We start from the raw sequence: 72,089 nt of genomic DNA on the forward strand, positions 1-72,089 counted from the left end.
TGGTAAGAATAGTACTTAGAGCATATGGCAGTTTTGAGAACTAAAGTATTGAATGTATATAGTGTACCTACAACAGTGTTCTGTAGTGAGCCCTGTTACTACTCATGAACTCTATGAACTGACCAGCATTTAGTAGAAGTACCTGGTACATATAAACCTGAGGTCTGCTGGATGAATTAAACAAGCCCTATCCTATTTTCAAAGCACTATTTTAGGAGAAAAATGTGTCTAAGGAAACCAAATACGAGACTGGACAAGGACTAAAACTCACCACAGTCCAATATCGGCTCAAAGAGCTGTGAATCCTCACGTCTACTTAACATGTTCCAGCTTCTATACCTCGTGGCCCTAAATCTCTGTGATTTGGAATTATATCCCACAAGGTGATCCAAATTCAATCTCCCTCGTACTTTGAATGTTGAAGGGAAGTGACCTAGGAGGTATATTTTGGTGCCTTTAAGATATCCTCCATTGTAAACAAACAGGCAGACATTCCAGTTTTCAGAATCAACCTTGTGAGTCTGAGTGAATCACCGCACTAGGTTCCTAAAACTGCAAAGCCAGAAAATGACCTCAAAATGTACAAGGATACTTGCAGAGATTCCTATGTTAAATATCAGGGTTAATATAGTCTCATAAAAGGAGGATTTTTCTGCTCTAAAAAAACTATAAGGGATTTATTATCCAAAGCAATAATGTAAAACGAAACAAGTGATGTAATGATGACTTTTAAAACTGAGTACTGCTTCTTTCTGAAGCAATATATACTTGCTTTGTAAAAGGCAGGGTGGGGGGGAACTTAAGAAAAAAAGGGGGAATGAGGAGGAAATTACATATAATCACATTAATTTGGTGGAGATCCAACTGCAGAATTAAGGTAATATCATCTCCTCAGCTGGGTAAGAAAAGCTAAATTTCACTTGTTTAAAATTGTATTTAATTATCATTCCCACTTATCTGATGGGCCGAAATCCTGAAGTCTGTCAGCACACTCTGCTAAGACATGGGAGACAGGAACTAGTAGAAACAAAAACTGGCATATCGTCTGTGAAGGGCAGTTTGGCAACTCCTAGCCAAAGTACAAACCCATTTACCCTTTGACACAGATATGCTTCTGTGAATTGCTGCACACATACGTACTTCACTGCAGTAATGGTTACAAAAGCAAAGGGTTATAAACAACCCAAATGTCTACCAACAGGGGACCAGTTAGGTGAACTACGGAATCTGGAAGTGAAAAACACATACACAATGAAATGAGAACTATGCTGCTATGAAGGAGAATGAGAAACTCTCTATACTTTGATATGGAAAGATCACTAGGACAGAGTAATTGGATAAAGTCATGTTCAAATCAGTATGCTACTTTCTATGTAAGAAAGTGATTAAAAAATATATATGTATTTCTATTTGCTTTTTGTATTTTGTATAAAGAAAGCACTAGAAAAATAAATAAGAAAGTGATATAAGGATTACCTGTAAGGCCAGAGTGGTGGTGGGAAGGGTGGTTACTCAGTCATGGATCAAACCGACTGTTCATGTTTCTTTGGATATTTTCAATTTTTGAATCATGTGACTTACCTATTAAAAACCATTCAAAAAATAAGTGGAACCTAGAAAAAAAAAGTGGTAAGCTTCCTTTCCTCAGCTGTTCTAACTACTAAACCACTAAATCAAATGCAGTGATTATCCATCAAGAATTTATATTCACCACTCATATGCCATGCCCCACCCTTTAGGTTATTGATGTTTCCAGAGAAAGTAGATAACAATTGTTAACCTTCTTTGAAGGATGAGAGCTTGTGCTTTCATAAATCAGTTAGTGGTATGATAAATATTAATTTTTTTCCTTAGAAAATGATACAAATAGAAAAAGGAGTTATTTAATTCAAATATTGGGTAACTGGTAGACAGAAATGGTGGACTTTTAATATGTAGAAACAAGAGAGCACATTGTGTGATAGACTGTACAAAACTGAGGTTAGGCCAAAGCTGTATATAAAAGCTGGTTGGAGGAGATGCCATAATTGGCAATCTATTTATGTTCTATTTCCCATGTTCAAAAGGGATTACATTGACTTTGTTGGGGTATTCTCCCTCCTCTCATTACTTTGAAAAGAAGTATTTTCTAACTGTTCCAGTATTCTCTAAGCTCCAAATAAATTCTAGCTGAACCCAGTAACAGGGCAGTTATAAAGCGTTAAACATTGGCTCTAAAATAGTTTGCCCCCAAATTGGTAGTAGGTATGTATTTTTCCACATTGTATAGCAGAATAAACATATTTCTCTAGTCTGGGAGAAATACTTTAAATTTTTTAAATGATTTCAAATTATAAGCCTGTATATTTTATAGCATTTCCAAGTTATTGTATCATTCTGTAAAATGTGACCTCCAGCTCTTGTGTTAAAGTGATAAAATGTAAATATTTGTGCTTTTGGATTATTTCCAAGATGAAAAACATGCAAAGTTAACATATTCACTAGGCTGAGTGGGCCTTTTCATCTATCTTCTCTGCTGTTTTAGCATCATCCACATCTCTTGGCTGCTAGAACGGTAGTCTGTCAGGAGAAATAGTATTAGAGATCCTCTACTCTTCAGTTTACAGATAGAAAACTACAGGGCCAGAGGGAATTCAGCAACTCACCACACAATCAGTTAATAGCAAAGAAAGGAACCTATTTTCTCCAAATGTCAATCCAGCACTCTTGACAGAGCCAAACTACATTAGCATTTTAAACTGACAAATTATTTTCCTACCACATCCTTTCCTTTTATAAATTCAAGACCTGCAAGCCCCAGTAAAATGAAGTATCTTTCCCCCTCTGATTCCTGTTAGGAAATCTGCATTACCTAAGTTACCAGCTGCCTTGCAGTTTTAAAATAGAAATTACCTTACTGAAGAGAGGGCTTGTTAATGAAATGGAATAATGAATGACAACTGCTATTGCTTAGATTAAGAAACTTCCCATTGCAATCTATCTAGCATGTCAATGACTTGCTTCTGTTTCCTAAAAACAGCAAGAAGCAACAATTACAAAAGCACCCACTTTTATTAATAGCTGAGTTTTAAACAGAAATTATGTGGAGGCTATTTACTAATCAACAGGAAACACCTGCAGTGAGCCACACATTGTAGAACTGCAAGCTTAAGGGAAGTTGGCAAGGCTAGTGTTTGCTTTACTGTTTTCCTTTTCAAGCACCTTCACAGGCATATATGTTCTTGAGGGCTCAACAGTTCAAGTTTTTAATAAAGAATTTCAAACACAACATGGTGGTTTCCCCACGATGGCATTTTTAAAGTATTTGGCCAAGTGGATGTTACATTGTAATGCTGGCTACAGTAAATTCAGACTTCCACTCCAGTTCTCAATCTACCAGACCATGAGGCTGGAATTACCAAATCAACAGGATTTCAGTGTAACTGGATCCTGTACGGATAGAATTACACAAGGCAATTAGTTCCTCAGTCAAAACAATGAATACTGAAGGAGCCACAGTTCCAACACATCCAATTTACTTGACAGAATCAAAGGAAACAATTTTAGAAGTCTCAATTTTTGAAAGCAGTTATAAACTTAAAATCAAGGATTCAGTAAGCTAACCTTATATCCTCCCCACCCCTTTCCCAAATATCACATTCCTCCTTCAAAAATCGCTTTGGTAGAAGGGTGACAAGAAGAGGATCAAGTTAACTCCTTGACTAAATATCTCCACCAACCCCATACAAGAAATGAAACTGGGTATCCTAGGGACTTCTGTCCTAGAAATGCTAAATCACACATCCAATTGGCCAACAAGGTTTGGCTGTACAGAATAACAGTACGGATATAGAGAAAAAGCCAAGTTGAACTTTTCTTCAGTAAAACTACATAAAATCATTTCTGCAATAGCTTTGATGAGATAAATGTTCACTTTTATAATGCAAAAGATAACTCACTAGCAAAGCAGGCCAAATGGCTTTATTTTAAAAATGTGCTTCTGTGGGAAAACCACGTTTGATATTTAAAATCTTTTCATTCTGGAACTGAATTAAGTAGACCGGCCCTGCAATTTCAGCTTATTAGACGACTTTTGTTAAAATTTTTAAAACGAATAGATTATAAAGTGCCTAACCAACTAGCTCCTGCCACTTCTAAAAGTCCTAAATTTGATATATCAGGACAGTTTACAAGTAATAGCATTTCCTCCATCGTCCCCCCCCCCAAAAAAATCACAATATCAATCCTGTGGATATTTTAAAAGTTTATTTCTATTTTAACTAGCCCACAGACCCAATTCTTTGAGAAATGAGCTGATTTCTTTCTAACACATTGTCTGTGGACCTTGCTCGTGGTAACTTTCCTCCCATCCCCTTCCCAAAAAGTCAGCACCTTCCATCATGATGCACATTTTAAGTTAAAATTGTCAATACAACCCTCAAAATGCAAGTTTATTGAATAAAGCTGAGAAGAGCAGTAAACAGACAACAAATGCATCACCTAAATAAAAAAATTCACGTATTTACAAAGTTCAGTAACTGTTAAGTTTTCACATGCAGAAGTTAATGCACAAGAAAATGTTGGTAGTAGAGTTTGGATGTCTTGAAATGCTGAAAGCAATGAACAGACACACAAACACATTAAGTTTTAGCTATAGGTCAATTAACGAACCTATGCAGTCCCCACACAGTCACACACTTTAGTTCCAATTCCTCCTCTTAGGCACAAGCAAATTGCCACATTCTTTGTAATGGTTCAGAGTAACCATTAATGGTGTTGAGCTACTGTAGCAAGTTTAAATATCCCTTCATTTACAGAACCATCCATCCCATCAGGGAAGTATGCAACATGCTTCAAAGAGTAAGAACAGAATTTTAAAAGCTGAGATTCTACTCACAAAAACGTGAATGGAGGAAAACAAGTAGTATCTGTGCAACACAGTGCAGTATTTTGTACAGAATATTGTTAAGGCCATGGCAGTCTATAAATTAAAACTGGTATTCATTAAAACAACTGTTGACTGCACTCTGAGTGCTCAACATGTATGGAAATGCACTGTCTACATGAGTGCTGCTTAACAAAAGAAACACAATCACACACAGTGTGAGGCAACACAGAAGCGGGTGTAGCATAAAGTTTTATCTACTACAGTGGTTTTATGTGAGTAACAATTTACAAGTGAACCAGTATTAATGTGTCCCTTTATGTATATGGACGTCACTAAACTACAAACATGTTCGTTTTAAGTTTCTATACATCTCCGTGTTGTAGAAGCAAACAATACACAGCATCAGCTCCTCAGTTCTCTGTGTGATGGATCATGAAACCTGTAGACGCTGCGCATGATTACCTTAGATAGAGCAGGCAGGTCTAGAGTTGTCACAATAATCGAGATGTCTAATGGCACCAGACAAAAGAGTGCCGAACCTTACATCAATAAGAGAGAAAAATAAGAATTTTTATTTGTTTCTAAGTATCTATTGTGCTGAAAGTCTATGACTGGATATAAAAAGTCGAGAGTTAGAGTGTCATGCAGCAGCACTGATTTAATGACTAGAGATAGAAAGAACAAACAGGTGTTTGAACAAAGTCTGACATTCTTAACACATTTTATTATATTGGCTGGAATGCTCTAAATTCATGAAAGCCTTTGAGAAAATCTTCAATTCCCAACCCTTTAAAAAATTGTGTTGAACCACTCCCCCCCCCCCAAAAAAAAAGAGAAAAAGAAAAAGAAGAAAAAATAGAGAAGTAATGATCTGGACAGATACACAACAGCATGCCTTAGTCCCTCCCATATCCCCAACTGCTATCTGGTGATGAAGAATTCTCAGAAAGCAGATGTTTTTAAAATTCATGTACGATCTCACCAGTGTAAAGAACCAATAACAACACTGATCTGGTGCCTCTGCTCACTCTTTGCAGACCATTTTTTAAATTCCTAAGGTGTAATTATACATTTCACATGCATTTGTGAGATATGTAAACATTATGTTTATATCCCACATGAGTCAGACTAAAGGTTTTCTAAATACTGTATGTGGCACTAGAAACTTCATGCTGTACCAAGTCAGTATCAGTATTAAGCTAATGGACTCTATAATGAAATATCATAAACATTTACTGAAAACCAATATAAAAATCTGGCCCAGAAAGACCAGAACAGAAATACGCAATTTTCTTGATTTAAGATGGTCAAGTGTGTGTTTAAAAAAAAAAAAAAAAAGCTCTATACACTGTTTAAGACAAGTATGTATAAGAAGCTTTTTTTGTGTGTGCTGACTTTATCATGACAACTCTAGCTGATTCTTTATGAAGAAGTAGGGATACACATCTTCAGCAGTGCACAAGAGAAATAAACTCTGAAAAAGGCAATTTCTTGGGTTTAGGAAGGACCGTATTCTGGGAAGTACTTCAGAGGAACGGACAATAATTCTAGGATTATAGCCAGGAAGGACTGGAAGACTTCAGGAGATGCTTCAGCTTCTTCTAGATTTTGAATGTTGAATAAGCCACTGAAGTGTGATATCTAAAGATGGAGGGAAAAAAATTGAAGGCATTAAGATATCAAAGTTAAGACACTAAACATGAGAGACAGTATTTAAAATGCAGCTAATTCAAAGTACATGCTGGGCCTGCCTGCTTCTGCTTTTTGCATCTGTACTATTCTCCATTACCTAAACTTCACGAGGACATTCTAAGGAATTAATTCAAGACTCAGCAGTCTCTGATTTAAAAGTTAAATGATCCTCAGGACAGCCTGTGCCATCTTTTATTCATTCAAAAATTTACTGACTGCCTGTTAAGATAAGTACTGTATGTGAAGTGCCAGGAATGCAAAGATATGGGAGAACCCCACTATCCCCTGAAGGAGCTTTTAGTATCAAGTCAGAAAACATAGAAGAACTCATGTGGGACTGGGAGAAGGGCTGCCCCACAGAATTCCAGGCAAAGGAAACAACAAAAGCAAAAGAATAAACAAAGGTATGCACAGTGTGGAGATATGGATGGATTGTATGTGATAAGATGTGGATGAAGCACAGGATTAGGGGAAGGGGCCACCACTCATCGCTAAGGCTACAGCAGGGGTTCTCAACTTCACCGTTTTGAGCTTTGGGACTGGATAATTCTTTGCTGGGACAGGACAAAGGCCTTTCCTGTGCATGGCAGACTATTTTGTGGCATCCATGACCTCTACGCCTAGATGCCATTATCACTCCCCCTACACACCCACAACTATGACAACCAATAACGTCTTCAGGGATTGCCAAATGTCTCCTGAGGAGCAAAAGTGTCCTCAACTGAGAACCACGGGCTAGAGGGAGCCAGATAACCTTGTATACCACTCGAACATGCTACTAAGTTTGGGTTTTAGTCTCAAGTCAACTGGAAGTTACTGGAGAATTTTAAGCAAGAAAATTATATTAGTTTATTTTAGGATGATCAACAATGGCAACAGAGGAGGACAATTTGGAGTTGTCGGTATAGACGCTATCACAGCAAGAATAGGAAATGCGAAGGCCTGTAGCAAACAAATGTTGTAGGGATGGAAGAAGGAAAATGTGGAGTTGACCAAGATACGAACAGAGAATCTTCTGGCCTCAGTGAGTTGTGTTTGTCATGGAGCTGTTGACAAACACGGTGGTTAAGAAAGAACAGACTTGAGAAAAAAAAGATAAAGAATTTAGCTACAGAGCATATCAGATTTGAGGTGCAGAAGGTAACAAGCACGGAGATGTCCAGCAGATAGTTTTAGCTATATCGATATCGATCTCAGAGAGGGATGGGAACTGGTAAGATGTCACCACAGAGGTGGCAGCTGAAGCTATCATAGCTGAGATTAGCCAAAAAAAGCACTTGATTGACAAGAGAAGGCAGCTAAGTTGAAACAGTGAATTACTGTCCTTGAGTTCTTTAAAAATGTGTCATCCATATAAAGAGTATGTGAGCATCTATCAGAAGCAGCACTCAGGGGCGCCTGGGTGGCACGGCGGTTAAGCGTCTGCCTTTGGCTCAGGGCGTGATCCCGGCGTTATGGGATCGAGCCCCACGTCAGGCTCGTCCGCTGTGAGCCTGCTTCTTCCTCTCCCACTCCCCCTGCTTGTGTTCCCTCTCTCGCTGGCTGTCTCTATCTCTTTCAAATAAATAAATAAAATCTTAAAAAAAAAAAAAAAAGAAGCAGCACTCAATTCTCCAAACCTGAAGGATGAGTGCAAATTCAGTTTACAAGCTAATATGTGTTATGGAAACTGTAAGCCACATACATGTAAAGAATAGCCTAGAGCTGAGATCTGAATAAATGCAACCTGTTCAGAGTTGTGGAAACAATGATTTAACCTGACTGTTGAACCAGATCATGTGCACTTTAAGAGGAAGACAGCAGTGTGTAGTAAGAGCAAAGCCACATTCATTAGGATTGAATGGGGAGAAAGGTAAATCTGAGAGTGAAATGCCCAGGTTTAAATATTTAAGAAATCCACTTAAAAAAAAAAAATAAACAAAGCTTATGGACACTGGACAGAAGTTATATCCTAAGACAAATGGATCCTTAAGACTAGATAAAAAAGCAGAAAAGAAATAAGATACTCAAATGAAGGAGTCATCTTCCATGACAAAAAGGGCCACAAGTATGAGTCATCTTTGCAAAGATCATGTTCACAGAAGTAATCTGTTCTATGTGTGGTCTGAGGACACATTACTGAAGTATTTCATATTCCACACTGGGAAGCTGGAAGGAGAATATACAACCGATGTGCACTGAGATACTTCTGGAATAACTGAGTAAATTCATAAATTTGGTTCTAAAATATGTTGTAAAAGGTGAAATTAAAGAGGATGTTCTGATTAGACTACCCAAGAAGTCTAATCTACTTGGCCGTTAGTTGTATTTCTTGCTCCATTCAAATAAACAGGCATTCTGATTTACAAACCACTTGTTTTGAATCTAGTTAGAGTGGATCCATTTCCTTGGGCTTGCTAGTAAGTGAAGCGGCAGTTCTACAATCACAAACTGCTGACTATGGAGCTCTATGACAGACTATGAGGTCAGCCTCAAATAACAAAAGAAGTTCTCACCAACTCTCGGGCATTTACTTCTTCTTTTTTTTTTTTTTTTTGGAAGATTTTATTTATTTGATAGAACAGGAAAGCACAAGCAGAGGGAGTAGCAAAGGGAGAAGGAGAAGCAGGTTCCTCACTGAGCAGGGAGCCTGATGCGGGGCTTGATCCCAGGACCCTGGGATCATGACCTGAGCCGGATCATGACCTGAGCCGAAGGCAGCCACTTAACCAACTGAGCCACCCAGGTGCCCCTCGGGCATTTACTTCTGAATGAGCTTACAAGATTTTTTCGGGAAAAGTATTCGGCTAGTTTCTCAAGGAAGTAAAACAAAGGATTTTTTTTTTCTCATTTCAATAACTTTTCCCCCCTATTTTATGAAATACCAGAGAAAATATAAGGGAGTGAAATGGATTTACAGAATAGCACAATGTCCTAAAATTATGGTTAGTGTATGCAGAACACAGTTTTTCAACCTCACCACTACTAACATTTTAGGCTGGACAATTCTCAGCTGTGGGGGATGGTAGCATGTTTAGAATATCCCTGGTCTCTACCCACTAAGTGCCAGCATCACACTCTTCATTATGACAACCAAGTGTCTCCAAACATTGCCAAATGTATCCTGGGGGCAAATCCTTCAATGAGAACCAGTGGTGTGTAAGTAAATGCTCTCTTGGGGACACAACTTAAAACTTAACATGAATTCCTCCTAACATGGGGGTGGAGGGTTTAATAAACTCTAAGTAACCCTAAGTGCTTGAAGAATCTGTCCTCAAATTAACTAAATGCTCACAATATAGCATATCACTTATTCTACCCATTTAACAGAGGACAGTTTGTGTCCGTCAGCAAAGTATTAGGCTCAGATTGCTTTTGGGTGCTCTTTAAAGGAAGCCCAGGGGCGCAAGGCTGGTTCAGTGGGCAGAGCACATGACTCCTGACCTCAGGGTTGTTAAGTTCAAGCCCCATGTTGGGTGTAGAGTTACTTAAAAATAAAATCTTAAAAAAATAATAAAAATAAGAAATAAATAAAGGAAGCCCAGAATTAGCAAGAAAACTATCAACACTTTGAGCTCATCAGAGCATGTTTGAGGAGGGGTGAGGAATGAGCTGATGCACTAGAACTGACTTGGGAAAAAAGTTAACTGTGATGAGAACCAATACATACTGAATGAAGGCTAAAGGGAAAAAAATAGAATACCTTCTAAACACACTGTGTTGGCACTATGTGTTACACTCTACTCCAATACAAGGTTTGTTTGTTTGTTTTTAATTGGAGGTGTGACTATGGTAGAATGGTCAGAGATACAATGTTTTTGGCTTTGAAGATGGAGGAAAGAGCCATGAGCCAAGAATGCAGGCAATTACCTAAAAGCTGAAAAACAGAAGGAAATGGGAGTCTCTCCTAGAGTCTCCAAAAAGAGCACAACCTGTCATTTTAGTCCTTGATTTCTAGCTCAGTGAGAACTATGACAGGCTTCTAACTGACAGCAGCAACAGAAAACTAACACACCCACGTGACATCCACCATATGTCAAATGCTGAAATGCATTTTCACATTCCCTCTCACCCACCATTATCACCATTTTATAGATGAGTAAAATTGGAGATCAGGGAGGTTAAGTGCTTTGTCCAAGGCCAGTCAGAGAGTAACTTAGGACCAAGTGTTCTGGCCTGAGGCTGCCTAACTCCAAAGCCCATGCTGTTTGCAGCCCATTAAAAGGCAATGATGGACAGCTTCATTTTTCTGTAGTAGCCCACAGAGTGATTTTTTTCACCAGTGACCACATACCCAGCTGCTTCAAGGTACATGAATTAAACTCTTCTCTCGCATTTTGTTTGGTTGAACCTGTCACGTCAGACAATAACCATGTGACTTAGTCTGAGTAGCTTTTCGTCATGAAGGTACACTTTACCAGTGAGTATATTGTATTGCACTGTCATAGGTCTTTTCACTCATATAGCTAACAGGTTGACTAGCCTTTTCATTTTGTCAAACGTTTCTATTCATCTTTCCTTTTGACCTTGTGATCCTTCTCAGACATTCCAATCCACTTTTATTAAATAACCTCTCACAAATTAGTTAAGAAACTAAAGTTCAGCCAGATATATTTAAATTCTTTAAGGACACTGTATTGGATTGAATAGTGTCCCCTAAAAATCCACACCTACCTAGAAACTCAGAATTTATTAAAAAATCGTGTTTACAGATATGAGGTCATACTGAATGAAGGTAGGCCCTAATCCAATGATATGTATCTTTATAAAAAGAGAAAATAATACACACAGAGAGACAAACAGAGGAGAAGGCTATGTGAAACCAGAGGCAGAAACTGGAGTGAAGCCTTGATACGTCAAAGAATGCCAAAGGGGGCCTACAACCACAAGCTAAGAAAAGGAAAGGAAGGATATTCCCCAACAGCCTTCATGGCCCTGCTTAACACCTTGATTTTGGACGCCTAGCCTCCTGAACTTGAGAAAATAAATTTCTGCTATTTTAAACCACCCAGTTTGTGGTACTTTGCTATGGCAGTTCTAGGAAATTAATACAGACATTAAATAGATGAAGGGTACTTTTGGGTAATACTTCCAATAGAGTACTAACATTACGGTAATATACTGGTTCAAAAAATGAACAATTGTTTAAGTGCTTATAGAACAATTTTTGTGAAGTCTTATTTCAAAAACATTTTGTTATAAAGCACAGCTGGATACTAGCTCTGCCAAAATTAATACAATAAATTGATATCACATAATGTTTAACTTCATGTCTATTTCATTTACTTCTTTAAATAGCATAGAGCACATTCAGGATGTTGTATTTGCTGTCAAAAGATACAATGTCTATTATTTTTCCTAAGGCAAAAACAACAGTCCTCTTATAAAGGAAGTCACTTAAACAGAAATGGGGATAATAAAGAATAAGAAGCTCTAAGACAGCCCTTCCAGTGACACCCATTTCTTCCACAGTTATTTCTTACCTATATTATCCTTTTCTTTGCAAGAAATTGAATAGCAGCAAATTTCTCTATCCTGAATAGCAGACAGGTTCCTGTAAGAAGCAGAATTAAGAGAATAAGTCTGTGCTTAAAATAACTATCAGACCTATCACTCTTTGTTCAATTTTCTTATCTTTTTATACTGAAGAAATTATTTTACTACTACTAAAATTTTTAGGAATTCACCTCTCTGGTAGGCCAAATTTACCATGTTTACCTAAAAACATGGCTATAATCATTACTAAATAATGGGAGGGCCTGGCTGGCTCAACTGGAAAAGCGTATGACTCTTGATCTCGGGGTTATAAATTCAAGCCCCATGTTGGGTGTAGAGATTACTTAAAAATAAAATCTTTAAATAATAATAATAATAATGATGATAATATAATGATGCTAAACAAAGTAGTGGGCAAAATAGTATAATTTAGAACCAATTTTTTTTGTATGACTTGAGAACTTATTTCCCCCCAATTTTTTTTTTTTTTTTTAAGATTTTATTCATTTATTCGACAGAGATAGAGACAGCCAGCGAGAGAGGGAACACAAGCAGGGGGAGTGGGAGAGGAAGGAGCAGGCTCATAGCGGAAGAGCCTGATGTGGGGCTCGATCCCACAACGCCGGGATCACGCCCTGAGCCGAAGGCAGACGCTCAACCGCTGTGCCACCCAGGCGCCCCTCCCCAAAATTTTTTTTAAAATTATTAACATATAATATATTATTTGTTTCAGGGGTACGGGTCTGTAATTCATCAGTCTTACACAATACACAGTGCTCACCACAACACATACCCTCCCCAATATCCACCACCCAGCCACCCCATCCCTCCCACCCTCCTCCACTCCAGCAACCCTCAGTTTATTTCTTGAGATTAAGAGTCTCTTAGGCAGAACAATTTTTTTTTTAAAAAAAACACCATCACTCATTCTTAAGACATACATTTTTTCAATTAGCTGTTTCTCATCCAAGGCATTAGGAAGATCTCTCTTGTTTCCAAGTACTAGCACCTTTAAAAAGAAAAGATATTAACAATAAACTTTTATGTAAGAAAAGGTCACAGAAGCATGAGATAGTCATATTTGTAGACATTAAAATTAGAATGCTACCACATGCCATAATATTGAGGTATATTTGTATAACTGGTGGCCTATCTCATTTATTTAATCTTTCAAATTAGCATTCATTTCAACTTCTACCACATGGATGCCCCTAATTCAGTATGTGGCTGCTAACTTCTACTTAAAATATTCTTAAATTCTTACCATATTCTTAAATATGGTATGTATTCTGCAATTTCTAAATAAATCTCTACCAAAATGTGAATATGATCTTAACACAACCAAGAGTGGGGGAACAATTTTTAACCACTTTTATGTTAGCCATTAATCATACAAACATATAAATATGCTTTTAAAATTCCTGATCCATCCTATAGAATATCATGTAGAAATATTCTAAGACAATGGTTAAGTCTGGAAATCAGGATAAATATAGCAGTCCTAAGCTCTAGGAATAAATGGTATTATCTGGTTGCTAGATGTGCTTTGAAAAGGAAAGGAGAGACAGGCTTCCCAATCACCACTCTATCTTCTCAGATAAGTCCTTTCTGCCTCAGAGAAGGAAAGAATAGGAGTAGATATGACATATTTGAGAATATCCATACTCTGAATCAGTGTTCTCTAAGAACATGTGATCTCTGACCCATCTGAACGAAGTACATGCCATGTCTACCTTGCCATACCTATTTCTTTCACTTAAAACACCCCCACCCTACTCCACACATTCTGACCATTTCTACTCATTGGACCTAGACTCTTACTTTGCACAAAGGACAAAGAGACAAGGACAGAGGCACAGAGAGTCAGGGACACTGGGAGCTCACAGGACAATGTTAAACCACAGCCTGTCTCCCCTTCCCCAACTTTCACCCCTCTCCATACTCTCATTTAAGTCACACTAAGTTCTCAAGCTGGACCTGCCTGAATTTCTAAAAATAATATCATGGCCATTTGTGACCAGCAGTCAGTTTGAGGGTTACCTGGCATTTTAGTCCTCTTACTACATTTAAGAACTCTCCTCCTACCTTATGAACCTGCCTCCCAATAAAGCTACTTGCTTCTATGGATAATTTTTGCCCCAGCTTTCCTTTCTGCTAGAGCGTGGACACATAATCTAGGATGAACCAAACCTTTCAATGCAGAGGCCGTGATGCAAGAAAGCAGGATAGAGAACCCATTCTGATAGGGAAAGGGAATCAGCTAGACGACCTTCCAATCAGAACAATTTTGTCTAGTGTTCAGAAACTGCATGTGGTCACCAGACTTACTCCGTGGTGAGTTTGGATATGATCCTGGCAGCTGCTCAGCTTCCTCGTTCCAGCCTATTTCCTGAGCCTGCTTATGCGCAGCCTTCTGAGAGACACTGTGAGCTACCCAATATACTTTCAATGAATTCCTTTCTACTTAAGTGCTTTCTATTGCTTGCAGCTAAGAAGACTTTTGGTGACCTTAAGGTAAGACTGACTTTTACTTACAGTAGGTACACAGAACCAGGTTTTAACACAGCAGAAAAAGAACAGGCTTTGAAGTCAGATAGACATGAATTCAAAACCTGGCTGCACAACATACTAACGCTGCCATGTAACCCTGAAGAACAATGGTTATAAAGGAGGGATAACCATGACCCTAATTATGTTTTAAGGATTACCTGAGAAAATATACCTCAAGTATTTAATATTCATGAATTTGTCATGAGGCTAAAGCGTGGTCCTTTTGCAACATTCTTCAGCTAAACAAATGGCACCCCCTTCCATCTAACTTCATGAACCAGAAACTAGGAATTATTTTTTATATCTCCTTTTCCAATCCATTACCAAGTCTGGTGGACAGCATTCCTAAATATCCCTAAGATCAGTTTCCTTCTCACCAACTTGTCTACTACCACCCTAACCCATGGTACTGTAATTTGCCAAGACAACTTAAACAGCTTCCTCAAACTGCCCTCCTTAGAGTCCCCCTTGCCACTTTAATCCATTCTTAAATTGAAATCAGAATGACTTAAATAACATTCTGACATTTAAAACAGTCCAACAGTGAGTGCTTGGGTGGCTCAGTCGGTGGAGCAGCTGAACGTCCGATTCTTGATTTTCGGCTCAGGTCATCGTTTCAGGGTCATGGGGTTGATTACCACCACCCCACCCCCCACCCCCGCGTGGATCTCTGCACTCAGGGCAGAGTCTGCTTCTCCTCCTCCCTCTCCCTCTGCTCCTCCCCCTCCCCCCACCCCTACCTGCTCTAATAAATAAAATCTTGAAAAAAAAGAAAAAGAAACACTTCAGGAAAAAAGTTTTAAAACACTAGCAACAGCTTCACACACAGTCCAGTCCAGCCTCCTCTAGTATCCTAGCTCCCACATGGCTCACCACACTCTCCCCACCCTCTCACTTTGCTTTTGCTCTAGGGAGACTGGGCTCCTCTCAGTGTCTTGCTTCCTCCTACCAAAAGGCCTTTTGTCTACAGTTCTCTTTTCTTCCAATCGCCCCATTCCTCACATGTCTACATATCCCTCACAATTCAGCTCAAGCAACACTTCCGCAGGGAATCCTTTCTTCCCTCAAACTAGATCAAATCTCCCCTCTAATTTTAACTCATGGCTCCTGGTACCTCTCCTTCATAGCACTTATCAGAGCTGTATTATTCAAGTGATTTCATGGCATCTACCTTTCCTACTAAACCACAAACTCCATGATGGCAGGGAGCATGCTTCTATTCACTTCTGTTCATCACTGTCTTCCCCAGGACTGAGCACTGCTCCTATTATATATAGTTTAATAAATAGCTGGTTAAGAAATGAATAAATAGCACAGAGCCCGGTATATGGCTAGTATTCAGTAGAGATAAGCCTTTTAAGACTTTAAGACATTTAACTGATTTCAAAAACAATAAATCATGCATTTATAATTTTAATAATTATATTATCATCATATAACATAAAATAACAAGAACTCCATACTTACTGGAATTCCTTGTAACTGTGGTTTATCTAGAAGATTATGTAGTTCATTTCGAGAGGCTTCTATCTTTTCACGATCAGCAGCATCTATCATGTAACTTAAGGAAAAAAAAAAAGCGATTTCAAAATCTCATCTCCAAATTCTCTGATGGTCAAAATTAGGGATAAAGATTTTTAATTTTCATATTTATACTACCAAGGGACTCCTGGCTGGCTCAGTCAGAAGAGCATGTAACTCTTGATCTTGGGGTCCTGAGTTTGGGCCCCACACTGAGTGCAGAGATTACTTAAATAAACAAACTTTTAAAAAAGAGTTACATTACTGAAATTGTTAATCAAAATAAAGACCTAGATAAAGAAAATCTCAGTACCCAAAAATACTTTTAAGAAGACTATACTTAGATGCTAATACATGATAGTAAAACATTTATATCTCTTAGTTCTTAGATGCATGAACAAAAAAAAATAACTAAAATTCTCATTTATGATTAAATTTGTTAAAGTTTCATTATTAATGGGATTACACTAAGAAAGACTGTTATGGTATGAAATAAAAATTGAGCCTTCGGAAGTATTAAAAATAACCTTTTTTCCTGGAAACCTAAACTGACTTTTTAAAAAAGTGCTTACACAATGGCATTGACTCCTCTGCAGTACCGTTCCCACATGCTCCGGAATCGGGGTTGTCCTCCTATGTCCCAAATCTTTAAATCAAGACAGACAATTCTTAATTAAGATATATTTTTTTAAGATTTTATTTATTTACTTGACAGAGATAGAGACAGCCAGTGAGAGAGGGAAGACAAGCAGGGCGAGTGAGAGAGGAAGAAGCAGGCTCATAGCGGAGGAGCCTGACGTGGGGCTCGATCCCATAACGCTGGGATCACACCCTGAGCCGAAGGCAGACGCTTAACCGCTGTGCCACCCAGGTGCCCCTTAATTAAGATATTTTAAGTAATACAATGAAAGAAAAAGTAGCAGAAGAAGGAAAGAAAGATCAGGCAGATATGCCCATTTCCACAATGCTAGAGCCAAATTACTCCTGAAAAACCTGAGCTGAAACAAGTTCTTAATCTAGAAGCTCTTGGGTCCGCTTCTAAACTTGAAGCTCATATTTAATATGTTTACACTGGATCTAGTAAGTTCTACTAAAGAAGATTTTGTGCAATACTTTCTTTGCTTGTTAACCAATACATTTCCGTATTGAAAATGTATCTTTAAGAGAACATTTTCAGCAAGTACCAAATCACGCATCATCCAGATTTGAATGCCAAAAGAGAAAATAACAGTTCATTCAGAATCTATTAAGATTTAATTGTCTGATTGGGTATGCATTAATGCCTAATCATTTACAAAATTATTGTATCCACACAAAAGCTACTACCCACAATAATTTCATAATTATGCCTACTCAGTAGGTACTATTCTGGACACTGGCCTACATAAACATCTTAAGTCATGGTATGTATCTTCAAGAGGCTTCCAGTTTAACTATAGAACCTACAATATGCATAAAGAGACCCATACATGAAAAATGAGAAACTTCATTAGATTAGCTCCAGAAGAATTTAGTAAGCAGCTTCTGTGAGCCACAGGAATTGGGTGAAATGGCTGTAAGGGCTCAGACAATTAGACAATTGTTTAATTAGACAATTAAACGGCCATGAACTACAGAACACACACAAAAAAACTAAAATATGGCCCCTGATAAAGAGTCCAACAGTCCACGATTTAAACCTGTCAAATTAATTCTAAAAACAAAATTATGTTCAACTAGTTAGCTTTCTTATTATATAGTTTTAATTTTAGGGCTTAGTAGCAAAGAAAGAGAAAACTGGGTTACCATATATGTACCACAAATATAATACTAAATTACCAGTATTATAAATAATAAATTATCTTTCAATATAAAATACTGTCCATGAAATAATGTAATTCCACTCTCCAAATACAGAATCTCAAACATGGGATTTTTATTTCCTAGGAACATCTACATCGCAATTATTATTCTGCCAAGCCATATGTTAAGTTTTTTATGACACTTAATAACATTTCAACTTACACATTTTAATTTATGAGAGAAGAAAAAAACAACTGATTTACATTCTTTTGGAATATACCCATTCATGAGTTAAGAAGTACAAATAAGCATGCAAAAAACAAAGAAAAAGAAAACTTTGTAGCTGTATATGCTGACAATTTAAATCAAGTATGGCAAGAAGATCACGTACCTTTATTGTGACGTTACCTTTAGTTACTTTCCTCATGTTGAAGCCCACTGTGGGTATCATATCTTCACTGAATTGACCTGACTGAACAAAAGAAAACATCTGAAGTTAAGATTAATCAGTATTTATTGAGACATAACACGGCATAAGCTTTAAACATCAACAATGCTTCTATAACCATTTTAGTATATAACTAATTTTTTAGTGGTGGTAACAATATGTCTTAAGAAAACATTCTTTATAGGTGCACCTGGGTGGCTCAGTCTGTTAAGCGTCCAATTCTTGGTTTCATTTCAGGTCAGGATCTCAGGGTTGTGAGATCAAGCCCCTCTGCGGTGGGTGTGGAGCCTGCTAAGATTCTCTCTTTCCCTCCCCTTGCTCCTACCCACCCTCCTTAAAAAAGAAAAGAAAAGAAAAGAAAAGAAAAGAAAAGAAAAGAAAAGAAAAGAAAAGAAAAAAAGAGAAGAGAAGAGAAGAGTTCCTTTTACCTGCAATTCTTGAAGAGATACATTATTTTATTCATAAAACACATATTCCATTTAAAAAAAGATACTTTTAGTAAGATAAGAACTTTTTACAAATTTCCTTAAGTTTAAAAAAGAAATATTATGTATCACAACTACAAATGAAAATTTATTAATTCCCCACCTACACATAAATGTTAACACACAAAGTAGGAAATCAGAAATAAAACTTCAAAGTTCTCCATTTTTAGCATTTAAATTATTTTGACAATTTACAACTCACTGCTAAATAGCTTTCCCAAGTTTGTCTTTTAACGAGGCTTATAAAATATTTTGTCATTGTATAGGTTTTCCTTTTATGTAATCAATTCTGTTCTCTTTTTGGCTTCTGACCTTCTTCTCATAAGACTAAAATATTTTCTAATAGTATTTGAATATGTGGTCCATATATACAATGGAATATTACTCAGCCATCAAAAGAACGATTTCTCAACATTTGCTGCAACATGGACGGGATTGGAGGAGATAATGCTAAGTGAAATAAGTCAAGTAGAAAAAGACAATTATCATATGGTTTCACTCATTTACGGAACATAAGAAGTAGGAAGATCGGTAGAAGAAGAAAGGGAAGAAGAAAGGGGGGTAAATAGAAGGAGGAATGAACCATGACAGACTATGGACTCTGGGAAACAAACTGAGGGCTTCAGAGGGGAGGGGGATGGGGGAATGGGATAGGCTGGTGATGGGTATTAAGGAGGGCACGTATTGCATGGTGCACTGGGTGTTATACACAAATAATGAATCATGGAACTTTACATCAAAAACTAGGGATGTACTGTATGGTGACTAACACAATATAATAAATTGTTATAAAAAATTTTTAAAAATAAAATTTAAAATGTTCATCCATCTGGAATTTGATTTTACGGGGCAAGAAAGTTCCTTTTTCAATCACCTCACTCCTCATTTAAAAATCCACACATTCCTAACTAATTTGAAGTGATATGCCAAATGCCATACAGAGACACTTCTACATCTGAGTCAGTACTTTTCCATTAGTCTGTTTATTCCTAAATTAGGATTAAATGAGTTACTGCAGCTTGTATAATTTCATATTCTATACAGAAGATCAAGAATTTGGAATGTTTTCAAAATTGTCTTGGTTCATCACTCACATTCCAAATAAACTTTAGAAACTCATATTTCAGTTAAAATATTGACTGGAATTATATTAACTATATTAATTTGAGAAGGATTGCCCTGTATCAATTCTTGATATTTAACCGTGATCAAGTTTCTCCATCCAGGCACATGGTTTGTTCATTTAAACGTTCAAATCTTTTATATCTTTCACTAAAGTATAATTCTCATAACAGCCTTCACATTTCTAATATTCCTTATTTTTTTAAAGATTTACTTGAGAGAGAGAAAGACAGTGCAATCGGGGGGCATGGGAGAGGGGCATAGGGAGGAGGGACAGAATCTCAAGCAGACTCCTTGCTAAGCACAGAATCCAATGCAGGGCTCAACCCCATGACCCTGAGATCATGACGTGAGCAGAAACCAAGAGTCGGATGTCCAACCGACTCAGTCACCCAGGTGCCCCTCATAGACTCTACTTTGACTACAATTACGAAGTACATCTAATGAGTCACAGCTAATACTGACTTTATACATTTACATATTTATAAATTTTATTTACCAAATATTAATTTCTCAATTGACCTGACTCACTTTTTAGGTAAACAGCCCACGATTATGAAATCTCTCTCAACAAAGGAATGGTTAAACAAATACGACTATTTTCAACGCCCTAACACTGGTTGATTGTTTGCTGTGACCTTATGCTAGCCACACATGATTCTAAAACTGTCTACAAGTCCTGAGCACAATGAATTCCAATTTTACAAATTAATTTCCTCTACATAACTCCAAAGTTCTATGTTCCCCCCACCCCCCCATTCAGTGGAGTTCAGGCTGATTTCAGAAAAACGATGTTAACCACAATCACTACTTTCATTTATATTAAACATTATAATTCTCAGAACTTTCACATATGATTTATATGTGAAAATCTAGTCATGACATCAAAACTACATATATCAAAACTAGTAATAATACAACAACAAAAATAGAACCTGATTAAAAGGGGAGCAAAGGCAACACCAAAGGCACTATCCATGAAAGCAACCATAAGGTGGACTTCATTAAAATTAAAAACTGCTATGTGAACAAGGTTTCTAAGAGTTACAATGTTAAGAAAAGACGCACAGAGTAGGAGAAACTATTTGTAAAAAAAGATACATCCAATAAAGGACTATTATCCAAAATATACAAAGAACTCTTTAAACCTCAACAATATGAAAAAAAAAAAACAACAACCCGATTAAAAAATGAGCCAAAGACCTCAACCAATACTTTACCAAAGAAGGCAAATAAGCATACCGCACATCATATGTCATCAGGAAAATACAAATTAAAATCAGATACCACTGGTACACTTATCAGAGTGGCCAAAATCTGGTGCACCAATAATACCAAGGACGTGGAACAACAGCAACTCTCACTCATTACTGGTGGTAATGCAAATGGTACAGCCACTATTGAAGACAGTTTGGTGGTTTCTTACAAAACTAAATATACTCTTACCATTCAATCAAGCAATCATGCTCCTTCATTTTTATCCAAAGATGCTGAAAACTTAAGACTGCACAAAAACCTACACATTAATGTTTACAGCATCTTTATGCATAACTGCTAAAACTTGGAAGTAACCAAAGTGTCCTTCAGTAAGTTAATGCATAAATAAACTGTGTCATATCCAGGAAATGGAATATTATTCAATACTAAAAAGAAATGAGCTACCAAGCCACAAAAAGACATGAAGGAATCCTAAAAACATATCTAAATGAAGGACTCAATTTGGAAGGACTACATACCATTCCAACAAAATGACTGAAAACATGACTCCAGCAATATTCTGAAAAAGGCAAAACTATGGAAACAGTAAGAAGATTAGTGGTTGATAGGTGGTGAAGGGGTGGGGAGGAAATGAATAGGCAGAGCACAGAGGATTTTTAGACAATAAAAAGAAAAACTCTGCATGATACCATAATGATGGACACATGTCATTATACTTTTGTCCAAACCTATACAATGTACAACAAAGAGTGAAAAATAATGTAAACTATGGACTTTGGGTGATTGTGATGTGTCAACGTAAGTGCATCAATTGTAACAAATGTACCACTCTGGTGTGGGATGCTGATAATGGGGGAAGCTGTGAGTGTAGGGGCAGGAGCTACATGGAAACTCTGTACCTTCCCCTCCTCGATTACGTTGTGAACCTAAAACTGCTCTAAAAAAAATCCTTTTTTTCTTTTTTCCTAAGAGAGAGAAGCAGGCTCCCCAATTAGCAGGGAGCCCAGTGTGGGGCTTGATCCCAAGACCCTGGGTTTCTGACCTGAGTCGAAGGCAGACGCTTAACCGACTGAGCCACCCAGGTGCCCCGCTCTAAAAAAACCTTAACAATAACTGTTTTTTAAATGGGCAAAGGACTTGAAGAGACATTTCTCCAAAGGAAATATACAAATAGCTAATAAGAACATGAAAAGATGCTCACCATCACTAATCAAATGATGGAAATGCAAATCAAAACCACAAAAGATACCACCCTCATGCCCATTAAGATGGCTATGATCAAAAACAAAAACAACAAAATACAAATTAACAAGTTATAGTGAGGATATGGAAAAATTGCAACCCTGGTGCATGGTTGCAGGAATGTAAAATGGTGCAGCTGCTAAGAAAAACAGTATAGAAGTTCCTGAAAAGGTTAAAAATAGAATTACCACATGATCCAGCAATTCTACTTCCAATATGTACCCAAATGCACTGAAAGCAGGGACTCAAAAAGATATCTGTATACCCATGTTCACAGCAGCATTATCCAAAACAGCCAAAAGGTGGAAGAAACCCAAAGGCCACTCGCAGATGAATGTGGTTTATTCCTACAATGTAATACTATTCAGCCTTAAAAAAAAGTTTATTCATGCTAAAACACAGATGAGCATTTTGAAGACAGTATAATAATATAAATAAGCCAGATACAAAAAGACAAATACTATATAGTTCTATTCACATGAGAAACCTAAAATAGTTAAATTCATAAAGACAGAAAGTAGAATGGTATTTGCCAAAGGCTAGGGAGAAGGGGGAAATAGAGAGTAACTGCTTAGTGGGTATGGAATTTGTTTGAAGCAATTAAAAAGTTCCAGGGGCCCCTGGGTGGCTGTCAGTTAGCCTTCAACTTTGTTCCAGCTCAGGTCGTGATCTCTGAGTCGTGGGATGGAGCACTGTGTCAGGCTCAGCACTCTGCTTGGCATGGAGTCAGCTTGAGATTCTCTCCCTCTCCCTCTACCCATCCTCCTGCTCGCTCTCTCTCTAAATGAATGAATAAAATCTTTAATAAAAAAAAGTTGTATAGATGTATGGTGATATACTTAATACTACTGAACTAACTGTATACTTAAGAATAGTTAATATGTGGAATACTCCTCAGCCATCAAAAAAACCAAAATCTTGCCATCTGCAACAAACTACAAGGTAGAACTATAGGGTGTTATGCTAAGCGAAGTTAAGTCAATCAGAGAAAGACAATTGTCCTATGATCTCACTGATACGTGGAATTTAAGAAACAAAACAGAGGATCATAGGGAAAGAGAGGAAAAAAACAAAACAAGACCAAATCAGAGAGGAAGACAAACCATCAGAGACTCTTAAGCATAGTAAACAAACTGATGGTTGCTGAAGGGGAGACGTGTGGGGGGATGGGGTAACTGGGTGATGGACATTAAGGAGGGCACCTGATGTACTGAGCACTGGGTATTAGACTGATGAATCACTGACCACTACCTCTGAAACCAATATTACGTTATATGTTAACTGAATTTAAATAAAAATAAATAAACGTAAAAAAAAAAAACAATAGTTAAGAGGGTGGGGTACGTGGGTGCTGCAGTCAACTCAGTGAATGACTCTTGGTTTGGGCTGGGGTCATGATCTCAGGATTGTGAGACGAGCTCTGCATTGGGCTCCACACTCAGCACAGAGTCTGCTTAAGACCCCCTCTCCCCCCTGCACGTGCTCTCTCTCTCGAATAAATAAATAAATCTTTTTTAAAAAGTCAAGGGACGCCTGGGTGGCTCAGTCATTAAGCATCTGCCTTTGGCTGGGGTCATGGTCCCAGGGTTCTGGGATCGAGCCCCGCATCAGGCTCCCTGCTCAGGGGAAGCCTGCTTCTCCCTTTCCCACTCCCCCTGCTTGTGTTCCCTCTCTCTCTGTCAAATAAATAAATAAAATATTTTTTATAAATAAATAAAGTCGAGATGTTAAATTTTGTTTTGTGTACTTTAGCACAATTTAAAAACTAATATGCTGTAAGAAGAGGTGATTATTATTTTATAGAACAGGAAATAAATTCCCAAGGTCACATAGCTCAATAGTGGTTGATTCTGTTTTTCTTAAAGATTTCCACTGTAATTATATGTATTGTAGTAAGTTTTAATTGATGTCTGAAGTGAGGTCCATGTGAGATAATGCCTCATTTGTTTGGTATCATTAGGAAGTAGGTGTTTTACACAATGAAGCAGCCAGAAATGCTAAACTTTTTAAATGCCAAAACTTTTAAACTAGCTTACACAGGAAGCTTTCTGAAATGCATTACATACTTAAGGTGCCAGGGTGGCTCACTCTCTCTCAAATAAATAAAATCATTAAAAAAAAAACTAAAAAATAATAAATGCAATACATACTTAGCTAACTTCTCACACATAATTTATGGAACATGATTTAATGTGCTCTTGGTATTTCAAAGTTACTTAATCAATTGTAAAACAAGAAAACAAAGATAACCCTTACAGGCCCTTCTGGCAAAAAATTTAATGATTGTCAACATCTAGTATAGTACCATCCCATGATAAAATGATGTAGGGGTCTGCAGTATAGTGGGGTGTTGACCCTAAAATTTCTTTGATGTTCCTTCATCTCCTTTGTCCATACTTCGTACTGGTGGCAGAAGCTAACTATAACTTTCTTTAATTCAGTTGCTAGTGCTAATCTGCAATGGCTGAAAATTAGGTAATCAAGTTCTTGGGTTTTTAATCCAAAAACATCTTGAGCACAGAAATATGTTTAATAAATACTTAACTGTGATGCATGGATTTTGTGCTATAACTACTTTATAAACTTGGAAGCATTTCTACTGCTTTCCTAGTATCAAATCTTAATCCTCACTTTTCAAAGCTTGTGCTGAATGACTAAACCACTGAGTTGGCAGTTGTTCTCTAGGTAACAGAGAATTTATTTCTGTGCTGTCAAAATGCCACTAAACTGAGACAAGCAATTTGGGAAGCAAATAGGGGCTTGAAAAAAAATACTACTTAATTGTGTATCATCCTATTTACTTAAACAAATTTAACACTTAAATAATACCAGACACTGTTCTTAGCACTTAATAAATATTGATACAAGTAGCACTCACTGATTTTGTGATGATGGATAGAACTGTAGTCATCTACACACACCCTATAAGCCAAAGTCTCAAGGCAATATTTCCAGAGTTTGTTAATTTAGGCAAAATAAATCTGAAGCAAAATAGGTGGTAAAAAGAAGACTATCCTCTAAGCCTGGGAATCTTATTACCAATTTTTGCTACTTACTAACCACACGCAAATGATTTTACCTTTTTTTTTTTTTAAGATTATTTATTTATTTATTCATTTGTCAGAGAGAGCGTGCACAAGCAGGGGGAGGGCAGGCAGAGAGAGAAGCAGGTTCCCTGCTGAGCAAGGAGCCTGATGCCTGGACTCGATCCTAGGATCCTAGGATCATGACCTGGGCCAAAGGCAGACGCTTAACCAGCTGAGCCACTCAGGCATCCCTGATTTCACCTTTAAAAGGAAGCTACCTTATATAGAAGAAGAGGGAATTGGAAGAGTATGTCCAAAGCCACTTCCAGCTCTAACATTTACGGTTTTGTATTTTATTTACTGGCCTCTCATTTAAAATATAGTTAAGCAAGAGATAAATGCCTACAACAGTACAAAAATGTGGCTCTCTCTTTCCAAAATTCTTTGGTATATGAAAGGCTAAAAGCAAACCTTGTCCCAGAAAGGTTTCCTTTACTGCTAACTCACATGTAGATCTGGGGAGAACACAGTGAAATACTCACACATTTCAGTGCTTTAAAGGAGGGATTCTAAATTAATTAGGTTAGATTTTACAGTTGCTCATTACTGGTGGTAATGCAAAATGGTACAGCCACTATTGAAGACAGTTTGGTGGTTTCTTACAAAACCAAATATACTCTTACCATTCAATCAAGCAATCATGCTCCTTCATATTTATCCAAAGATGCTGGAAACTTAAGACCGCACAAAAACCTACACGTTAATGTTTACAGCATCTTTATGCATAACTGCTAAAATGTTAATAGTCTGATCTTGGTAAAGGGTATATGGATGTTCTTTGCAATGCTTTTATTCCTACAACTTTTCTGTAAATTTGAAATTATTTGCAAACAATACATTTTTTAAATGACAATTTTTAAATGGGGATCATCAAATACCACCTTCTCCTATATTCCACCAATGACAACTGGAATTAGAAGATATATCAGCCATGCCACTACTACCTATTCCCTACTACAATAGTAAAACTCATGAATACACCCAATCATAAGGAATTCCAACAAGTTCAGGAACAAGTCATTGCTAACCTTGTTCTATCTATCCTTTAATATTCTAAAAGGACACTCATTTATAGATATCTTCTAATAGAAAAATCCATGTTTTGTATTTCATAGTTTTGGTATAAAGTTGAACCTTCTGGGCTTTAAAACTGGCATTTTAAAATCTACTCCAGTGTTTCAATATTTATTTACAACCTGGGAAATGCATTAAGATAGTGTGTTCTACACCTAGGCTTCTCTTGGTTTTTGGAACTAAACATATTTTCCTTTTCTTTCAAACCACTTAATTGTTACCACTGTGAACACAATCATCATGTCTGAGGCAATCTCCCTTACAACACTCTTTTTAAGGGGCTAGAAAAGATAATCATTCACTATAGTAGCACTTCAAGAATCATTAATATAATGTTCAATTTTCTCCCAATTTTAGAACACTATGGACAATCTCTTCTTTAATAATTTCCCAAAAGACAACAATTTGTTCTCAGTTTTATGTGCAAATCTGGACTTAACTTCCAACTACAGACATAACTCATTCCCAACGAACATCAGTTTGAAAGCACACATTAAAAAATCTGTTTGGCTAACTGAATCTTAATAACCAAAGAATAACTTCTCTCAAAATTCCAGTGCATTTGTTTGTGGTTTGTTTGTGGGTTTTGCTTGTTTGGGGGTTCTCTGTAGTACTTATTACAGAGAATTAAGAACCACATCAAAATTTTAAATTTCAGTTTCCTCAGGGACATAATCAAGTAAGGCCTCTTTTCTTCAAATGGCCCAAATTCTCAAAATGGGCCACTGTTCTAAATAAACTAAGCTTAGAAATTATTTCTCTGAAGCAAATCAAATAATAGAAACTTTCTACAAAGTCATAAAATTCCAAGATTATCCTTCAAAAAAATGATGCAACTTGCAACACCGACTCAAAAAAACTTTTAACTCTTCAAGAAATACTAGCTAAAGGAGTAACAGCATCCTTAGGTTCTTGCAAAGACAGGCCCCCTATGTAGACTGTGGTCTGGATGCCAATGTTTTTCATCTGGTCTCGAAATTCAAATCCACCTGGGCTCAGTGAGGATGTGCTCTTCCATCTGTGCTGTCTACACAGATGAGGAAAAAGTGGTTACAGCTTTCAGGCTTGGCATTCGTGAACTCTGGCTTAGGGGTGCTGCCGTAGGCAAGCCAATTACAAAAGCCTGTTTCACACATGACCCAATCATTGGCAGCACACGGAGACAATGAATGTGTGTTGTACTGATTCATGAACACCATTTCCTCTATGGTCATAAACCCACAAAGTACTTTGCCTCCACTTTTACTCATTCATTTATTCACTCACTTATTCAAACAACAGAAGGAAAGAAAAGAAACTAGGAAACAAATATAAAATATCACACTAATATACACCATTTAAAACAAAGGAGGTAACATGGGATGACTGGGTATCCAGAAGCCCTCTCTGAAGTAGTGACATTTAAGCATCTAAAGATAATTTAAAATCTACAAAGGATAATAGGCCAGCTTCTGCACATAACCTACCTGTTGTGCTACTTGAATACTGGTAAGGAAATCTAAATTTCAGTTCCAGCTATGCCACTTTCGACTGCATATAAACACAACTTTGAACACTCTTGCTCAGAATGCAAAGGTTCTACGTCCTCTGTCCTTATAGCTGCTTCTCTGTCTATAGCTACTTCACTTCCTCCATTTCCTCAAGTGCTTCTACTCCCTTCCCTTTGCTTTTCTTCTTTCCTGAGTCTCAAAAGCTACTGTAGATAGGAGTTTCTGCTGCCAAACAGGCCTTTAATAAGAAGGGCATTCCTTTCATCTCTGAGGCAAACAGACCCACTCCAACCCACAAGTTGTAATATTTAACTCCTAACTGCTGTCCTGGTCCTCACAAACCACTCAAGCATCGCCTCTCTGCCCACAAAGGCATTCTTGATTGGTAAGACTTTTCTTCCTAGGACCATACCTGAATCTAAGGGTCCAGAAAGCCAAGTCTCCAGGTTTTAGTGTTAAAGTTGCCAGTATCTGGTTTGTTTTGTTTTGTCCTTTATTAATGTTTTTAAATTTATGGTAATTTGGCAAGCAATCAAGTTTGCCCTGGAAGGACTGGAGGTGAATAGCTTATTTTTCAAGTGAACTATTAGTAGGTTTTTTACATTGTTAGGATATATATAACACCCCAAACAGTAGCAACATGGATTTTAAAATAGCTCTTTTTGGGTGGCACCATTAAAACTGAGTGAAAGACATTATGTTTTCTTTGACACTAGGGTATGAAAACTAAATATAACAGACAAAAATTCTCCAAATAAGAACTTTTTTAAAGCATAATGGCAAAGGGAATGCTCTAACTACTAATTAAATGCCTGTCATTCCAATTCAACTCATTTTAAACAACTAATTAATCCTTACTTCTTGCTAATACCAACAGGGCTACTTTGAGGCAATCTCCTTTACAAAGATAACTCTTGAGGATTAAAATGTTCTCAAAACCACAGTTTCAATTAGGAGCCTGAAAATTCTCATCTCTGCTAACCTCTATTCCTGAAGAAAATTCATTTCAAAAGGTCTCTAATGACTATTTCCTATGTTCACTATACCTTTCATTAATGGCATTTTAATAATGGTTTTACTAAATCTATATCCAAAGAACTGCTTAAGGAAAACTCAACTTGCTTGTCTGTAAAATAATTTGCTGGTGAGCATCCCTAGTCAAACACTCAGAGACCACATCACAATGCATTTTCACGAAGATACACAGAAATTATCACAATGCAGTAATAATGTGAAGATGGATCCCAAAAGAAATCAGTGCTACAGACCTTTAGCAAATATAGTTTTGTTAACCTGTCAAGTCACTAATATGTCTGGATGTATTTCCCATAAGCATCAAGGCTCCACCATAAATCTTTAATAAACACCTGTGTCTTTACATAAAAAGACTACTACTTATCTTCACATGTGAGCTAAAGAAGGTTCTAAAGTCAGAAGCATGAGACTGGGAAAAATTAGCATACAGTCACATCTTCAGGCCTTGATACTATTCTACTGGTTGGTCTCTACTTTTTTTTTCTTCTTTTCTTTCTAACTTAAACACTGTTTCATAAAGAAAGTGATTTTCTATATTTAAAACTTTCTTTCCTTTTTTCTGGGAAAACGGGGTACTTAAGAACTAGAATGAGAAGGAGACCTCTTTTCTTGCTGCATGTCCCCTGCCTGTGTGCGTGTTTAGCTTGTTCAAAAAGATATTACAAAACATGTCCGTCAAATCCCAAAATAGGGTTCTACTACTAAATTAAAAGGGGGATTCCTAGAACCACCCAATGCTCAAAGTCAGTAAATTATATATGTAACAAAAGTCCTTTAGTCATAAGGAAAACTGCTTTATGGCAAGGCTTCATCATATATAACAAATATTTAACCTGCAAACAGTACACTGAATTTCACTCTTCAAAACAAAGTAACAGGTCTATCAAACTCTATTAAAGCCAGAATCAGAAGAAAAATAATAATTTTAATGTAATTAATAAAGCCCATCCTACAAAAGTAAAATGGATGATAGTCATTTCAGGACAGTTTAGTAACTGTGGAGTTACTGTAAGAGTCTGTGGAGTTATTATAAGAGGTGCTGTTCATTTTCTCACATAATAGATGTTAAAACACAAGGAAATAGAAATAGTGTTAGTTTGGTGGTTATGACTGAGACTCTGGAGACGGGTTATACTAGGTTGTAACTCTGGTCTTACCACTTGCCTAGCTTTGTGTCCCCCTTGCATGCTCCTTAATTTTGCAATGCCTCACTTTTCCCAAATATAAAATGGAGATAACAGTCACTATCTCACAGAGTTGTTTAAAAATTAAATCAATTTTAAAAATTAAATCAAGTAAAACACATACAGCATTTATAACAATGCCTCTTCAGAAACAGGTACAGAGAAAGCATTTAATATTTGCTATCATCATCATTACAGTCCATTAAATGTGATGTAATGTTAAAAAGCAATGCACAGGGTTCTGGTTAAGATTAGTTAAGCACACTCTACCCTATCCACTGAGTGTAACTAAAAACCCTGGACAGAATGCATGCAGCACCTGAGGGCTCTGAAAAGTATGTGGAAACAGGTAGAATAGAAAAGGAAGTCAGAACTCAAAGCACAAGCAATCTGGTGCTATTTCCTAGTTGTTTTCTTTCCTCCCAACCTCCCAGCCTGGATCAAAGGCAGCCCAAATGCCAGAAATGTATACCAGGCATGAAAAGAAAAGGCTCCAAGAAAAGCACCTTCTCTTTTGAGTCTGAGGACTGTGCGTGTGTGTTGGGGGTGAGGGGAAGGGGATGATGGCAGGACAGGACAGAGAGTGGGAAAAGTCCCCTGCATTTTTTCCTCTCTCCCCTGCCATGGCCTCCAGACAAAACCAAGCCTGAAAGCTATGAGCATCTATGGCAGCGATGGTCAGGCAGGCATTCCTTAGAAAAGGATCCTCTCTAACCATAGGAACCCTGGTCCAAAAAGTGCTTGTAGTGGGGGCAGGATGGGGCGTGGATACAGAGAGGACTCCCTGTTGATTATTTTCTGTCTATTCTCTTGGCCCGTGAGATAGATTCAGTTGAGGGAAGGACACAGCAAAGGAGGGATAACAAAGCCCCAAGTTTGTAGACAGAGGATCAGGAAAGTGGGGAAAGGGCTGTGAGCAACAGTAGGGGGAAATATGCAAAGGGAAGATCTAGAGAAATAGGCCCCACAGAGTTGTACATGAACTCCTGGGCTCATCTCTAAACTGGTATATGGATCTGACCCTAAAAAATACATCAAAGGCCTTGAGAACTAAACTACTAAGTAGACTACTTGCCAGGTTTCTGGTTAATGCCCTACACAGTATATAGCCAGGAATAATCCAAATGTTACTACCGAGGTTTTGAAAACCGGACATTAGAAACAAAGCCTACAGAAGAAGGCAGGTTGGATCTTTCGGCCTGAACTGAACTGGGTCAAATGCATACTAAAACAAAACAAGTCATTCTCCATAGGATGTAAACAAAACCCAGACTTGCAATATTCAAAGTGTCCACAATAACTGAAAATATGAAGAATCAAGAAAATTCAACAACTACCAAAGGAAAAAATCACAGACTAGAAGCCAACATCAAGATGACCCCAATGTTGGAAATATGAGACAAAGACTATCATAACCACGCTCCAAGGATGAAATGAATGTAACAGGGAGTTTCAGCAGGTAAATAAAAGTTATAAAATAGAACCAAATGAAAAATCTTAGAACTAAAAAATACAGTAAGAAAACAAAACCAGGGGCGCCTGGGTAGCGCAGTCGTTAGGCGGCTGCCTTCGGCTCAGGGCGTGATCCCGGCGTTCCGGGATCGAGTCCCACATCAGGCTCCTCCGCTGGGAGCCTGCTTCTTCCTCTCCCACTCCCCCTGCCTGTGTTCCCTCTCTCGCTGGCTGTCTATCTCTGTCAAATAAATAAATAAAAAATTAAAAAAAAAAAAATAGGGAAACCTAGAACTTCAGGAATTAAGGGAAAGCAATAGAAATGGTAACATCTGGGTAAATGTAAAGTAACTATTGTCTTCCTTTCGAATACTTAAAATGTTTGATGGTTACAAGCAAAAATTATAACATTATCTGGTGCTGTTTTCAATGTATGTAGATATAATATGACAATAGCACCATATAGACAAGAAGGGAAAAGGACCTATATGGTGGTAAGGTTTCTACATTCCACATGAAGTGATAACATATTAATTCTAAGTAAACTAGGTAAAGTATGTATACTGTAATAGCTAGGACAATCACTAAAGAAGCCATACAAAGAGAATAGTCAAAACTGCAATAAATTAGTGAAAAATAATCCAACTGAAAAGAAAGCAAGAAAGAAGAAACAAAGGAATAAAAAACAAAGGAGACAAACAGAAAACAAATCATAGAACTAAATCCGAACATGTCAATAATTACGATTATATACAAAAGTAAATGCTTATCTAAACACACCAATTAAAAGACAGAGATTGTCAGAATATTTTTTTAATAAAAAGACCCAACTATACACTGTCTACAAGAAACCTACTCTAAGTATAATGATAGAGGAAGGTTAAAAGTAAAAGGATAGAAAGAGTAATACCATACTGGCACTAACCAAAAGAAAGCTGGAGTAGCTATACTAATATCAAACAAACTAGACTTGAGAAAATGATAAAAGAACCAATTCACCAAGAGCATATAACATCCTAAATGTGTATGCACCTAACAACAAAGCTTCAAAATACATAAAATTAAAACTGATGAAATTGAAAGGAGAAATAAATCCACAATTACAGACTCAGAATTCCTCTCATGTTGACAGAATGAACAGCAAGAAAGCCAGCAAAGATAGAGAATATAACATCACTAACAATCAAGTGGATCTGACATTTATAGAAGTTTAAAGAATGCTCCATTCAAAAAGAGAATACACATTTTCTTCAAGTGAACATGGAACATTCATTCAAGATAAACCATATCCTGACCATAAAATGAAGCTTAAGAAATTTAAAAAGATTTGAGTCATACAAACATGTTTTCTGACTATAATAGAATTAAGCTAGAAATAACTAATACAATAGTATCTGGAAATAACCAAATATTTGGTTATATATAATCTATGGGTCAAAAAGGAAGTCTTAAAGAAAATTAGAAAATATTTTAAACTAAGTGAAAAACACATTAAATTTGTGAGATGTAGCTAAAGTAGTGTTTAGAAGGAAACTAAGACACTCAAATGTTTATATTAGAAAATTCTCAAATTAAAACTTAAAGAATTAAAAAGCAAATATGTACAACATTATTACTATAATTAACACTGCTGTATGCTATTTTGAAAGTTGTTAAAAAAATAAATCTTAAGAGTTCCATCACAAAAAAGTTTTTCTTTTTTGGTACCTGTAGATGATAGGCACTAACTATTGTTATAGTTATTAACTTGTGATAATCATTTCACAATATATGAAAGTCATTATGTCATATACCTTAAACCACACAGTGCCATATTTCAATTTTATATCAATAAAATGGGGGGGGCAAAATAAATCCAAAACAAACAGAAAACACTAAGAGTAGTAATCAATAATACTAAACAGAAAATCCACAGAAGTCAATGAAACCAATAGCTAATTCTCTAAAAAGACAAAACTGATAAACTGACAGAAGAAAACAGGGGAAACAAAAATTACCAATATCAATAATGAAGGAAGGGATATCCCTAAATTCTACAGATATTAAATGTATTATAAGAAATACTATAAACTCTATGCACATAAATTCAACACCACCACTGAAATGGACAAATTCTTAAAAGTCAATCTATCAAAACTAAGCAGGAAGGAAAAAACTGAGTAGTCCTCTGTCAATTAAAGAAATGTAATTAATGATTTTTCAATCCCTTTTGGGGGGGGAATTTTTTAATGTTTTGTATAATCTCTACCATCAATGTGGGGCTCAGACTCACAACCCCGAGATCAAGAGTCACACGCTCCACCAACTGGGCCAGTCAGGCACCCCATTTTAAATCTCTAAATAATATCCAGACCCAAATGGTTTCATGGGTGAATTCTACCGAACTTTTTTTTTTTTTAAAGATTTTATTTATTTATTTGTCAGAGAGAGTGTAAGCAGGGAGAAGCAGGCTCCCTGCTGAGGAGGAGTCTGATGTGGGACTTTATCCCAGGACCCTGGGATCATGACCTGAGCCGAAGGCAGATGACTGACTGACTGGGCCACCCAGGTGTTCCTTACCAAACATTTAAATAAAAAATAACACCAATTCTACAAAATCTCTTCCCCAAAAATACAAGAGGCAGGAATATTTTCCAACTCATTTTATGAGTCAAGCATTACCCTGATACCAAAAAGTAGTTTACAATATTCAAAAAAAAGTGGATACACTGTCCTAAAACAAGTATACTGACATAGGACAATAAGAGATAGCAAGAGGGATAGCTAGAAAATTCACACCCATCTACAGCAAAGTTCTATAAACTAATGGATTTGTTTGTGATTTGGGGACAACAACCCTTAACTAAGGGAGATATCATTTGCTGAATGATTTAGATCAATTTTGTTCAACCAAATGCTGGTGTGTGGAAGTAGGGGAGTGGGGGCATACGAACCCCCACCCCCATCAGGATGTTACTGGTGGTAACCAATGTTCTCCCGTAACCCTGGAATCATTTATTCTAACCTAAAATTTTCAGAATACAACAAACCATTGTTCCACACATACAGCTGCATCCCTCAGGCTGTCTTTTCTTACTGTACCCTTGGATTAGTTTTAAGCAGTCTGGAAACCTGTTCCAATACTCACTAAATAGAGAATTAAGGACAAGATTAGAAGATTAGTCTGTGTTGGAATTTAGCCATGAGGCTTAGTTCCTTCCTGACGAACCAACCAGAGAACATTATTTTTAAAACAGCTTGCGCATAGTCCCCAAAGTGAAGAAGACAAGCTAATCACATCTTATATGGGAAGATGCCATGACCACTGCTACCTCTGAAAGAATACAACTGGGAAGGCCACTGGGAACCCTGCAAGCTTTACATCACATATTGCCCTATTTTTTTTAAGACAGGACACCCTGTAGGAATTGAATTGACTCATTCAGAATTCCCAGGTCCAACATCATCCATTAACTATTTTTGCTTCCCGTTCAGCTCCATTTCTTTAATTTTACAGAGGTTTTTCTGGGCTATTAAGAAATCTAACTGGTGATGAACATTTTATATAATTTTCTGAGTCTACTTCATTCTACTTCCGAGACAATAAACTTCAATGCTCACTGAAACTGTAACATCCATTAGTGGCTATTTAGATCTGCAATTAAACAAATGTCAGAGACATCACTGAGAAGTCACCCAGGAAGTGTCTCCTAGTTTAGAATTTAACCCATAACTTCTACTGCTACTCAGCTACTCAGAACCTTTAAATATGAGAAAGAAAAAGCCTCTAAATGTAACCAAAGATTACAGCATATCATGCCAGATGACAGCATATGAATGACCTCTTATCAGATCTCTTTTCTAACTAGAAGATAAACGAAGCTGTTGAAACCCTGCTCCACAGGTATATGATAAAAGAGAGGCAGTAGTCCCTTCCTTATCTTTTAAAGACTAGCCCAGGCATCCTTGACAGCAGTAGTGGAAGCAAGAAAATGTTTATAAATACAACTCTAATGTCAGACTCTGGACAAAATTAACTTTGGCACCTATTATTAGGATACATTAAAATCTGGATTTTAATTTTTTAGTCCTTTATCTCCAACTTGTAACCTTTTCCTGCCTTGTAGATTCGCAACCTTATCTCCTCCACTAATAACATCAAGTGGACTACTTTGCGCTTTTCCCCACTGTAAAACCTTTAGTAACACTGCTTAGATTTCAAAATATTTAAGTTACTAATTCCCTAAAAACATTTTAAACCAGATAACACGTCGAGTCTTTTAGCTATCTGTTTACTTATGTATCAATAGAGACATCTCTGTTTCTACATTTATCAGTTTGGCAGTACAGTGTGTGGCTGCAGAAGGTGCCATAGTCTGAATACATTTCTCTTTCAGTAGCTGTTTTTCAGCCTCTGGCTCTCTCTGGGTGTCCCTGAAAAAACACTAAACATTGTAAAGCTACTCCATTAGCTCAGTCAGTGTTATCAGCATTGCTTCATACTGAAACGCAGCTCTTAAATGATGGGCAGTCATGAAATACTGAGTCATTGTACAGTGCTCAGGTTCCAAACTGCTGCGTCTTCTAAATGCTAAAATCATTATTTATTCAGTAGCTGTCTACAAACCCACTTACTACCGTCCAGGTGGGGAGCTTAGCAGGGAATTAGAAGTGCAGGAAGAGGCTGGAGTGACAAGAATGTTTTCCACTTATATGTGGTTCCTGCATCAAGAATACATCATTGGGGGTGCCTGGGTGGCTCAGTCGTTAAGCGTCTGCCTTCGGCTCAGGGCGTGATCCTGGCGTTCTGGGATTGAGCCCCACATCAGGCTCCTCCGCTGGGAGCCTGCTTCCTCCTCTCCCACTCCCCCTGCTTGTGTTACCTCTCTCACTACCCGTCTCTCTCTCTCTCTCTGTCATATAAATAAATAAAATCTTAAAAAAAAAAAAAAAAGAATACATCATTGTTTTTAGTTAGGTCACATGTCGCTGACTTACACTATTAATAACAATAGTAATAATGATAATAGCAACATGATACCATTCACCTTACCTGTACTTATTTGAGGGGTAGGAGGAGATCCATTTCATCTGTCATCTAACTGGAACATATACTCCTGCCCTAATCCCCAAATATTATATCAACCACACTGGTAATTATCAACTATGGAGCATTTATGCCAGGCACTATGCTGATTTATCTTACCTCATACCATGAGACCATGGGACAACTATTCTCATTCCCAAATCATCCATGAAGAAACTGAAACTTTCAGGGGGTCTCAGAGCTCTGACAAATCTAGAATTCAAATTTAGGCATGTCTGACCCAATATACTTAAACGATACCCTACACTGCTTCAATAAGTCAATAATTATGAGCACCTCCTGAGTCAGGCACAGAGTTATGTTTACGGGATACAAATAAGAAAGTTTGCAGTCTGGAAGTGAAGACAGATAAATAGATGATAATAGACCCAAATAAATACAATTTTGATCCAAGTGCTATGAAAAGAGAGCAGAGGGCAATTAACTTCACCTTAGAGAAGAGTTAAGGCAAGGCTCCACAATCCAGGATCTAAACAATATGTAAGACAGTGCCATCTAAGAGAAAAGGAGTACCAGGAGGTAATGTATTACAGACAAAGGAAAATGGCTTGGTTATCTGGGGTGTCTCATTTTCTATCATAACACAGTCTAACATGTATTTCACGGCCTGCTTCCTCCTTCTCCCCAAAACCATCTTGCTAATTTTCACTGGCAAATTTAAGCCCAACTCCAAAGTCTGCCAAAAAACAACAACAACAACAACAACAACAACACAAAAACCACACATACTCTAAAATTTACAAATATTCCTAGGAAGGATAATATAGACAAATATTAAAACAACCAGTAAAGTAGACTTAAAGTATCTGGCAACAAATTGCTAAAGAAAGCTAAAAACGGCTAAGGAACACCACAAGAGGTGATGTCCAATTTCCAAACTAGTCTCAGTCACAGGACTTGGAAGAGCTGTACTATATCAAGTGGCAAAACAAGGTCCTAAAGGATTTGTCTGTAAACAAGGATTCATCATAGCTCACCTTTTTAATGCAACAGAACATCCAGGCTGAGTTACAGCTGCATTCCAGACCTATCCCAAAACTGTGTCACTTAACCTCTTTTTTCCTTTTGTAAGCCAGTATCTACTTAACAAGGGGGCTAGAAGAATCATATAATGCTTTGTATGTGAATGCACTTCATAAAACAGTCAACCGTTTCATTAAAAAAAAATAAAAAGATTTTCATTGAATACTCCCTGTGTGTTGGAGAGAGTAGAAAAGGATGATTAAGAAATAGCAGGATATCTAGGAATATTCTTTGTGTTAACTATCCTTAAAAACGACAGTATAGGAGCGCCTGGGTGGCTCAGTTGGTTAAGCATCCAACTCCTGATTTCAGCTTGGGTTATGATCTCAGGGTTGTGAGATCCAGCCCCGTGTCAGGCTCCGTACTTGGCATGGAGTCTGCTTGTCCTTCTCCCTCTGCTCCAAAATGAATCTCTTAGCAAATATCAAACAGCCTAACTGGGATAAGGGGATTGAGGATCACACTTTCTTTTCAATCACACAGTAAAATAATCAGTAATGTAACCCAGTAAGAGAGGAAAATGATATTCTGAGTCTAGTACTATCCACGTGTTTGCCCAGCACCTAAGAAAAATCACAACTTAAATCCCAAGAGATCAAATATTCTTTATGTTTAAAGCACAACAAATTACACACACCAACTATTCTCTTCAGTAGAAAGACAGTATACAAAACTAAACCAGATGCTTTCCAGGGACAGAAACATTCCTCTCCAAATTAAATAGTGAAGGCTTCCAAGCCTACAAGAGTCTGAACCACTTTGAATATACAGCCTTCATTCAGCTGCTTGAAGGGCCTGTGGATTAAGACCTCTTCTGGGCAGCCTGCAATCTGGGCACAGACTCATGTACACAGGCACCAAAAACAAATCAAGATAGCCCAATTGCAATTCTGGAAGAGTGGAGAACATTCTGTTTATTCCTTGCTTATAAAATGTTTGCAAAGTAAGTAATCGGCAGGGTAGGATAACTGACACAAATCACAAGAAAAAGTATTCTACAACATTCTTTTGAAGAGAAACCAGAACTGGATTCTCAACTACTTCCTAAGTTTCTTACTACTAAGATATGAATTGATGAAATTTTAATTCTCAGTTTTAGTCCCACCATATCTAAAAATAGCATGAATGCCCTTCCCAAATATAAATTCCCTTTATATCATTAATCATATAATACATTTTATATTCAATCCATACCTATCTCTTCTAAACGCATTCCCCCTTCTCCACCCCATATCCACTACTTGATCACACAATCATATTCCCCAACATTCACTCAACTCCTTAAAAAAGTCTTTGACAACGGGGCGACTGGGTAGCACAGTCGTTAGGCGTCTGCCTTCAGCTCAGGGCATGATCCCGGCGTTCCGGGATCGAGTCCTGCATCGGGCTCCTCTGCTGGGAGCCTGCTTCTTCCTCTCCCACTCCCCCTGCTTGTGTTCCCTCTCGCTGGCTATCTCTGTCAAAAACAAAAAACAAAACAAAACTTAAAAAAAAAAAAAAAAAGCCTTTGACAACAAATTCCCCTTTGCCCTACACATCTGATTCTACCACTAAATTGCACCCATTCTACTTCCAAAATAAAGTTATCTTTTCCTTACTCCTTAACTCTCCCCCTCAGTATCTCTCAATCAGATCTTCGTAATAACCCTGTGACCAAGCTCCTTTTCACTGGTCTCTGTATTGCTACTAAATTCATCCTTTGGAAAACAGGTCTTACTTCATTCCCCCCAAAAAAATCTTCAATGGTTCCCCATGCACACTGATCTATGTTTCCAGTCTTTTATTTTCTCCCTCATCCAAGTTAAACTTAATGCAACAAAATTTCTTCCCCTCAGTTGTGTCCTTGCTACTCCCACTGTTCCTTCTTGAACATCTTTTCTTCCCTCCGTAATAGTGGAGTTGCACAAGGAACCATGTCTGTTTTGTTCCTCATTGTATCTACACCACCTAGAACACTGTTTGAAATACTCGCTGAATAAATGAAAACCACTCAACTCTCAAAGTTCATGGCGCCTGGGTGGCTCAGTCGGTTAAGCATCTGCCTTGGCTCAGGTCATGATCTCGGGGTCCTAGGATCAATCCCATGTTAGGCTCTCTGCTCAGGAGGGAGTCTGCTTCACCCTCTCACTCTCCCTTCGTGCTCTCCCTCTCTCTCTCTCTCAAATAAATAAAATCTTTTAAAAAAAAGTTCACTTCAGTGGCCATTCCCAAGGTCCCACTAAACCACCTTTCTAAAATACTCCCAATGTCTTAGTGAAGTGAGGGGTAGCATTTTGTGCCAATCTTAAGGCACTTAGTATTTCTATCCTATACATACATGACTAGTATGAGGCACATAATCTACCACAAATAACCTTGTCTGGTACATTTATGAATCATCTATCACAATAGCTTGTACACAGTTTAAGTATACATAAAATAGATACACTCTGTGGTTATATTCATTCATTCACTCAGTATGTACAGAGCTTATTTATTATAAGCGGGGCATAGTGCTTTGCACTGGGATACAGTACTGAAAAAAGGACAAAGCTCTGCCCTTATGGAACTTACATTCATTAAAAAAAAAGACAAAGATAATAAACAAGCTAATTTCTTAAGGTAGCAAGTGTGATGAAAATTACAATGGAGGTGATACTATCAATCCTAATTTGGGAAGATACATGCAATAGGATGAAAGGAGTATGTGAAGGTTAAAACGGGTCAAACTGTCTGGCCCACCTTCACGCACCCTGAAGAAAATCACAAAAACAAAGTTTTAGGCACAAACATTTCAATCACTCAATAATGGAAAATAATGCCTGCAACGAAAAGATACATATGCAGATTATAGACTATTAACATCCGTTTCATTTAACATTTTTTAGAAAAGGATAGACATTGGTTCCCTGGATTGAGGCAGAAGGGGATCAAAAGTTCCACCTTGGGGCACCCAGATGGCTCAGTCGATTCAATGTCTGCCTTCAGCTTGGATCATGATCCCAGGGTCCTGGAATCAAGCCCCGCATCTCCCTGCTCAGTCTGCTTCTCCCTCTGCTCCTCCCCTGCTCCCTGCTCATGTACTCTCTCAAATGAATAAAATCTAAATAAATAAATAAAATTAAAAAAAATAAAAGTTCTATCTTGAACTGACTGAACTTGGATTGCCTTTTAGCCATCAAAAGGTATGTCATACAGATTACATGAAATCACTTAGAATGTACAACATAATCCCGCCGTGGTTATCAAGAAAGCATATACTGGGGCGCCTGGGTGGCGCAGTGGTTAAGGCGTCTGCCTTCGGCTCAGGGCGTAATCCCAGTGTTCTGGGTTCAAGCCCCACATCAGGCTCCTCCACTATGGGCCTGCTTCTTCCTCTCCCGCTCCCCCTGCTTGTGTTCCCTCTCTCACTGGCTGTCTCTCTCTGTCAAGTAAATAAATAAAATCTTAAAAAAAAAAAAAAAAGAAAAAAAGAAAACTTTCTAAAAAAAAAAAAAAGCATATACTGGACATTATGCTAAGTGAAATAAGTCAAAGAAAAACACTTATATGTGGAATCTTAAGAAAAACAGTACTCACAGAGAAGAGATTGGTGGCTGCCAGAGGCAGGAGGTACAGGATGGTGGTGGAGGAAACAGGTAAAGGGAGCCAAAGGTACAAACTTCCAGTTATAAAATAAGTAGGAGGTAATGTACAGCATGGTGACTACAATTAATAATACTACTAATAATAACTAAATAATACTTTATATTATTAATATTTAATAATTATTTAATTAATAATACTGTATAATAATAATACTGTATATTTCAAAGTCGCTAAGAAGTAAATCTTAAAAAAATCGTTAACTATGCATGGTGACAGATGTTAACTAGACTTACTGTGATGATCATTTTGCAATATATACAAATATGCAATCATTATGTTATACACCTAAAATTAATATATGTTAATTTTATCTCAATAACAAAAAAAGCATATATTTGTGTATATATAAAAGGACAGGAAGAAAATGGGAAGGATACACAGCTTAATATTAATAGTCATTAAATCTTAATGGTATTAAAAATGATTTTTGCTTGCATATTTATACTTTTTTAAATATAGATTATGTGTATTCTTTTTAAGAAAAAAATGTTTTAAGTTTTTAAATTCAGCCACTGAATGAAGACAATATTAAGATCAAAATAAATCAAAATCCAAAAGTGAAACAGCTAGATTTTGGAGGCAGAAAAAGTGGGTTTCTTCCATTTCCTAGTTTTTCCTCTGAGAAGAACTATTTTAAAATAATGAAGTCCATATATTTGCATTCAAACTTTCTCCATACAGAACAAGCTGTCAAGAAAAAGTAGGTCTAGGGGCGTCTGGGTGGCTCAGTCGTTAAGCGTCTGCCTTCGACTCAGGGCATGATCCTGGCGTTCTGGGATCGAGCCCCACATCAGGCTCCTCCGCTGGAAGCCTGCTTCTTCCTCTCCCACTCCCCCTGCTTGTGTTCCCTCTCTCGCTGGCTGTCTCTCTCTCTCTGTCAAATAAATAAAATCTTGAAAAAAAAAAAAAAAAGAAAGAAAAAGTAGGTCTAGTGACCAATGTTTAAACCACCTTAACCTACCTTCACAGAGGAAACTCTGCCAAAAACTCTTTCTGGTCCAGCCTACATACAATCTCAAGAGCCCACTTCTCATCTAGGAGAAGATGGGCTACTACCAACACAGTAAACTGCCTCTTGGGGCTTAAAAATTTATGGCTGTCAACAGTGATTAAACCTACTCTAATCTTAAGTCCTGTCTTAAAAATTAAAACACATGAAAATGGATACCGATATTATGGTCTTATCTAAATTTAAAATTACAATCTAAGCATACACTTGTATGCTTAAATTCTAGAGGGCAGATAGTACCGCCAAGGGCCACTCTTCTCTGCCTGTAGGGATGAGTCTACCTCTCTACCTTTTCCATAAAGTTGCATTCTTAACTTTCATTCTTAACACTATGCTACACTTTGCATACTGAAATATCAAAATGGAAATGTGGGTTCATAAAGACAGTTTTCTTAATTTTATATTTTGAATGTAACACATCTATTCAAAAATATATTTGAGCACCTAGTATGTGCCAGGCGCTGTTTCAGGGAATTAGACCATATCAGTGAACAAAAGCAACACAAATCCCTGCTCTCAAGGAGAGCACATTACAGTAATCGAGCAGCTAACATTTTTGAAGCACTTCCATATTATTTGCCTTGTTTTGAACACTGTTCAAAATGTTTTACAAGTATTAACTCATAACAACTCTATGAGGTAGAAACTACTATTATTCCCATTTTACATGTAAGGAAACAGACACTGAGGAGTTAAATAACTTGCCAAAAATAAGACAAGTCAAAGAAGAGTCAAGAGCTGAACCTTAATAGTCTGGTTCTCAGTTCCTAACCTCTATGCCATTCTAACTCATGCAGCCACTTAAACATATTCCAAATAAACTCATTCATACACATTTATATGCCAACAAATTTAGGCTCAAAATATATTCTTACAGTAATACTACTTAGGTAGATCTAAAGTAATTGTTACCAATGAAATTAGTAAAAAAGACATTTTTAGGATCATTTTGCCAATCATCATCCAAGTTTTTTTAAAATAACAAATGACTGTTTTTCTAACCCAGCTTAGAAGGAAAAGCTTCAATTTTCAACCAGAAATGTCACTACTTAGATACCTGAAACCTAAAATTATTTTGTCAGTATTACAATTTTTTAAAAGTACAGTGTTCGTAGAGACAATTTAAAAATGAATCCTAAAGCTTACATTTTTTAAATGTAAAAAAATTTCCTTTTGGAATATGAAATAAGAATGTTATTCTACTGTGTAAAACTAGACAAACTATGAAATCAGATCCAAATACAAGACCCAATGTCTAATTTAAGAAACACTGTAACCTTTAAAAAAAATAGCACAATAGAATGTAAGCCTTGTGTTTTGACTTTTGAAGAAAGAAATTAACTCAAATTATTCAATTAGAGATTCCAATTTTGGTTTGTCACACCATAGAAAAACTAAATGCCTTAAATTATCATTTAATTTTGACCAGCAAACAGGTTAATATTTTTCTTAGTTTTTTTTCATATATGAGCACAAAAGACATGAATCAACTTTTGTAATTATAAATGATACTCAAGTTATTATTTAAAAAATTCATATGCTATAGCCTCCAAAAATGGTCTACTTGGCAAACTTTCTTTTCTCTCTCTCTCTCTAAGAAAGACAGGTAGGGGGGCAGAAGGGCAGATGGAGAGAGAGAGAATCTTAAGCAGGCTCCACACCCAGTGCAGAGCCAACACGGAGCTGGTTCTCATGACCCTGAGATTATGACCCGAGTAAAAATCAAAAGTCGGACATTGAACCAACTGAGCTATCCAGGCACCCCTACTTGGCAAACTTCCTTAGATTCTGATTTAGAAAAGAAAATTTTTAAATACCACCCCCCCTCCGAAGAAAAGCAGCATCACACTGTAACAGAACAAGATTAGGTAAGGACTGCGTGGAAATATGCCAGATTCCTAGAATACAACTCCTAATGCAATCCACCATTAAGTTTAAAACAAATTAGATCCAGATAGCTAAAGGGAATGAGCTGTATTTATATAACTTGCCCACAAAATTCAATAAAAAAGAAAATTGAAAAAGGAATTATGTTCTCTATAGTCTTAGTCTTTAGTAGTTGCTGAAACATAGATAAGTCTTTAAACCTTAAACACAGAAGCAGAGCAATTACCTAATAGAATAGTTTAAAAATACTGCTGGTTTACTTTACTTATCAACAAAACTAAGTATGTTTTGCCCTAAAAATAATAAATATGTTTTGCCCTAAAAATAACAAGGGACAAGTACTTAGCTGATGGAATCTGTTCAGAGGACATTCTCAGTAAGAGTACATACTTTACTTTCTGGAAAGCAGTTTGGCCATTTGACATGAAATATGTTTGTATCTTGTGACCCAGGGATGTAACTCTGGACCTCAATCCTTAGGAAATGCAGAACACACTGATGTACAACAGCAAAACTCTGGAAATTACTCAAATGTCCAATAACGAGGAAATGATCAAATATATTATGGGACAGCCACAAGATACGCCATAAAAGAATAAATTATAAAGGCATTAAAATGGTTTTACATACAGAAAAATGCATACACCATAATTAAAACAAACTAGATAGCATCTCAAAACTTTTTAAAAAGGTGTTTGATATATTCATTTAAAAAAGACAAAAAGGAGAAAAAACCAAATAAATAAATAGGGGAGCCTGGGTGACTCTGGCTCAGGTGGTGATGTCAGGGTCCTGGGATTGAGCCTCCTGTCGGGCTCCCTGCCTCCCCCTTGGCCTCTGCCTCTCCACCCCCCCACACCCTGCTCGTACTCTCTCTCAAAATAAATTTAAAATCTTTTTAAAAAAATAATAATAAAAGGAAAAAAGGAAATACTCTGAAATGTTGACAGTAGTTAACCTTGGATGGTGAAGACAACAATGTTTTCTTCCACTTTATACTATTCTTTTCAAATTTCTACTAATGAGCCTGTCTTATTTTGATAAACAGAAAAAATTCTAAAAATAATATTTAAGTAACTAGTTTTTATGGGTTCAATGCATTTTGTACCCATGTTCAGTGACCACCCACTTTATCTTTGAGAAGGTTTAAAAAGCACTTTAAGTTGTGAGATATATTCTAAGTCAGGAATTTAAAATGGATTATTGCACTATAACAACTTCTTAATGAGAACATTTGGCTTTTGATATTCTAGGTCTGCAGAGCAAAAATAATGGGAATGGGGATGAGGGTAAAGAACCTGGAAGAGAAGCTCCTTGGCAGGATGCCTCATGTGCTACAATTCCTAATGTGAATTTGAACACCACCTCACTGGAAGGCTCATTTCTATAGTAAAATTACAAATTTACTAACCTGTAGACTTGAGCCACATTATAGTTTCTTTAAAAACTATCTTCCCCATTCTTACTCCAGGGTAATTAAGTAATAAACACTCTGATCAAATCCAGAATTATTTTTTTAAGGAAAATAAACATAGCTCAGTAACCCAACAATGCCTGTTAGCCAGTTATTTATATGTCCAAACATAATATAATATTCAACTACTCCTACTTTACAAAGATTATCATTCCTTCCCCTAATTCATGTCCTCAAACATAAATATATGCGCACACATACACACAAACAGTCCTCAAACGTTAATCAACATGCTTAAGATGCTTGGGTTTAAAATGTCATTCAGATTCATAACAAGAGTATATTTATGAACAAATACATTTAAAAGATTTTTAAAGGATTAAGATCTCCTAATCCACAGCTCTATGATTCTAATCTCAGCTGGACTTTACAGAGGTAGACCAGAAAAGTAGAAAGGGAACAAGCCCTAGGTTCTAATTTTATCTCTGCTACTAGTTAGCTGCCTTAAGAATTTCACTTACTTTTCTGGATCTTCTAGCTACATCTATAAAATGAGAGTAAAATTAGACCACTAATTAAAGTTTCTACAAACTCTTAAAAAAAAGATTCTGGGGTGCCTGGGTGGCTCAATCGGTTGAGCACCTGACTCTTGGTTTTGGTTCAGGTCATGATCTCAGGGTCCTGGGACCCAGCCCCCGCTGGAGCTCCACACTCAGCAGGGAGTCTGCTTTAAGTGCTCTTCCTTTGCTCCTCCCCCATGCACATGCTAAAGAGCACGTGCTCTCTCCCTCCCTCCCCCTAAAATAAATAAATAAATCTTAAAAAAACAACAACAAAAAAAAGATTCTAGGTTCAAATTTCTCCAATCGTTCCAAATATCTCCTTTTCCTAATTCTTAGCAGTAATAAACTTCTCCTTGGATTAACCAATTTAGTATCACTACTTCATAAAAATGTAGACAAACTTTTATACTACTCATTTCTAACACACACTGTATCTCTAAGCCCATTAACAATTTGGTAAATCCTATTAAACATTTCTTAGTAATTCCTGTAAGCCATCCATGTAAGAGTCTCCGTTAAAAATAAAGATTACTCAACATACATTACACATATAGGACACATGATTTATTATGCAATAACTGCTGAATACTTAGCAATGGGCAATATTTCATTCCCTAACGCTAATGAGAAAAGACTAGAGAGGTTTTTTTTTAACATCCAAAACAGAGAGAACACTGTGTATGTTGAGGGTCTCTATGTAAAAATATTAGATAAAATGAAGTATCATTCCATTTTCAAAACCACAAGAATATGAATTTTTAGGAATGAATCTTTCTGCAAATAAAACGCCTAATTTCAGAATGAGCCAAACCCTACATATAAATAATTCAGCTTCACAAACCTTTTAAGTTAAATGACATTTCTGAAATTTTTCTTAACTTTTAAGGCAGAAGATAAAGAAAGCCACATTTTATGCAAAAAGTTGATTTTTACCAAAAGAAAATTGGCTTCCCCTGAAGATTTTCATACCTCGCAAGTTACTTTCTAAAGTGACACAAAGTACTCAACCCATCTGTATTTGAGTCTACAAATCAAACATTTTATACAAAATACAAACAACAGTTCAGTTAATTTTTTTTAATGTAAGGCTAAATTTACTATTCTGGAAACACTGTTTTTATCTAAAAGTCTGTAAAAATCATCTTTAATTACTAACCTTTTCCTCACCCTCAATATATTCTTAATAACCACAGACTAAGTTAGAGTCTGAGATTTTTTTTAAAAGGCGTGAAATTGGGGCGCCTGGGTGGCACAGCAGTTAAGTGTCTGCCTTCGGCTCAGGGCGTGATCCCGGCGTTATGGGATCGAGCCCCACATCAGGCTCCTCCGCTGTGAGCCTGTTTCTTTCTCTCCCACTCCCCCCGCTTGTGTTCCCTCTCTCTCTGGCTGTCTCTATCTCTGTCAAATAAATAAATAAAATCTTAAAAAAAAAAAAAAAGGTGTGAAATTTACCAAGGTCTCTTCTTTCTCAGCATCTTAAAGGCTGTAACCAACTACAGTCCAGAGTTTTCTAAGCCAAACCTACCCACATCATTATAATACAAAAAGAATTGTCTAATGTAAAAAAAAAAATAGTGGAACCACTAGTTCACTTTGAGTTCAACAGGGTTCCAGAAGCTCTCCTGTTAAAATAATCTAATACAATTTTTTTAATGGGGGGTGGGGGGGTGCATGATGTGATTATTTGCTACAATCCATAAATCCACTACTGGAGCCCACGTTTGGATAAATCAGATTCAAGGAAGGAAATGACCCCAGCTAATTCCCTTCTGAATATTTTTCAAAACACTGTTTCTGCATTAAAGAAGTGTATCCACTAGAAATAACAACAGCTACCACTTACCTACCCCCTTCTACATACGGGCAGCATGGTGCTAGTCACTTAACATCTGTCATTTCATTTACTCCCCAGAACAACTCTTTAAGAAACCTATTATTATCTCTATTTAATGCTATTTAATAGATGAGAAAGCAAGGACTGAAAGAGGATACAAGGCTGCTAAGTGGCAGAGCCAGATTGCAAACCCAGAGTTCCTTGACTTCAAAGTTCTTGCTCATTATATTAAGCTACACCATCTATGAAAAACATAATAAGCATGATTTTCATGCTTATGCCTTCAGAAGTTCTTCAAAGATTTACTAGACTTTTTCAGGTTTCCCAAGCATAACTACTCTGCAACAAATACAACAATTGTAGTAATACACCTACCTCTCCACGATATATTAATTCAGTCTTGTCAAAAGGATAGGGTTTACAAGGAGACTCCAATTCTTATCTCAAAGGAAAACCAAAAAATTTACAGTTAACTAAGGTCTTATCTTTTCCATATCATATAAAAGCTCGAGTATGGGGTGCCTGGGTGGCTCAGTCAGTTAAGCGCCTGCCTTTGTCTCGGGATGGAGTCCCACAGTGGGCTCCCTGCTCAGCAGGGAGTCTGCTTCCCCCTCTCCCCCTTCTCCCTGCTTGTGCTCGCTCTCTCTCATGCTCTCTCTCTCTCTCTCAAATAAACAAAGTATTTAAAATAAATAAGTACATAAAAGCTCTAGTATGGATATTTAGTCCAAAATTTTTAAATTAATTTTAGTGCTATCATATACACTTTCCACTCTACTTGTTGCAAAGATAATCTTGTCATCTCAAGTCAAAAACAAACAAACAAACAAAAACGTATCACAAAAGGAGCCAAACAAGAAGGTAAATTTTCTTTTATACTTATACACAATGTTCCTCAAAGAAAGTCTGGATCTCTGCTAATCTTTTTCTTCAACTCTTACTCACTCTGTTGCTCCATTACTGCAGGACTAAGAGTCACACCTTGCATATTTTCTCCCACAAGGGAGCTGTGTTTCAATCATTCCTGTAACCAAACCAGTTGGGCAGCTAGTACATGAAATAAGGATTTCAACCATCATCGAAAAGATGGAAGAACTGCTGCCATCTCTCTTTAGAATAGTTCTAAAGCTTATCCCTGACAAGTACAAGCACCTATCAGCGAAAAGTGAGTCACATCAACTCCTAGCCTCTAAATTAAAATTGAAGAGAATCTTTCTGTCTTATTCCTTCCCCAACTAACCACCCAAGCAAAATTTAATAATCATCCTTCCACTCAATCACTGCTGAATAAACACCACATTGTATACAGGTTCCCAGGGCAACTTCCCTCCTAGACACCCATTTCCTGGGCCTGGAATAAACTATGTTCCTGCCCAGTCTCTTCCCCTCCCTTTCAAGCAAGAAACACCCTCATAAAAGATCAACCCCTCCTTTTTCAAGGAAGTTGAGTGACTACAGATCCATCTTTTCCGACTACTGGCTCTTGGAAAAGCAGAAACCCCTAACTGCCTGGCTAAATAAATGCTGCGGACTACAGTGGACCGGACGGGCTGGAAGGGTTTCTCCCCAGTTTCTACCAGCGAGCCCAGCAGCCACGAACTTGATCTCCGCCCCTAGGGGAACGACTGAAAACCAATAACTAAATTACAGGGAACATACTGCCCACGGAATTCGGGCAGGAGCCCACACGGGTCTCCTGCTTTCCTCACGACGGGGCTCTCCGTCCCGAGTGGCTACTTGAGGGACGCCCTGGAGTCTCACGCTTTCTCACGGGACTGACAGCTCGCCAAATCCCACCCTTCGGGGAAGTGACAGGCTGGAGTTAAGCCTGCAGGTGCCCCCACAGAGCAAACCCGAAGGGAACCCAACCCTTAAAAACTCGAAAAGGCCGATTTTACCCTTCCCAAGTCCCGGCCGCACTGGGGACCTAGCCTTCTGTAGAAGGTGACTAAATGGAATTAAACCTTCGGCTGCCCATCTCAGCGCTACCCCTCAGGCACCAACACGCGGGAACTCCAAACCCCGGTCCCCGCGGAGGTGACAGGAATGGCTTGCCTCCTCTCCTCGTCCCAGTCGCCCCATCGCGCGGAGGGCAGCCCCAACCCGGGCCTTCGGGCAAGCGCCGGGCCGGACTCGCGGGCTGCGGCTGCCCGGGCGGGTGAGCGGGCGGCACTCACCGCGATGACATTGACGAAGGTGGTCTTGCCCGAGTACTGCAGTCCCACCAGCGTCAGCTCCATCTCCTCCTTCCAGAAGAGCGAGCGAAACCAGTCCAGCAGGCGGGAGATGAGCGCCAGCATGATGGCGGCCGGGAGGGTGAACGGACGGGCGGGCGGGAGGACAGCAGCAGCGAAGGCTCCCACACGAGCGGGCCTCAGCCCGGACCCCTCAACGGCTCCTCGGGGCCGCGGCGCACCACTGGCGGACACGGGCGGGCGGCGGCGGCCGAAGCCAGGAAGCCGAGCGGGTCATATGACTCGCCCTACCCCACACGCTCGTCCCCGCGCCACCGTCGGCGCCCACGGCAAGAGCGACGTGGCCCGTCCGGCCAGGCGCGTCTACCGCCTGCAGCGCCACCTGCTGGAGCCTCCCTGCAGCACCTCGTACCTGGGAGCTGCCTTTGGGCTCCCTACCACCCCTCCTTCACTCATTAACGTTGGTTAACTCATCATTCTTTTTACAATTGTTTATTGGCAATCGGCTCTATGCAGAAAGCCTTCAAGACTCTAGGAGATTCAGCATGGAATAAAAATCCTTTCCTACATTTTTGGTAATAGCAAAAGATGGGAAGCCACAAGTGTTTATCAAGAGGGAACTGATTTAAAAAACTATAGTATGGCCCCAAAAGGGAATATTATGCAGCTATAAAAACAAATGAGGAAATTCTCTATGAACTGATATAGAATGATGTCTAGGAAATATTTTCAAGGACTGTAAGTGCAAAGTATGTATGTATATACAAGTATGTATTGTATTTGCATAAAGAAATCCTGGAAGACCAATAAAAACGGTTTCTTATGGGACAGAAGAAAATGGATGGCCAGAGACAGGAATGGGAATGAGACTTCTCTAGGTATCTTTTTGTATCATTTTGACTTTCAATCATGGAAATGAGTTGCCCGTTCAAAAGTTTCACTTAATAAAAAATAAATTTAAATATCTGCAAGCCTTTCCATATTTAAAAAAATCCTTGCCTTCATGGAGCTTACATTCTAGTGAGGAGATATGTAACATAATAAACAAATAAATATAAGATATAATGCCATGCAGTACTGAACATTATAAAGAAAACTGAACAAGAGAAGACACAAGAGTAGCAGTGTTCTAGTTAGGATCAGAGTAGACTTCTCAGAGGGGCTAGCCCTGGATGGAAAGACTTGGAGGAAGTGAGAAAGAGATCCAGGCACAGATCTGATGGCAACACATTCCAGACAGAAGGAACAGCAAAGACCCTGAGGGGGAAGGAGCATGGAATGCTCTGGGATCAGAAAAACAATCAGCGTGGCTAACTCATTAATAAGGCAGGAAGTAGAAAGAGATGTGGACGGAGAAAGAGGCAGGGACCAGAGGAAATAGGACATGGTGTCCCTAGTTCAGATTTTACTCTTGATGAGGGAACCAACTCATACTTTTAAAAAAGTGAACTCTAGGTGCGCCATGGCTCACTCAGTTAAGCGTCTGCCTTTGGTTTCTGGAGTCCTGAGATCAAGCCCCATGTCCCTGCTCAGTGGAGTCTGCTTCTCCCTCTCCCTCTGCTCCTCCCCCCACTCATGCTCTTGTGCTGTCTCTCTGTGTCTCTCTCACTCTCAAATAAACAAATAAAATCTAAAAAAATATTTTGTTTTAAGTGAATTCTGGTAGCTCCATGGAGAATTGGCTATGGGAAGGCATTATGGGTTGAATTGTGTCCCTCCAGAAGATACGTTGGAGTCCTAACCCCCAATACCTCAGAATATGACCTTGTTTGGAAATGGGGCAATTGCAGACATGATCAGTGAAGATAGTCATACTGGAGTATGACCATCCAAAACAACTGGTTTCCTTATAAGAATAGCAGAAGATACACAGTCACAGGCGAGAAGACCATGTGACGACAGAGGCAGACACTGAAGCCTTACAGCTGCAAGCCAGGGAACACCAAGGACTGGCCAGCAAGCCACCAGGAGTTAGTGATGAGGGAGCAGAAGGCTAGCTGAAGACCAAGCACAAGCTGACACCCTGCAACCTCCCCCCATCACTCCCCCACTCCTGGGTGGGACATGTGTGATATTATTCCAGGGAACTCCCAACTAAATGTCTATACCTTGCTAGAGGGGAAAGCAACCTTAACTTGACAATGGCAAGACCCCTGGTATCTTGTAGGTATCTTGTAGGTCCATCCTCTTTAGTATATGAAAGTTCTTTTGAAACCTCCCTTTTCCTTACTTCCCCCAACTCCCCAGTATGTAATCAACCACTCCTCAAGACCCCGGGGCAGCAGCTCTTTCTGCTCCCAGGTCCTGTCCCCATACTTCAATAAAACCACCATTTTGCACCAAAGACGTCTCAAGAATTCTTTCTTGGTCATCAGCTCCAGACCTCACCCCACCGAAACTCACGTATATTCCAAAACCACATCACTAGGTAAGAGGCATGGGACAGATTCTCTCTTACAGCTTCGGAAAGAACCAACCTGGCCACCATCTTGATCTTGGACTTGCAGCCTCCAGAACTGTGAGACAAACTGTGGTTTTTAGCCAGCCAGTCTGTGGTTCTTTCTTATGGCCACCCTAGTAAACTAGTACAGAAGGAAAGAACAGAAGCAGTGAGATGGTTAGGAAGCTGTTGTATTAGTTTAAGGGAGCCGATGATGGTGGCTAGAACCATGACTTTGTAGGTACTTAAGTGCTGGCCATCACAGAGCTTTCATTCTGGTAGGAAGGACAATGAACCAATAAACACACTAATTTTAAAATGAGAATTTGAACATTCCTCAACCTTTGCAATTGTTGTAATTCTCTTCACCTCTAAGACCATTTAATGAAAAAGTCACTTTTACCTTCCAATTCTAGTTTCCCATAAAAGAAACTAGGGATTATTTTTATCATATAAGCTGTAAAATATCAAATAATACAGAGATGTGACAAGAAAAAGGTAATCTATCTCTTGGCATTCTCAATCCCCTCATCTTTGAAGTAACCCATTTTAACAGTTTATTTTTTCTATCAGATAAACACATATACACGTATGTGTGATAGTTTTCTCTTATATACAAAAATGGAAACATGTCGTAGGCACTACTCTATAGCTTCTTTTGTTCACTTATAGTTAAGCACGTTTTGTTAAAAATAAAGGCAATAAATACTCAAAACAAGTGTTCCCTAATATTTTACTACAGTTTACTATTATCTATTTCTTGAAGCTATTTACATGTGTCTTATCCATACAGTGGAAATACCATGTAGTAGAGAATTACTGTACATGTCTTCCCAATTCTGAGTTCATTCATGTTATAGTGGTAGCTTGAAATTGGCCCTAGCAGGAATATTCACACCATGAAAACTGGCAAACACCACAAATCAGGATTCCACCCTTCCTTAGAAAACCAGTTGTTAGACATTTACCAGTACATGGTTGATAATACCTAAAAGATAGCATTAGAATGAGGATGAAAATAATATTAAGTTAGACTAAGTAAGATAGTAAAAGGCAGGCTGATATACTTATCACATATAGCCTACGCAGTTAGAATGGCTGATTGTGCTATCCTCTCCTCTACCCATGCGCTGTGTGAACTGTCAAAGTTGTTTAACCTCTCTGTGCCTCTATTTATTAGCATTTGCTAAATGCTAGTTGTTATTTCCAGGACATAGTGTCTCGGGACATTTTGTTAACAATTCTGAGGCTTGGTTTTCTTATCTGTAAAACAGGGATAAAAATAAAGGATACCATCCTTATGCGTTGTTTTAATTGAAGAGGCATTTTCTGCTGAACTGTCTAGTAGTGTACTAAATTCCATGGGTGCCTTTGAACTTTGTCTCAAATTAAGCCAAAAGAAGGAGAATGCAGGATCACATGCTCAGACCCATTCAAAAGTCATGTGTAAAGGTCAGGAATCCCAGTGTCCTGTGAGTGTGGATGGTGAGGGCGGAGTAAGAGGTAAGATGGACTGATATGTTTGCCTTATGGCTGTTGTAATAACATACAATTCTAGGCCTTCAGAGCTGAATGCATCCTTGAAGACCATTCTAGTTTTCGCTATCAGAAAACTGAGGCACAAATGAGGTAATATCACAGTTAGGGACAGGATATTAAATTGTAATCTCCTTAAGGACAGGGACCATTTCTACTTCAATCAATAAAGTCATTTTGAGAAAATAAGCCAGTGACTATGGGGATTCTGAAGTCTAGTCTCTGAGGCATCTGTTTTGTTAGCTTCACACTTGTCTAACAGGATAATAGTTTTGGCCAAAGAATAAAATGGGTGCGATACATTCCATATGTTCCCACTGGCCTGATTATCAGCCTCAGAGCATCTTAAAATGACAGCAGCTGGGCCTCATCCACAGGACATTTCTGCATGTTGGCCAAGTCGGTCAAGGAGCCAGGATTTTTCATTACCCATGGATGTCATTCCAGGTCATATAGCTAGCCCCCTGAATCTGCAAGGGGCAGAAGGTCAGCTCTGCCATTTAAAAGGAGACTGTTGACTTTAGGTAAAGGAAAGCAAGAAGCTGGGAGTTCTCTTTAGAAATGTCAGGGAGGAAGAAGTTCTGTTCTCTCACAAGTCCCTCTAGCTGGACTCAGAATTAAATTGACATGAGACAGATTCACTGGAGAAAAATAAAATTTATTAGTGTACAGACAGGGAATCCACACAGACATGGAATTTCCAGACAGTCAGGCAGAGTGAGGTCTGTATGTCATCCTGAACTAAGGAGAAGGGGACAGGGGTCTGGGACTTCAAAGGAAAGGAATGCACTTCATAGGGTAATATGAAGAGCAGATATTTGGTAATTTTTTTTAAAGATTTCTTTCTTTCTTTTTTTTTTTTAAGTAATCTCTACACCCAACTTGGGGCTCAAACTCACAACTCCGAGACCAAGAGTCGAGGGCATTCCAGAAGTTTGGTAATTAGATGTTAGCCCTGTGATACAGATGGGTCACTCAGATAAAATATATCTCTGCTAATAATCCTTATTCTGGGCAAGACCCCCAATTTAGATTCTTCTAGGTAGGTAAAGGAGGAGCAAAATTTCTCCTGAGCCTGTGGGATCCCAATTGCCTTCAGCTCAGAATCAATGTCATGCCAAAGTGGTCCATCTTGGGTCAGTCTGCCCTTATCCCTACAGAAGGAACGCTCTTCATTATTTTAAAACTGAGCTAGTTAACCCCAGGTGAAGAAAAGCCAATCATATGAGAATTTCATAGGTAGAAAACATACGTCATGCAGTGTGGGGTGGTGCAAAGAGCACTCTGCTAGGAAGGACAAGGCTTACGTTGAATAAAAAAGTTCTTATTTTGGCCAGTCTAGGGCAAGTTACCTCTCCTTTCTGGGCTTCAGCTTCCTTATGTATGAAGTGAAGGTTTGGGATAAGATAAAATTTAAGAAGCTCTTACCTCTAAAATCTTATGATTTCATAGCATCTTAATTGAAATGTTCAGGAAGGGATTCCTACATGAAAGAAGAAATAATTCTTTTTTTTTAAATAGCTTTTATGTGGGGGACAGTTTTAGGTTTACAGAGAATTGAGCAAATAGTGCTGAGAGTTCCCATAACCTTCTTCCCCCTTCATACCGTCCCCAATTACATTTGTTAAATTTATTACAGTAGTTAACTATTGATGAACCAATATAGAAACCTTATTAACTAGAGTCCATAGGGTAATTAAGATTGTTTAAAAAAGAAAAAGTGGGAACAATAGGCCTAAAATGGAATCCCTTACCACCATTTTGGCAAACCAAGACTTAACTGCAGGAATGAGACCTTTAACCGGTCAATCTGGAATTTCCTGATCAGTGCTAGTGAAGTAGACCCTGGCCCTGGCCCAAAGGAAGGTGACCTTACCTGGAACAATCCTTCCTTTGCTTTTACTAATAACTTCCTTGCCCTGCCCCTGTTTCTACCTATAAAAGCCTTCCATTTTGCACAGCTCATTTCTACTTGCTAGATGGGATGCTTCCAGATTCACAAGTTCTTGAATAAAGCCAAATAGATCTTTACATTTACTCAGCTGAGTTTTGATTTTAACACATTTGGTGGCAGCAGTAGGATCCAAAGTGGACTTCTGATGGCGTTTGGAAACAAGGAGAAACAGAGGCATAGCACCAGTGGAACACCGTGAGTTCTCTGTCTCACTGTTTCTCAGGGTAAGAGCTCTCGGTTCTCAGCTCTGCTCTTAATGTTGAGCTCCCTGTCTTACTGGCTTTCCAGTTCCAGTTTCCTGTTCCCTATTTGGTTGGAAATTCCCGCCCTGGCTTTTGTCCCCAGATTCCCGGATTTCACATCGGATACTGCTGGTGGCAGCTGTGGTTCCCCACTTGTTTTTTTTTGTTGTTGTTTAAATCAGACTACAGTCTTCATTCTTTGGAGTTTGCTGGTTCAGTTCTTTTCCCAGCCCCCAGATTCTACATGGAGAGCTTGGTGGTTCCTGGCTGAAGATGGACTGGGTTGAATATGGGTACCAGAGCCAGACTGGGTTGGGATCAAACAAGTCTGACTTAAGCTGGGTCCAGTGGGTATAGGCTATTGCTAATGGGAATCTCAGAAGTCAAAAGAGCCACAAAATTGGTGGTCGTGAGTCGAACATTTAAAACCTGTTAGAGTGCTGGCCACCTAACCTAAATAGTCCTGTGTTATGATAAGTTGGTCATGGGATGGGTTAGATTGATATTAGGTCACCTGCCAAACTCAAGAAAATTTCCACGCAATGAGGTACGCTGAAACACCACACAATCCCCAACCCAGAGGCACAACCGTTTTAAGTATTAATCTGGCTTCAAGAGACACAGAAAATTTTAGCTAAAAGAAATGGGATTTTTTTAAATCTAAAGAGTTAAGCACGGGGCGCCTGGGTGGCTCAGTCGGATGAGCATCTGCCTTCAGCTTAGGTCATGATCCCGGGGTCCTGGGATTGAGCCCCACATCAGGCTTCCTGCTGAGTGGGGGGAGTTGGCTGGCTTATCCCTCTCTCTCTCTCCCCCTGCTTGTGCTTTTTCTCTATCTCAAATAAATTAATTAAATAGTTAAACACACTACTTCCAGCACACCTGCTCATTTTATGTCTAGAAATGATAGTCCCAGAAAGCTGTAGATATCTACAAAAATGGCAAAATCTTATTTAAAAACCTAGAATTACAATGGCCATTATGGGGAACTTGGCAGTTGGACAAGATTGAGAAGTGCACTTGAAAGGAAGAGCTCCTGAATTAAACTGAATGGAATACCTATTTTAACTGGTATGCAGAAGCTTCCAACAGGCTTCAAGATTTCAAAATTGGTTCATTGAAAGAGTCATTACAAAAGATCAATGAAAAATTAAAGACACAAGAGTTACCAGAGACAGAAGACTGAGACTCATGTGACTCCTCCTACTCCCTCTATCCTTTACCAGAGTGCTCCCAGGCCCTCATCCTCTCTCTGAATTGCCTTTCCACTCTTAAAGAGACTATGAGATATTTACCTTTTAAAATAAAACCCCCTGAGGTTACAGGAGGGCCTCCTTCGGCACCTTTCACTCTTTGGTCAAAGCTGAAACTTAGGGCTGTAGGCAAAACATTTTCTAAACCTACGGAGGATCCCGGAAGTTTTTGTAAGAATTTCGAGTCGTTATCAGGACTTATGCTCCCAGGCTGCCAGATGTTTATCAGCGCATGTATACATCGGTAGGACCTGATGAAGCCCAAAAATGGATGCAGGAAGCAAAAATGGCAAAACCCCAGGGATGACATTAGAGATCCTTGATCTTCAATAGGTTTCCCTCAAGGGCCAGCAAAAGCTGGCAGAAGTGCAAGCGATCTTTTACAAGCCATTCAGAGAGTCTTCCTTGACTGCATTGATTTGTCTAATAGCCACACATGCAAACAAAAGAAAGATGAATCTGGCAGACTTTAAGACCTGTTTGGAAGCTCTCTTCCAAAGGCATTCTGGGTTCCGTGCAACAAAGAAGGTCACGCAACCCACTCTAGCTGCCCTACTTATAAAACTCCTGAGATGAGTGGATTGGTAAAAGGGCAGAAAATGAGATGGGAGGCCAGCAGCCTGACTCAACTCATGGCCACAGCTGAGTACTTCGAAAGGACTTTGGAACAGCAATGTAAAACAAAGGTCTGCCAGCTATTTGCTTCAGAGCCATGCCAGCTCCAAGGTGATGTAGGAAAGATGTTAGGGTTCAATGCCGACGGCCAAGAAAGAAATCTTGAGACGTCTTTGGTGCAAAATGTGATTTTATTAAAGCACAGGGACAGACCCGTGGGCAGAAAGAGCTGCACTGGGGTCATGAGGAGTGGCCCTTATATACTTTCAAGTTGGGAGGGGGGTAGAGATAGCGCAAGTCTCTAAGGAATTTGGAAGCAAGGTTTCCAGGACCTTGAGGGGGCTAGCTATTGTTGGGTAAAGGTCATTTATTACTGGCTCATAAAACCTGAGTCATGAGACCCTTCAGATGTATATCGGTGGGTCATATGCTTGGGAGGATGATTGCCAACATGTATCTTGTGGGACAGAGATAAAGGAAGATTCCAAAAGACTTTTTATATGTTGATGTAGACTTACAGGATTCTGGGGGTTGGGCTAAGATTGCCTTTTGCCCTTAGCAAAGCATTAACCTCGAGGCAGTTGGGTCCCTAGAGGAATGTCACTGTGCCTGTTTCAAGGATTTGTCAATGGACTGTAGATAGTAAGAAAATTCAATAATTTTTCTTCTGCCTTTGTTTCTCACATCACAAGGCACTTAGAATAACACCTGCGCCTCCCTCATTGCACCCTCCTAGGGGTCCTTCATCAAAATGCTGGTCCGAGGATCAATATCCCAGCTGTAATCAACTGGGACACTGGAAAAGAGATGTTCTCAAAGGTCCTATGAAAATTCTTTAAAACCCACTTCAATACCCCCGTATCTATGCTGGAAGGAGGGCACGTCCCAAAGTTGATGCGACTCTGAGGGGTTTTTCTGATCAGCTGATAACTTATTTCCTTAAACAGCCAAGGGGAAACAAACTAAAATTAATGGCTATGCAGCACTGCCAGAAATATTGACTGTTTGTGCCAGCTAAAAACTGACAAGATATTTGGAGAGATTTAATAACTCTATGATCAGAAATGTGGCCAAATCAGAAGCTGATATACACAGCCTGATAGGAATTTTTCTAAGGCCTTCTCCCATAAGCTAAATGTATCCAGCGGGCAAGGAAAACATTCTAACATAGGTGAGTGGGCATGTTAGTCATTGATATCCTTTAGGTAGCAACATGATTCTTTGAGGAATTAAAGACAGCTGCCTTTTTTTTTTTTTTTTTTTTTTTTTACAAATCTAGTCTTTGCAGGACCAGAGATAGCAGCTCCAGAAACAATTCAAAGTCTATCAGTCCTTTTTACTAAACCCCAAAACTCCCCTATTTTGTCAGAAGGTGTGTAGGAACTTTTTTTTTTCCTGTGCCTTTGTGATGTAAATGTTCTCCTAGGATCTTATCGAGAACTCTTATCTAGACCATCTCTTTGATACCCAAACTTCTGGGAGGTAATTCTTATCAAAAGAAAAAACAAAAAGGGGAAAGGTCATTTGGAACTTGACTTGCTGAGGACAAATACTAAGTGTCTTCTCCACAAATATTAATACAAAAAGCTTTAATCATCTGAGCAGATAAATTTAATGTGGTCTATCTACCAGAAAAACAACTTAGATCAACTTCTTTTTAACTAATGAGTTTTGTATTATTTTACTTAATTCATGGCAGTAATTTTGAGATGGGAGCTAAAAGGCCTCTGTCTACATCTGTTTGTGGGTGTCTATGTATATATGTGTTGTAGATATATATATTGTATATATGTGCTGTACAAATATAGTATTTTCTACCTCCAGATGGTAATTAATTTGTAAAAGAGCTCTATTTAATTAGCTTAAAGAAAATTAAGTTCTTATATAAACTGAATTCTCAAAAATATGATAGAAAGTAACCCTAATGAATTTCAGATTTGCATGATCTAGGAAAATATTCAATATTAAAGCTAGTTCTGTTTTATTGGTTTAATTAAAACAGGTGTGTCTTTTTAAAAAAATATTTATTTAGGGACACCTTGGCATCTGCCTTTGACTCAAGTCTCAATCCCAGGACCCTCAGCTCGAGATGATGGCTTACCTTATCTAGTATCTCATGAAGTTTTTGTGAGTAGTCTAAACTTAATTGTTGGGAGCAAATGATTTAGACAGATGTCAGTCGTCAAGCTCTATTACAAAGCTGTAATCATTAAGACAGTATGGTACTGGCACAAAAAAAGACACACAGATAGATGGAACAGAATAGAAAACCCAGAAATGGATCCTCAACTCTATGGTCAACTGATCTTCAACAAGCAGAAAAGAATATCCAATGGAAAAAAGACAGTCTCTTCAACAAATGGTGCTGGGAAAGTTGGACAGCCACATCAAAAGAATGAAACTGGACCATTTTCTTACCCATTAACAAAAATAGACTCAAAATGGATCAACGACCTAAATGTGAGGCAGGAATCCATCAAAATCCTAGAGCAGAACACAAGCAGCAACCTCTTCGAACTGGGCGGCAGTAGCATCTTGCTAGACAGGTCTCCAAAGGCAAGGGAAACAAAGGCAAAAATGAACTATTGGGACTTCATCGAGATAAAATTCTTTTACACAGCAAAGGAAACAGTTGGAAAAACTAAAAGACAACCAACAGAATGGGAGAAGATATTTGCAAATGATAGATCAGATAAAGGGCTGGTATCCAAGATCTGTAAAGAACTTCTCAAACTCAACACCCAAAAAACAAATAGTCCAATCAAGAAATGGGCAGAAGACATGAACAGACATTTCTTCAAAGAAGACATACAAATGGCCGACAGACACATGAAAAAATGCTCAAAATCACTCAGCATTAGGGAAATACAAATGAAAAACACAATGAGATACCATCTCACACCAGTCAGAACAGCTAAAACTAACAAATCAGAAAACAGCAGTTGTTGGCGAGGATGCAGAGAATGGGGAACCCTCCTATACTACTGGTGGGAATGCAAGCTGGTGCAGCCACTCTGGAAAACAGTATGGAGGTTCCTCAGAAAGTTGAAAATAGAGCTGCCCTACAACCCAGCAATTGCACTACTAGGTATTTACCCCAAAGATACAAATGTAGTGATCCAAAGGGGCACCTGCACCCCAATATAAATAGCAGCAATGTCCACAAGAGCCAGATGTCCATTGACAGATAAAGAAGATGTGGCATGCAACACAATGGAGTATTATGGAGCCATCAAAAAATGACATCTTTTTGCAACAACGTGGGTGGAACTAGAGGGAATTATGCGAAGTCAAATAAGTCAATCAGAGAAAGACAATTATCATATGATCTCACTGGTATGTGGAATTTAAGAAACAAAACAGAGGATCATAGGGGAAGAGGAAAAAATAAAACAAGATGAAACCAGAGACAGGAAACGATAAGAGACTCTAATGACAGGAAACAAACTGAGGGTTGCTGGAGGGAAGGAGGACATTAAGGAGGGCATGTGATGTAGTGAGCACTGGGTATAATATAAGACTGATGAATCACAGGCCTGTACCTCTGAAACCAATAATACATTATATGTTAATTAATTAAATTTAAATTTAAAAAGTTTTTAAAAAGCACTAGTACTTTTAAGACTAAATATAAACAACATGAGAGAAACAGTTGTGATACAACAAAGTTTTGCCTGGTGTTCATATACTCTTACAGCGTATTATAGTAGTAATAACCATGAGGTTGTATTAATAACTTCATGCTTATGTTAATAACCTCTTGGTTATTAATATGTCTCAATTTTCTTTTTTTTTTAAGATTTTATTTATTTATTTGTCAGATGGGGGGGTGGCGCACAGGCAGGAGGAGTGGCAGGCAGAAGGAGAAGCAGGCTCCCCACGGAACAAGGGGCCAGATGTGGGACTCAATCCCAGGACCCTGGGATCATGACCTGAGCTGAAGGCAGACACTTAACCAACTGAGCCACCCAGGCATTCCTCATTTTTCTTAAAAACCTGAGTTTCAAGAGGTTTATTTTATTATTAAAATGGATTTTTTTTTTCTGGAGGAACAATATCCCCCCTTCCCCACGGGGTCCATCTATGATTTGCATGTGTATGTGAGCGCATGCATAGGGGTAGTTGAGGTAGGAATATCACTAATTAAAATTCACTTTGTAAAAAAAAATATATATGTACTTATTAAGGGTATTTAATAGTGGGGGAAATACAACATAACATTAAATGATAGGAGCTGGTTATAAACTTGAAAAAAAAATATGTCAATGGGATAAGAGTTTTTAGGTACAGTAATTATGGTTATGGTAGATGTCTTTAAAAATAGCTTCCGGGGCGCCTGGGTGGCACAGCGGTTAAGCGTCTGCCTTCGGCTCAGGGCGTGATCCCGGCGTTATGGGATCGAGCCCCACATCAGGCTCCTCTGCTATGACCCTGCTTCTTCCTCTCCCACTCCTCCTGCTTGTGTTCCCTCTCTCGCTGGCTGTCTCTATCTCTGTCAAATAAATAAATAAAATCTTTAAAAAAAAAATAGCTTCCAAAAATCTTTTTGTATGGGGTGTCCCGATCAGATGGGGGGGGCCACCAAATGTGGGGCATCCCAATTGGGTGGAGGCCGACGGTGTGGGCAGTGAAGAATTCACTGAAGGCAGAACAAAGGAGGTAGAAGTTTATTGAATACACAGGAGGGAGCAAGGTGGGCAGGACAGCAAAGGAGAGGCTGCCACAAGGTGGTGGTAAGAGGCTGCAGTTATAGGGCAGAGTGAGGCAATATGGGAACATATGGAATTTGCCCTTTTTTGGTTATCTTAGGAATCTTAAACCCACCTAAGTTGCCTGGTTGTAATTGGTCACTTCGGGCCTATGGCTATTTTGAAGTGGGTCGCTTACTGAGCCTGCATTCAGCTTGGTGTCCACTGTGGGTCCTTTTACCTTACTCAGGTTTTCAGTGCTCAGCCTGTTGCCTAAACACGGCCTCTACCTTCTGGTAACTTGAAACCTTTGAGTTTTGGTAAGTTAAGTTAAATGATGTAAAGTCTCTGAATATCTAGATCATTTCCAAATCGAACATGAATTACTAAGCATAGATTTACCTACTTTTGTCTTACTACACAGAAACTGAAGATAAATTTGACTGTTAGTAAACTGCCTTGTGCCCTTGTTAAGATGATGAAGCAGCATATGTTTCCAGGGGCGCCTGGGTGGTACAGTTGGTTAAGTGTTCAACTCTTGGTTTTGGCTTAGGTTCTGATCTCAGGGTTTAGAGATCGAGCTCTGTGTGGTGCTCTGCACTCAGCTCGGAGTCTGCTTGAGTTTCTCTCTTCCTCTGTGCCTCCCCATTGCACTCTCTCTCTCATTCTCTCTCAAACAAATCTTTAAAAAAAAAAAAAAAAAGAAACATATGCTTCTAGAAATTATAAAATGTATTCACAAATTTGCCAATCTAAAAAATATTGGTGTAACAGACAGTTCACAATAGCTTGCTTCTTTTGCAGGGGGTGGGGGAGGGGTTGGAGAGGGAGGGAGAGAGAATCTTAAGCTGACTCCACACCCAGTGCAGAGACCGAGGCAGGGCTTAATCGCAAGACCCTGAGATCATGCCCTGAGCAGAAATCAAGAGTTAAATGCTTAACTGTCCGGGCCACCCAGGCACCCCAACACCATAGCTTTCTTCTTAGTTTTCGGTAGAGAGTAAGGTTTCCAAGGGTTAAGAGTTCTAATTAACATACATAATTAAAGCTATCAGGAATAATAAAGGAAGCAACTCCGTACACAAGGAAGGTAGAATATGTTTTGGGGTAAGAAGAAAATATGAGATGTGATGATGCATTTTTGTTAAGAGAAAAGAAAGTAAATTTGGTTAGTTTTTTTTTTTAAAGACTTTATTGATTTGAGAGAGAGCAAAAGCAAGAGAGATCACAGAGGGAGAGGGAGGAGCAGACTCCCCGCTGAGCAGACAGCCTGATGGGGGGCTCCATCCCAGGACCCGATATCATGACCTGAGCCAAAGGCAGACACTTCACCGACTGAGCCACCCAGGTGCCCCAAGAAAGTAAATTTGTTATCTAAGTCATCGTTACTTTTTGGTGGATTTGATTACTAGTCAGTATTATGATTTCAGGGATAAAAGTATGCATTTTGGAGTCATGCAGGGATGGATTTTCATCCTCATTCTCTCACTTCCGACTTTTGGCAAATTACTTCACCTCTCTGAGCCTAAAATGGCAATAATATCTAGCTCTCAGGGTTGTCATGAGAGTCAAATGCAATAATGCAATAATGTAATAAAATCTCTTAGCATAGCGCTCTGCCCATAGAAAGCACTCATGAAATGCCACTATTCTTACTTCTCACATTCGAGATTCCAATGCCTGATGTGGAAATTCCTTCCTGGGGGTTCCTGTGCCAGGCACGCTACCCAGAATATGATCGACATAATCCCCTCCTTCCAAGAGTTCCCATTCTGTAACGGCATGCCCTGGGAGTCCTCGCTGGGCTGTTCTCACAAACACTTCGGGAACACTTTAGTATGCACATCTTGTGGCTGCTGTGTTAAGGCCAGGGTTTCTCAACCTCTAGTACTACTGGCATTTGGGACCCACTAATTCTGTGTTTGGGACAGCCATCCTGTGCTCTGTACAATCTTTAGCATCGGCCCTGGCCTCCATCCACTAGGGGCCAGTAGTGCACACTGCCCCCCCCACCCACCAGGTGTGACAACTAAAAATGTCTCCCGACTTTACCAGATATCCTGGAAGGGCAAAATTGCCTCCAGTTGAAAACCACAATTGTTTTGTTTTGTTTTCCCTATTTCTCGATGTCTTGTCCTTTATATCCACCCTAGGGCAACCGCATACCGAGAGGTGGGAGAGGTCCCCCACCTCCAGCAAAGGAGTGTTTTATCACTGACATTGTTCAATTTTGCCAGCACGGGGATAAAAAGCAGGTAAACTGTTGTTTATTATTGTGTTTACCTTCTTTGTAGACAATGCACTCCTTTATTGTAGCACCCAGGGTCCCCTTGGTATGCCATTTTTCTCTGTGCCCCTTCTTCCCCTGCCCCTGTCACTGTTACGTAACAAAAACATACTGCTGTCCCTTTAAATCACTGCACATAATCCAATATGTCAAGTCTTAAGAAGTTGAAAAAAAAATTATTTCAGTTTGAGCCAGCTGCAGACTAGGACCTTTGGGAAGGGACATAGGGCAAGATACGCTACTTCAATTTCCTGGTGTATTTGCTTCCTAGAACTGTTTTAACCAAGGACCACAGACTGCGCGGCTGCGAAGAAATGTATAGCTCACAGCTTGGAGACTAGAAGTGTCGACAGGCGGGTTCCTTCTGAGGGCTGTGAGGGAGACTCCGTGCCAGGCCTCTCCCCCAGCTTCTGGGCATTCGCTGGCCATTTCTGGTGTTGCTTGGCCTGTGGATGCACTACCCCATCTTTGCTTTCATCTTCACATGGCTTCATTCTCCCTGTGTATGTGTCTGTCTCTGTGTCCAAATTCCCCCTTTTTACAAGGACCCCGCCCTAATAACTGCATCTTAATTTGATCACATCTGTAAATATCTTATTTCCAAATATGGTTACATTCTGCAGCACTGGAGATTAGAGCTTTAACATGTCATTTTGTGGGGGCAGGTGGAACGGACACAATTCAATCCATAACACCTGCCTACGCGGCTATTCTTCCATCAGTACGATGAAAATGTAATTTATTATCCAAAATGAGACCCTTTTGAAAGTGAAAGAGGGTGCCGTTGATAATTATACCAGGACCTCAGATGTAAATCAAAACTGTCCTGGTCAAACTGGGCCACGTGGTCTCCCGACCCATGAAGTAGCAGAACTGGTAGAGGTGGAGAGTGGGGTATGTGAGCCAGAAAGTGGCGACTTGACCATCGTTGCCATGATAGATGTTGGCACTTTCTGGGTGTGGCAGATGTTTCATGCTGACTCTTACTCTCATGGACCACTGGCAATATCTCACCAATTCACTGAATTGGGGCCAAGGCATCTCTATTCCAGCAGGTGGCCTGAGGATTCCTTCCACTAGAATCAGAGCATCCAGGAATCTATTACAGCCTGCTGAGGTCCCCTCATACCACCAGGAAGCCTCCAAGGATGAAACCTAAGGCAGTCCCACTCCAGTTCTCTCCACAGATGATCCACATCTGGTTCCCTGGAAACACTCAACCATACTTGGCCTCACAAACCGTGGGCACAAGACTGTCCCTAGTGCGGCAGTCTCTTTTCGCTCCTCAGTCAGAACAGCTAGCCAACCCATGCCACGTGTTTTAGATTACACAAGCAGGAGTCCCCCGCATCGCCCAGCCTCTCTGAGGGGTTCATTTAAAGCCCCTTTCCCCAGCTTTAAGGTGACAGGTACCCCCACAAACCCCCTCACTGGAGGTTAGGGTGGAGGAAGGGCTCAACTCACCAACAGCTGTCTCCAAACACTGTCCTTTCCTTAAATGTCCCCGTCTGGGCCCGCTTCCCACCCTCTTTGGGGTGAAGGGCTCAGCATCTCAAAGCCATCCCTGCCAGGCGACCCCACGCTTCACTTTCAGATGTGACATCTATCATCTTGGCGCTCCAGCCAGAAGCAGAACAAAATGGTTTCGTCGTAACCATCTTGTACCCAATTATTATTGACCAGACCGAGGCTGGGATTATCTTACTCAACTTGGCATCCCAGCGTCTAGCTCCGGGTCTGACATCTGATTAGGGAGGTCTGTAAGTGTTTCTCAGTGAGAGAAGTTAACAGCCAGTTTCCGGTCCGCTCAACACCGTGATCTCTCTTCCTTGACAAGGTTTCAATTTGGTTTTATTAAACTCGTAAATCAACCTTTGATAATGGAATGAAGAGACAAGGGTAGAAAAGCAAGATGTACGTGAACTGCCCAGCTTCGGAAAGGACGCCTCTCGCTTCCGCCGGTTGGCGCCGCCCGCGGCGAGTGGGGCGGGAGGGATGCGCCCCCGCGGCGAGGCTTCCCACGGTCTCCGCGCCGGCGCCGCAGCCTTTTAGCTCCAGCTGGCGGCTGCGGGGCGCACTGCAGGGGCTCCTCCTGGCTGCGAGAAGCAGGAGCAATGTTCTGACGCGCAGCGGGATCGTCTGGGAGGCTGGGGAAGGTTTTCATCCGCTGCCAAACCAAGTTCAAAGGCGGCCTGCAAGCTTTCAGGATAGACACGTCCGTCCAAAATACCCCAGGCGTTGACCAGGCCTAGGCAGGTGGTCTGCTCTGCCGATGTTCTGGGGGAGGACTGAATGAAGGCATCCAAAGAAAACTTTGTTAATAACATCGCGTTGTGCAAACTGTTCTGGGGCCAAAAATATGCTATGGAACAGAAGCATTTAAATAGACCTCTAAGATTTTTAAAAGAAAGAGTTCGTTATTATTTTACTGGTTGCTTGTAGGGGGAGATAAAGGCAGTTGGGAAAATAAATTTTAGCATGAGAGGTATTTTCTATAAAATAATTTACATAGTATACATTAGCAGTAGTGTCTGATTGGTGTAAAATACTTTCAACAACTCAGATGTGTGTGATGTGAAGTAGAAAATATAATCACCATCCCCTCCCTCACCCCTTAGCTTCACTTCCTAGAGGTAATCGCTCTTGACAGTTTGGTTAGGTTTCTTTAGTAATAGTAGTAGTGGTATCAATAGTAATAATAATAGTTTTCTTTAGTAATAGTAGTAGTATCAATAATAATAATAATAATAATAATAATAATAGCAAAAAATGGGCCAAGGACTCATTTCTGTGTCAGTCACAAGCTAAATGCTTCATATAGACTGTTTAATTTAATCCTCATATCCTTTCTATGTCAGAGATACTTTTAGTACGCCTGCTTTATAAACGTAAAAACCAAGGGTAAGAGAAGGTAGGTAACTTACCCAAGATTGTGCAGCTTTCTGCATGTTTTTAGCATGTGTTTACAAACATCTATTGTGTGAGTGTATATATGGGCTTATTATATATATTTTCTATTAATGAGATTAAGTATAACATACTTTTATGAATCTTGCCTTTTTGCACTGAACATATCATAGACAATTTTATATCAGGATTTATGATTCTGCCTCCTTCCACTGAGCAAGACAATCTCCCTAAACCTCAGTTTCCCTGTTATTATCAACCCAAAAGTTAACTTATGTATGTATAATACCTGGTTGGCACATAATAGGTACCCAAGAAATTACAACTATAAATATAATGGTTCACATTACTAGTCAACGTTCAGGTGGACACCCATTATAGGAGGTGTTTTTTGTTTGTTTTAATTTAATGTGATCATCCTAATGCAACTAAAATCTACTGAATTTAAATGACCTGCCAGTTCTGAGTGTTTTGTTTTGAGGACTTAGTTGTCGTGGGCTCAGAAAGAAAAGGGGGGAAAATATAAACAGCTGAGAATGAATGTTTAAAGAACTGTTTAATGAGGCTCAGAGAAGCAAACAAAAAATGCAAAACAAGCAAAATCCCAAGAAAACACTCTGACAACAGGAGATCAAGGCTGAAGTCTCTTCCCTCAGCTATAAATCTCTCTGGCCACTTGAGATAAGTTCTTGGGTCTAGAAGAGGTCTGCTCAGAGTGCATCACCAAGTGAGCTTTTAATTGAAACCTCCCTCACAGATCTCAATTACCAATCAAGAATAATATGGACATGGCTTATGTTTTTATCCTATCTTTAGTGTACTATTCCTTCATGAAATTGGAAAGTGCAGTTGGCCTCGAGTGGGGGTTGCAAATCGCACTCACTGATTTTTAAGTTTCCATGGAGGTTCCCACTGTTGCAAGGGGTAGGGATTCTGGATGCTGCCGCTTCCATGTAGGAAATAAATTTGATACCTCCCGGTAATTTCTTTTTGCTTCTGCTGAAATAAACAACAAACTGAGAATCCTTTGAAATTGTAGTCTCATGCAACAAACATTTATTGAGCACCTACTATGTTCTAGGCACTGTTCTAGGCAAGGAGACATCAGTGAACAAAACAGAAAAAAGAAAAGAAGAGAAAAGAAAACCTTCTTGGAGTGTCCATTCTAGTGGTCTGAATTTCAAATGGGCCAGGAAAACCACACTTCTTGATGATCTGTTTTCAGTAACACAACAATCCATCTGTGGCATACATAGTAATTTAATAAAAACAGAAATTCTTTAGGCTTATTTAACCAACATGGACTGCCTCGTGATCCCTGGGTTAGTAGTGATTTCATGTCTTTATTTTTGAAATTGAATTAGGACCGGCTCACAGCCTTATGTATCAAGATTATAAGGGGTTCTGGTATCTGTCTCTTGGGATGTTCTCTCTACCTTGGCATGTCAGGATTCCAGAAGGGACTTCAGAGTTGAAGAAGGAGGTCTGCTGGAATTCCAATAAAAAGCACCCTGAATTCTCAGTCTAGAGTTTACCCAGGCTGCTACTGTTCCAAACTACCATTTGGTATTATTGTCAGAAAAAAGTCATCCACTACAGATGTGACCTGAAATATTAAACCGTCTGTAGAACATGGGCACCAACCAATCAGAAGACAAGCCAGCTATAGTGCCAGCGTGGGGTGCTAGAACCCCCATCATGCCTGGCATGAGCCTTTGATCACTAGATTATGGACACCGGAGGGAGCCAGTTGAGAGTGGTCAGGTAGAGGGAACGCTTGAGGGGAGGGGGATTGAGGCAATGGCTACTGAGCAACCATTATAAAATATTTCAGTGCATTGATGACTCATATAGCCATACCTGTGCATATAGTTAAATAGCCTGCCCACAGCTTGTCTGGTAAGTGGGGCTGCTTACTGTGGAAGTGGGTTGTTCTTGCCCAATTTCATTTCGTACACAGTGGATCCTTTGAAGAAAGGTGGATCATGTCTGTTCTTTTCCTTTGATGCCAACCAACCTTGACCCAAGGAGCTCTCCACTACACTCAACAATATTTGAACCCAGTTCTTACAGACATCCTCCTCAAAAGGGCTGCCTCTGTGTGGCGTCNTTTGCTGATCTCACTCTCCTTTCTTGGCAATATCATTGCCCCCACCACAAAAACCCTTGACACACAGGTTGTGCATGTGCCCTACACACACACACACACACCCATATTACAGGGGTTCTCAAACTTCAGTGTGCATAGCAGTACTTAAGGAAACTTAAAATGCAGATTTCCAGGGATTTCTCTCCGACATCCCCGGAGTTTCTAGCTAATTAGGTATTGAGTGGTAGATCTAACGCAGATGGTCAGACAGAAACAAATACCAGCTGGTCATTAGCAAGGACTTCAGCTCCATTTATAAATCACTTTGTTTTTTGCAAAGTAATGACAGATGTGCTGCCCTTTCCAAAGCACTAATGCTGAACAGAGAAGTAAATTACAAACTCTGACTTTGGTTCTTATGTTTCATGCTATTAGTCTGTTTCCTTTTCAGTCACCTGTGGCAAATATGCCCAGAGATTTATTTTGAGATTGGAAGTTAGTGCAAGGATACAATGGAACTGGAAGTAGCATGGTACTTTTCCCCAGTCATATCTACCTCATGCTTCTTCGATCGATGTCCATGCCTGAGTCAAGTACCCATCCTTATGTTTGTTCATTTAGGCTATATATTTCTTATGAAAGAGGTTACGCTTGGTCAACCTCCACCACACAAGGAGGAATGCCTCTTCTGAACAGTTTCATGCCCCGCACAGCCTCAGAGGGTTGAGTTGCTTATCTTCAGACAGTTTGGCACCATCTCTGATCTGGTAAGACATGGGCTGAGATGTGAGTTGGTTTTTGAAATAACAGCTCTTGGAAGAAAGCCTCTCATGGGAATACCTTCCTCAGAAGGAGCTAAGAACAAGGCAGTCTTTTGAAAATTCATGGAGGCCTCTTGACTTCTCCATGTGTTCTCCCATTGACTGGTGGCATGTGGCATATCCATGCAATGGAATGCTATTTGACCTTAATTTTTTTTAAGTTTATTTACTTATTTAAGTAATCTCTATACCCAACATGGGGCGCAAACTCATGACCCTGAGATCAAGAGTCGAATGCTCTTCCAGCTGAGCCAGGCAGGTGCCCCCTATTCAACCATTAAAGAGAAGGAGATTCTGCCATATGTGACAACATGGATGAACTGGAGGACACTATATGTGAAATAACTGGTCACAGACAGACAAGTGTTACATGATCCCACAGTCAAATTCAGAAAATCAGAGACTGGAATAGTGGTTCCCAAGGGATGGGGGACAGGGAAATGGGGAGTTATTTCTCAATAGTCATAAAGTCACCGTTAAGTAAGATGAATAAACTCTAAAGATCTATAGGACAGCATTGTACCGATAATCAACAATAATGCATTGTTGACTTAAAATTTGCTAAGAGAATAGAGCTCATGTTAAGTGTTCCTAACAGAATCAAGGAGGTTTTTCATACCTGAATCTTGCTTTCCATCATGTTAATTGTTCACTTCCCTCAATTCTCAATCCACAACTTCAAAATTCATTACTCGTGATTGATCAAAAAACTTATCTTCATTAAATTATTTCATTCCTCTTCTTTCACTCAGATTATTTTGCTCCATTTTGAAAATACATGTATATGTGTGTGCGTGCGTGCATGCGTGCGTGTGTGCACATTACTTTTTCAAGACTCTGGTCAAGTGAGCACAGGATTTGGTCTTCCATGGCCTATTGAGAAGACAAAAAAAGAT

The 72,089-nt window shown here is 38.9% G+C and overlaps 1 protein-coding gene and 1 long non-coding RNA gene across 2 annotated transcripts; both read right to left on the minus strand.

Annotated features, from left to right (window-relative positions):
- Positions 1-4,230: 4,230 nt before the first annotated feature.
- ARL8B (ADP ribosylation factor like GTPase 8B) lies at positions 4,231-50,635 on the minus strand. The gene is made up of 7 exons (XM_008697936.2): positions 50,344-50,635; positions 18,279-18,359; positions 16,678-16,751; positions 16,052-16,145; positions 12,976-13,043; positions 12,022-12,092; positions 4,231-6,508 (listed from the first exon to the last, which is right to left on the minus strand). The coding sequence occupies exons 1-7, from the start codon at positions 50,464-50,466 to the stop codon at positions 6,459-6,461; spliced, it is 561 nt and encodes a 186-aa protein (XP_008696158.2). The 5' UTR covers positions 50,467-50,635; the 3' UTR covers positions 4,231-6,458.
- A 16,581-nt stretch (positions 50,636-67,216) lies between these two features.
- LOC103669593 lies at positions 67,217-71,901 on the minus strand. Its single transcript, XR_570343.2, has 4 exons — positions 71,813-71,901; positions 70,929-71,136; positions 69,167-69,282; positions 67,217-67,664 (listed from the first exon to the last, which is right to left on the minus strand). It is a non-coding gene; the product is annotated as an uncharacterized LOC103669593 (long non-coding RNA).
- Between the last annotated feature and the right edge of the window lie 188 nt (positions 71,902-72,089).

Source organism: Ursus maritimus, unplaced genomic scaffold (genome assembly GCF_017311325.1).
Source record: "Ursus maritimus isolate PB19 unplaced genomic scaffold, ASM1731132v1 scaffold_14, whole genome shotgun sequence".
Lineage (NCBI taxonomy): Eukaryota > Metazoa > Chordata > Mammalia > Carnivora > Ursidae > Ursus > Ursus maritimus.

What these genes read in the sequence shown, in the direction of transcription:
- ARL8B (XM_008697936.2), bottom strand. Translation starts at nt 50,466, where the DNA reads ATGCTGGCGCTCATCTCCCGCCTGCTGGACTGGTTTCGCTCGCTCTTC. An exon ending in AGAGGAGTCAATGCCATTGT is followed by an intron (nt 16,146 to 16,677) that starts GTAAGCACTTTT and finishes TTTTTCCTTAAG; the next exon opens with TTACATGATAGATGCTGCTG. An exon ending in CACAGTTACAAGGAATTCCA is followed by an intron (nt 13,044 to 16,051) that starts GTAAGTATGGAG and finishes TTCTTTTTAAAG; the next exon opens with GTGCTAGTACTTGGAAACAA.